The sequence below is a fragment of the Capricornis sumatraensis genome, chromosome 1, assembly GCF_032405125.1.
Source record: "Capricornis sumatraensis isolate serow.1 chromosome 1, serow.2, whole genome shotgun sequence".
Classification (NCBI taxonomy): domain Eukaryota; kingdom Metazoa; phylum Chordata; class Mammalia; order Artiodactyla; family Bovidae; genus Capricornis; species Capricornis sumatraensis.
In genome coordinates, this window is record NC_091069.1 from 12,927,595 (window position 1) to 12,999,683 (window position 72,089).

A 72,089-nucleotide genomic window follows, 5' to 3' on the forward strand; every position below is an offset into this window, starting at 1 on the left:
GAAGTAGGTTCGCTGGCTGAAGTTCTGCATCCAGAACCCAGTTGGTGGCAAACCCCATCCGAATTACTGTCTGTCCAGGTGAAAAGCAGACACTACTCACCTTTACAAAGTGTGGAGCACAGCTGCTTCGAGTGCCTCTCCATTTCTTCATCTGTAAAATGGGCACAATGAGACTTCAGGGCTTTTAAGTTGCTTTGAAATTCTGGGATGCAAGGATCCCCAAACCTCAGGTAAGCAATTACTATGGAGTGTGAGTGTGTGTGTGTGTGTGTGTGTGTACACAAGACATAGAGTGAATTCTCCATTAATTTCTCTCTGTTGCCTACTGCCCATGAGGAGTAATCCTGACATTCAGGGACATTCATTTTTTTTCCTTGAGGGTAAGAAAATCGAGCTCCAAAGATGGGAGGAGACAGGATATTCAGCTATTAAGGTACTGAGTTAGAGTTTGGATCTAACTCCATCCTTTTTTTTTTTTTTTTGGTCTCTAGGCAGGAATATTAATTGAGTCTCTTAATAGGTTGCCAAGCTAGTTGTCACTGTCTTGCCTTAGTTTTCTCAGCTTTAGATTAAGCAGATTGAACCAGATCAGGGGTTCCCAGTTTGCTCTGTGGACCTCTGTCATTAGAATTACCAAAGGAGCTTTGTGAAAAAAAAAAAAATTATGGCTATACACAGTGCCCAGAAATTCTGATTTAATTTATCTAGAGCAGAGCTCAGAAACCTGTAGTGTAAAAAATGTTCAGCTGATTCTGATATGCAGGTCTATTTGGAACCCTGAGCATCAGAGCCTCTCCGTCTTGAATGCACATACGAATCATGTAGGGATCTTGTTAAATGCAGGTTCTGCCTCAGAAGGGCTGGGGAGGGGCCTGAGAATCTGCATTTCTAACAAACACCCAGGTGACGCTGATGCTGCTAATTTGGGCACCATGCTTTGTGTCCTACTGGACAGCATTCCAGGCCCTGACATCTTAAGATTCTAGCTTTCTGGAGGGTTCTTTTTGCCTCCTCCTGTTTGCCCCTTTCTCTCTGCTGAACACTTTGTTTTTGACTCATTTTCTCTTTCCAGGCCCCACTGTACGCATGAACAAATTTACATTTGGCAAGGCCAGAGTCCTGGCATTTTTCAAGCTGGGGTTTCCCCATTTTCTAACAAGCCCCAGTTCTTAGATCATTCCTCCTCAGCACACAGACATTTGATATGCTTTGGTCCAGACACCAGCAGCTGTCACTGTGTTGGTGAGTAGTTATTGGGTTGGTAGGACATACCTGGAAGGTGGAGATGGATGAGTAGTTCTGATGGAGTGACTTCAGTCCAGCCTTTGGGTGATGATGGCAGGGGAGGTAGCAGGGACATGCCCCACCCCAGACATAGGAACAGGGGGACTTGTACTCTTCTTGGACCCTGGGGGAATTGCCTCATTCCCCCTCTGCTGACTCCTCTTTCCCCCTCTGCTGTCCTGGTCTCCATGGGGACTCCCTCTCCACATCCTTTGGGGACTCCATGAGAGCTGATGGCAGGGGGATACCAGGGATGACTCACTCTTTAGAGCCTGGGGAAGTTGGAAAAGTTTGACTGAGTGGGTCCCCAGGCTCTGTGTGGGGAAGACACTCATGCTGCTTGTTTAGGTGAGTTTTCCCCCTTCATTCTTTGAGGCTCAGTATTTTTATGATGCTTTATGGTCTCCTACACCAACACAAATTCTTCTTGTGGGGCTCCCAACATGTTACATTTTCCTCTTGTCTGGATTGTCCACCCTCTTTGTTGTCTACCTGAAAAACTTGTCCTTTTAGTTACAGAATCAGCTCACATACCCCATCACCTTTTGCAGGAAGCCTTCCTGCCCCTGTGATGGAACCATTCTTTTCCTCCATGCAGCTGAGATGCACATGCTGCTAAGTTGCTTCAGTCGTGTCCGACTCTGTGTGACCCCATAGACAGCAGCCCACCCGGCTCCCCTGTCCCTGGGATTCTCCAGGCAAGAACACTGGAGTGGGTTGCCATTTCCTTCTCCAATGCATGAAAGTGAAAAGTGAAAGGGAAGTCGCTCAGTCATGTCTGACTCTTCGCAACCCCATGGACTGCAGCCTACCAGGCTCCTCTGTCCATGGGATTTTCCAGGCAAGAGTTCTGGAGTGGGGTGCCATCGCCTTCTCTGAGATGCGCATTTAAGAGCACTAATCCAAAACAGACAGGGAAACAGATGATTGTGAGAGAGTCAATTCCTAGGATGGTTGATAAGAAGTCCAGGGTCCCCGAGGAGGATAAAGGGGTCCAGGGCCCTTGAGAAGGAAAAACCGGTCCGAGTCTCTCAAGGAGGAGAAAAGGACAAACATTTTTTTCTACATTGCTTTGTCTTAATATAACAATGTATCTTGCTCAAGGATTTGTTTCTCCTTAACAAGAACCTCCTGACTAATCTTGTTATCTTAAGACTTGTATACTATGAGAGTGGGTCTGGTAAGATCTTTCTATTGTTAGTTCAAATCCTGTTATCTTAAGATGTATGTTGTGGGAGTGGGTCTGATAAAAGTATATAAAGCCTTGCTAAGACTAGCGAGGGGAGCACTCTTTGTCCCCCTTCTTGTCTATGTCAGAAGCTTTCTCTGTCCCTTTCTATACTTTAATAAAACTCTGCTACACAAGAGTTCTTGAGTGATCAAGCCTGGTCCCTGCTCCCAAAGCTAAATCTTCTTTGGAGATCAGGAATCCGACATTGTTCACCATAAGCTATCAAATGTGGCTGATGCTGTGCCAGACTGGAAGCAACCTGAGGCCAGGACTGGACATGAAGTAAGTGCTCTGGAAATTATATCAGAACTCTTGGGAGTCGACCCAGGCACTGGTGATTTTTAAAACCCTCAGGATTGAAAACCGCTTTCAGGGTTCATATAGGATTGAGAACCATTCCCTAATGGGTGAGAAGGGGGCTGAGCCTAAAGGTAGGGCTGAGTAACTCAGTCTATGGAGAGTTGATGGCGATGGGGTGAGAGCAATCTGGAATCACCCTAGTTTTATGGTGTGTCTTACAGCTAATCTGTCATTCATGTTAGCAAAGTGTTCATTAGTTCACATAATTAATATCTATTGCATTTTACTGTGTTCTGGGCTTAAGTTTAAGGTCTTAATGATGAACCAAAGAGCCACAGTCCCCTTTTCCCTGGAGCTTGAAAGGAGTTAGAACTAACAAAATTGCATCAGGGCTATGGGATGGGTATCATCAGAACCATGTAGTCATTTTGTCACGTTAAAGGATAGTGACTTGCTTGGCACTGACTGTACCACTCAGGTGTTTACTGGGTGACCCCCAGTGGGACTCAGTGGTTGTGTGGCACAAATCTTCAGCTGTGGCTTCTACCTGGGTCATCGGGCTGCTGCACCCTGGGTTTTACCTGGGCAGAGGGTTAAAAAGAGTTGCCAATCTCCCTGTTCTCAAGGCCACGTGGACACATTCTGTTTTCCATTGGTACAATTATTTGGCCGCCATCTTTCTCCCCTCCATTGGCCTGGAGGTCATTATAACACACATAGAAGCCCTTACTAAATTCTCCCTACAAGTGTTAAGTGGTAGCTGGCAAAATCTGTCTTTTCTGGACACTGAATCTAATGAGAAAAGCAATCATCTAAAATAGGATGGCCTGGACATTATTACTGCCTTGCAAGGAAACACCTGTGACGTTACCCACAGTGTTGTGTGTTTGTACCTGATGAGTCTACTAGTGTGTCATTTTATTAAATCACGGAGGACACAAGCGAGTGGCCCTAGTGAGCTGAGGTCAAGCTTAGGGGACTTAATAAATCAGTAGTTCAGATCATGGGGCTTTTGGTGGAAAAATCTGTTCCTAATTTTGGGAATCGTTTTCCTAATGTGTGTTTTCTCTTGCATGTGCCTATACTGTTTTGGTGGCATCTCCTCCAAAACAGTCAGATAGGAACCACCTCCATGCAGTGAAGCCCCTTGCTGGACCCTTGCAAAGTGTTCAAGGTACCCAATGCTCATAAAATCTGAACTCTGTGATGGCTTTCAGGGAAAGACTTTTAAAGATAGGGTGAGGGGACTTCTCTGGTGGTCCAGTGGCTAAGACTCTGTGCTCACAATGCAGGGGGCCTGGGTTCGTTCACTGGTCAGGAAACTAAATCCCACATGCCACAACTAAAGAATCCACACGCCACAACTGAGACCCACCACAGCCAAATAAATAATAAATAAAAATAAATATTAAAGACAGGGTGAGGCAGAGGGTTGCTGTGTATGTGATCAGCTTGTGGATATTCTTCTGATTGGTTGGTGGTGAGGTAATGAGCAGTCAACATCATCAACCTTCTGGTTCCAACCTGTCTGGAGTCTCTGTGCTTATGATTGGCATACAGTTAACTCTTTACACCTGGTGGGGGTTTCAGTGTCTGCAAAACAACTTAAAGGATATGGCTCAGAATATTATCTATAGCCCTTGAGGAGGAACTAAAGATCCTTGACTTTGATGAATGCTTGAATTATTATCATTTTGTCTGGCTTGATTGTTTTATTTCTGCATTTTCTCACTTCTCTGGTTCAATTTATTTTTGGATCTTGAGGAAGGCCTAGGAGTCTAAAGATTTTCTACAACAAGAAGCAGGCTTGTGGAGGAGGATGTGGCTGGGTGGGAGTTTGTCCCTGGAGGGCCTGTTCAGGTCCACTGGGGGGAGGTCAGAGAGGGCGTGACTTCTGATTGACTTGTGAATCGGACCCGACTGGGGGAAGCCCTTCATCTCCTCCTCTGTGCTTGAAATATACACTCTGCTCAAGTGGGTGCCATTTTCAAGAGAGCAATGAGAGAGGACTGAGCACTGAAGAACTGATGCTTTTGATTGTGGTGCTGGAGGATTCTTGTGGGTCCTTTCGTCTGCAAGGAGATTAAATAAGTCAATCCTTGGAGTAAATCAACCCTAAATATCCATTGGATATGCAGTATCCACTGATACTGAAGCTGAAGCTCCAATACTTTGGCCACCTGATGTCAAGTGCCGAATCATTGGAAAAGACCCTGATGCTGGGAAAGATTGAGTCCAGGAGGAGAAGGGGGTGACAGAGGATGAGATGATTAGATGGTATCACCGACTCAATGGACATGAATTTGAGCAAACTCTGGGAGATAGTGAAGGACAGGGAAGCCTGGCGTGCTGCAGTCCATGGGGTCACAAAGAGTTGGACATGACTTAGCAACTAAACAACGAGTGAACAATGTGTTGTTCAGAGCATCTGAACAGTGTGCATGTCTGAACCCACTGTTTAAACTTCTAAGATCCTGGCCAGTGTGGGTGGATATCTACTTGTGGCTACTAAGACAAGCCTTGTAAGCAAGTTCCCCTGCTTATTCAGGGAATTCCTGTCCTTCTCTGCGGCAGTTGAACTATGCTTTCTGTAAGTGCGGGGGAGGCTTGTGAGACTTTCCTATTCCCCTTTATCTTTCACAAGCGTCTTCCCTAATATATTTTTTCCACTAATTATGTTTTGGCATTTGTTTATCACAGGCCTTGAACCGACACTATGCTTAACAAAAAATTTGAAACAGTTGTGTATTTTGGGGTTGTTTCTATTCTTTCATTATTATGAATAATGCTATTATGAACATTCATGTACAGGCTTTTATCTGAACATACATTTTCTTAGTTATATGCTGAGGAACGGAATTGTTGAATCATATGGAAACACTATGTTTAAGTTTTTGAGAAACTGCTGATGGTTTCCAAAGTGGCTACATTATTTTAAAATCTCACTAAATGCAGAAGGCCTGAGTTTGATAGCTGGGTAGGGAAGATCCCCTGGAGAAGGGAATGGCTACCCACTCCAGTATTCTTGCTTAGAGAATTCCATGGACCAGAGGAGCCTGGCAGTCCATGGAGTCACAAAAGTCAAACACTACTGAGAAACTTTCACTTTCACCAATGTAGAAGTGTTCACCGTTCTCTCATGCCTTGGTAACATTTTAATATTGTCCATTTTTTTAACCATCCTAGTGGAAGTGAAGTGGTATCTCATTGTATGTGTGTGTGTGTGTGTGTGTGTGTGTATTTAATTTGGCTGAGCCAGGTCTTAGTTGTGGCATGTGGCATGAAGGATTGAACCTGGGGCGCAAGCATATGGCGGGCATGAAGGGTCTTAACCACTGGACCACCAGGGAAGTCCCTCAGTGTGTTTTTGATTTGCATTTCTCTGATGATTAATGATGTTAAAGAGCTTTCATGTGCTAATTGGTTGTTTGTATCTTTTTCTTTGGGGAAGCATTTATTTAAATCCTTTGTGATTTTAAAATTTGGTTATTAGTCTTATTGTTGAGGTGTAAGTTCTTTATACATTCTTATACAAATATCTTATCGGATATGTGACTTGTATAGATGCTCTACCTTTCAGTGGGTTGTCTATTCAGTCTCCTGATGGTGTCTTTTGAAGTGCAAAACTTGGTGATTTTGATGAAGTCTCATTTATCCCTTTTTTATATGACTGATTATGCTTTTGGTGTCATACCTAAGAAACCATTGACTAATCTAAGATCACAAAGATTCATTCTCACACTGTCTTCTAAACATTTTATAGTTTTAGCTTTGACTTTGAGTTCATTTTTATATGTATGTGAGGTAAAGGTTCAGGTTCATTCTTTTGCATTTGGTTGTCCAGCTGACCCTGCTAGTTGACCCTGCACTGCTTGTTGAAAACAATATTTTTCCCCCACTGAATTGTTCTGAATTGCTGCCTTATTAAAAATGAATTGCCCATAAATGTGAAGGTTTACTTGTGGACTATTCCTTTGATCTATATATGTGTCTGGCCTTATGCTGTATGGCATTGTACTTTTAAAAATTGAAGTATAGTTGCTATATGATATTATGTTACAGATGTACAGTATAGTGATTCACAATTTTTAAAGGTTTTACTTCATTTATATACTTCATTTATTTAGTTCATTTATTATAAAACATTGATTGTATTTCTTGTGTTGTACAACATATCCTTGTAGCTTATTTTGTACCTAACAGTGTGTGCCTCTTGATTCTCCCTTTCTTCTCCCACTGAAGACTACTGGATTGTTTTCTATATCTGAGTCTGCATTTTTTATATTTAATAGTTTCTTGTATTTTTTAGATTCAACATCCAGGTGATGTCATATGATATTTGTCTTTCTTTATCTGACATTTCACCTAGCATAATGCCTTCAATGTCCATCCATGTTGCTGCAAATGGCAGAATTTCATTTTTTAAAAATAACTGAATATTATTCCATTGTATGTGTATACCACATCTTTATCTATTAATCTGTTGATAGACAGTGAGGTCACTTCCATATATTGGCAACTGTAAATAATGTTGCTATGAATACTGAGGTACATGGATCTTTTTTTTTTTTAATTAGTGTTTTATACCCAGGAGAGACATTGTTGGATCACATGGTAGTTCTATTTTCAGTATTTTGAGGAACCTTCATACTATTCTCTATAATGGCTGTACCAATTTATATTCCCACCAAAGGTGTAGAAGGGTTGCCTTTCCTCCACATCCTAGCCAACAGTCGTTATCTGTGTTCTTTTTGATAATAGCCATTCTGACAAGTGAGAGGTGGTATCTCATTGTAGTTTTCATTTGCCTTCCCTGGTGATTAGCGATGTTGAACATCTTTTCCTACAAAGTACAGCCTTAATTACTTAATTGCCTTATTTACTGAAGCTTTGTAGTAAGTTTAGGAATCATGAAGTGTGAGTCTTTTGACCTTGCTCTTCTTTTTTAAGAGTGTATTGATTGTTCTGGTTCCCTTGCATTTCTATGTGAGCTTTTGGATCAGGTTGTCATTTTCTGCAAAAAAGGTGTTGGTGTTCAGTTGCTCAGTCACGTCTGACTCTTTGTGACCCCATGGACTGCAGCATGTCAGGCTTCCCTATCCAGATTTTGATAGAGATTGCACTGAACTCAAATTGTTTGTTAGTTCTAATAGTTTTTTTGGTTGACGTTTACAGCAACTGTCATTTGCAAGTTTTACTTCTTTACAGTCTGCTGCTGCTGTTGTTTTAGCCACTCAGTTGTGTCCAACTCTTTTGTGACTCTGTGGACTATAACCTGCTTGGCTCCTCTGCCCATGGGATTTGCAAGAATACTGGAGTGGATTGCCATGCCTTCCTGACCCAGGGATCCACTTGCATCTTCTGCATTGGCAAGCAGATTCTTTACCACTGAGCCACCAGGGAAGCCCTCTTTAGTCCAATTGCCTTCTAGTTCTTTTTCTTACTTAACTGTGCTGAGTGGAACCTCTAGTACAATACTGAGTGGAAATGGGAGGAGTGGCCATCTTTGTGTCTTTCTTGACCTTCGAAGGGCAGAAATAGGAAGATTAGATAAATGGATAATGATGCTCACAAGAAAAACAGATCAGATCCAGGGATTAGAGAGGGCTAGTGTGAGAAGGTACTTTTTGCACATGACATGAAACTTACCCTGTGTTCCAGGGCATGGAGTAAAGGAAGAAGCCACAGAAGGGAAAATAATGCTAGAAAGAAAGGCCCTGAGGGGAAATGTGTATGATATATATGAGTGAGTGAGGGCTCAGACATAGTCAGCATCCTGTTTTTAATAATTATGGGACAGGAAATGGAGAGGAAACTCTTGTAAAGAGTGAGAGATGTAAGGGAGAGAGCCACTTCTACATTTAGTATCATTCTTGGGGACGACCAAGGATGAGATGGCTGGATGGGATCACCGACTCGATGGACGCGAGTCTGAGTGAACTCCGGGAGTTGGTGATGGACAGGGAGGCCTGGCATGCTGCGATTCATGGGGTCACAAAGAGTCGGACACGACTGAGCGACTGAACTGAACTGAACTGAACTGAAAGTCATATACTGTTTCACTAAAAAAAACCATGCTGCCTACTAAAAGCCACTAAATTACAAACTATAAAAAGGAATTTTATAGTATATGAATTATATCTCAATAAAACTGTTATTAAAAATAGCATCGTACTGAAATATAAAAAACAATTTATTATTCACATGAACTACATAGGGAAGGATTTTCCAATGATAACACAGCCTGAAGAGTCACAAAGAAGATTATTTTTTATTAGTTTCATGTATGTAAATTGAAAACTTATTTATGTCAAAAAATCAAAAAGAAAACCAAAGGATGAAATGGTGATTGGGAAAAGGCTGCAATATGAGTAGGAGAGTGTAAAGTTTAAATATTTAATATAAAAAAGACTTATGCAAGTTTTAAAAATAGTCAAATGACATGAAGAAATAATTGACAGAAGAATAAATAAAATGCATTTATGGATTTAAGTAAACAATCAGTAATCCAAAACACTCAAAGAAGAGAAGTACCATTTTTCACTTACTATATTTGTGACAATTGAGTAAAAAATTGGAACACAAAGAATGCAGAAAAAGGAACATTCTCACAGAAGCATCAGTTGGGATGTAAATCATTAACAGTTTGGTAAATTTTTATTTTTATTATAGATAGTTTCTTTATTAAAAAATCCATCTATTTATTTGGCCATGCCATGTGGCATGTGGGATCTTAGTTCTAACCCATGATCCTTGCAGTGGAAACGTGGAGTCTTAACCACTGGATCTCCAGGGAAGTCCTTGTAAACTATTTTTGCAACATCTTTCATGAGCCTGAAAAAATCTCCACACAGCAATTCCACTTCTTAAAATTTGTTGGAAGGGCATGGGTAAAAATATATACATATATGGTTTATTCACACTGATTTTCATTGCATTATTATTTATAAAGTTAAAAATAATTAATAGAACTAATTACCCCCAAACGGAAGATTACAGACAGTGTGTTCAAAATCAGAGACACTACTCTGCCAGTCAAGGCTATGGTCTTCCAAGTGGTCACGTACGGTTGTGAGAGCTCAACAGTAATGAAGGCAGAGCGCCGAAGAATTGATGCCTTCCAGCTGTGGTGCTGGAGAAAGACCTCCGAGAGTCCGTTGGACTGCGAGCAGACCAAACAAATCAATCTTAAGGGAAATCAGCCCTGAATACTCATTGGAAGGATTGATGCTGAAGCTGAATACTGAAGACCAGTATTTTGATCACCTGATGCAAACAGCTGGTTCATTGAAAAAGTCCCTGATGCTGGGAAAGATTGAGGGCAGAAGGAGAAGAGGGCATCAGAGGATGAGACGGCTGCCTGGCATCACCGATACAATGGACATGAACTTGGGCAAACTTCGGGAGTTGGTGAGGGACAGGGAGGCCTGGTGTGCTGCAGTCCATGGGGCCACAAAGAGTCAGACACTACTGAGCGACTGAACAACGACAACATGGAAGGTGCTTCTGCTATAATATTAATTATGAGAATGCTTATACAAATTTAACAACAGTGTGGAAAGCATTCATGTTTAAAAATTACATGAAAAACCATCATCTTAATGTAGAATAAATGTATAGAGAAAAGGATTGGAAGAATTTGCATAACACATTCTTTCAGGAAAGGATTTGAAAATTTTTCCTTATATTTTAGACATTTACTATAATGACACAAATAATTTTTCAATTGGAGAAAAACTAAACAGTTTAAAAAATGAAAATAGCTCACAGCTAACAACAATAATTTAACTCAGATGACCATTATATCTACTACTGTGGGCAAGAATCCCTTAGAAGAGATGGAGTAGCCATCATAGTCAACATAGAGTCTGAAATGCAGTACGTGGATGCAATCTCAAAAATGACAGAATGATCTCTGTTCATTTCCAAGGCAAACCATTCAGTATCACAGTAATCCAAGTCTGTGCCCCAACCAGTAACACTGAAGAAGCTGAAGTTGAACGGCTCTATGAAAACCTACAACACACTCTTAGAAGTAACACCCCAAAAAGATGTTCTTTTAATTATAGGGGATTGAAATGCAAAAGTAAGAAGTCAAGAAATACCTGGAGTAACAGGCAAATTTGGCCTTGGAGTACAGAATGAAGCAGGCCAAAGACTAACAGTTTTGCCAAGAAAATGCACTGGTCAAATAAAACACCCTTTTCCAACAATACAAGAGAAGACTCTACACATAGACATCACCAGACGGTCAATACCAAATCAGATTGATTATATTCCTTGCAGCTGAAGATGGAGAAACTCTATACACTCAGCAAAAACAAGACCAGGAGCTGACTGTGGCTCAGATCAGTTCAGTTCAGTCGCTCAGTCATGTCCGACTCTTTGCGACCCCATGAATTGCAGCACGCCAGGCCTCCCTGTCATCACCAACTCCTGGAGTTCACTCCGACTCATGTCCATTGAGTCAGTGATGCCATCCAGCCATCATGAACTCCTTATTGCCAAATTCAGACTTAAACTGAAGAAAGTAGGGAAAATCACTAGACCATTCAGGTATGACCTAAATAAAATCCTTTATGACTATACAGTGGAAGTGACAAATAGATTCAAGGGATTAGATCTGGTAGAGTGCCTGAAGAACTATGGATGGAAGTTCGTTGTACAGGAGGCAGTGATCAAGACCACCTCCAAGAAAAGAAATGCAAAAAGGCAAAATGGTTGTCTGAGAAGGCCCTACAAACAGTTATGAAAAAAAGAGAAGTGAAAGGCAAAGGAGAAAAGGAAAGATATACCCATTTGAATACAGAGTTCCAAAGAATAGCAAGGAGAAATAAGAAAGCCTTTCTCAGTGATTAGTGCAAAGAAATAGAGGAAAACAGCAGAATGAGAAAGACTAGAGATCTCTTTAAGAAAATTAGAGATACCAAGGGAAAATTTCATGCAAAGATGGGTACGATAAAGGACAGAAATAGTATGGACCTAACAGAAGCAGACAATATTAAGAAGAGGTGATAAGAATACACAGAAGAACTATATTAAAAAGATCTTCACGACCCAGATAATCACAATGGTGTGATCACTCACCTGGAGCCAGACATCTTGGAATGTGAAGTCAGGTGGGCCTTAGGAAGCATCAGTACGAACAAAGCTAGTGGAGATGACAGAATTCCAGTGGAGCTCTTTCATATCCTAAAAGATGATGCTGTGAAAGTGCTGCTCTCAATATGCCAGCAAATTTGGAAAACTCAGCAGTGGCCACAGGACTGGAAAAGGTCAGTTTTCATTCCAATCCCAAAGAAATGCAATGCCAAAGAATGCTCAAACTACCATAGAATTGCACTCATCTCACAGGCTAGTAAAGTAATGCTCAGAATTCTCCAAGCCAGGCTTCAGCAATACGTGAACTGTGAAATTCCAGATGTTCAAGGTGAATTTAGACAAGGCAGAGGAACCAGAGATCAAATTGCCAACATCCATTGTATCATTGAAAAAGCAAGAGAGTTCCAGAAAAACATCTATTTCTGCTTTACTGACTATACCAAAGCCTTTGACTGTGTGGATCACAACAAACTGGGAAAATTCTTCAAGAGATGGGAATACCAGACCACCTGACCTGCCTCCTGAGAGATCTGTATGCAGGTCAAGAAGCAACAGTTTTAACTGGACATGGAACAACAGACTGGTTCCAAATTGGGAAAGGAGTATGTTAAGGTTATATATTGTCACCCTGCTTATTTAACTTATGTACATAGTACATCATGAGAAATGCTGGACTGGATGAAGCACAAGCTGGAATCAAGATTGCTGGGAGAAATATCAGTAAACTCAGATACGCAGATGACACCACCCTTATGGCAGAAAGTGAAGAAGAAGTAAAGAGCCTCTTGATGAAAGTGAAAGAGGAGAGTGAAAAAGTTGGCTTAAAGGTCAACATTCAGAAAACTAAGATCATAGCATCTTGTCCCATCACTTCAAGGCAGATAGATGGGGAAACAGTGGAAACAGTGAGAGACTTCAATTTTTGGGGCTCCAAAATCACTGCAGATGGTGACTACAGCCATGAAATTAAAAGATGCTTGCTCCTTGGCAGACAGGTTATGACCAACCTAGACAGCTTATTAAAAAGCAGAAACATTACTTTTGCCAACAAAGGTCCTTCTAGTCAAAGCTGTTTTTTCAGTAGTCATGTATGGATGTGAGAGTTGGACCATAAAGAAAGCTGAGTGCCAAAGAATTGATTCTTTTGAACTGTGATGTTGGAGAAGACTCTTGAGAGTCCCTTGGACAGCAAGGAGATCCAACCAGTCCATCCTAAAGGAAGTCAGTCCTGAATATTCATTGGAAGGACTGATGCTGAAGCTGAAACTCAAATACTGATGCGAAGAGCTGACTCATTTGAAAAGACCCTGATGCTTGGAAAGATTGAAGATGGGAGGAGAAGGGGCTAACAGAGGATGAGATGGTTGGGTGGCATCACCTACTCAATGGACATGAGTTTGAATAAACTCTGGAAGTTGGTGATGGACAGGGAGGCCTGGTGTGCTGCAGTCAATGGGGTCACAAAGAGTTGGACATGACTGAGGGACTGAACTGAACTGAACTGAACAATAACAAAAAACCAAATCACCTACCAGAGACAAAGATCTAAGTCCAGATGTATGAAACTGGACAAATTCTAACTCTTTTTTCCCTAGCTCCCTTTTCTAGAATATCCTTGTCCTTGCAATCACATAGAGCTCCTCGGCGGCTCAGCAGTAAACTAATCTGCCTGCAATGCAGGAGACACGGGTTTGAACCCAAATGGCAATCCACTCCCGTATTCTGGCTGGGTAAATTCCATGGACATAGGATCATGGCAGGCTACAGTCCAAAGGGTCACAAAGAGGTGGACATGATTGAACGACTGAACATAAGCATACACACTCAGGCAACATACAGATTCTCCCTACTTGATATGACATTCTCCATGTTGAGTCCAGTCCCCATGAGTGAGTTTCTTCCAAGGTAGGGTCAGATTTGGTCCCTGCAGCCCAGTGACTTGACTGACGTCCTGACCTGTCTAGTCTTGCCAGAATTTTTTGTTGTTGGGGAAGAATTTGTAACCTACACTGCTCTTATTGGCCTTACTCCTAGAAGCGAAGTGTCCACTGGCATTTTTGATGTTCCCAACTCTGGATTGACTCTGCCTGGATACATATACCCACACATCAAGTCATCCTGTGGGGAATGCTGGTCCCCCTTTCTCTCTCCAAATGCCCTTATTGCTGTTCTGCAAATGTGAGTCTTTATTTTCATCCATCTGCTCTGAAAACTCAGCATATTATGTTTTGAATGTGAGTCTTTCAAATTTATAATGGACAAATCTAGAGAAGGAGGGACATTGAAAAGTCTGGAGCTCTACTCTGGGGAAGGACTTTTTATGGGGTGGGACATCTTCCCTGTAGCTCAAACAGTAAAGAATCTTCCTGCAATGCAGGAGACCAGGGTTCCATCCCTGGGTTGGAAAGATCCTCTGGAGAAGGGAATGGCAATCCCCTCCAGTATTCTTGCCTGGAGAATCCCATGGACATTGGAGCCTGGCGGGCTACAGTCTGTGGGACCGCAAAGAGTCAGACACGACTGAAGTGACTAAGACTACACTACTCCATCTTCCCCAGCCAAGGAGTCTCCACAAAGCCCTCTTCATGTCGCTGTTCCTCAGGCTGTAGATAAAAGGGTTCAACATGGGGGTGACCATCGTGTACACCACAGATGCCACCACTCCAGTGTCTGCTGAGTAGGAGGATGAGGGCTGGAAATATACCAGAAAGACAGTTCCATAGAAGAGAGTGACCACTGTCAGGTGAGAGCCACAGGTAGAGAAGACTTTGTGCTTCCCCCCAGCAGAGGGGATCCTGAGGATGGTGTGGATGATGTGGGCATAAGAGACCAGGACACAGGTGAGAGGGACCACCCCTGAGAGGGCTGCTTCTGCAAACGTCATGAGCTGAAAGATGTGAGTGTCTGAGCAGGCAAGTTTGAGGAGTGGGAGAAGGTCACAGAAGAAGTGTGGGATGGCATGGGAGGCACAGAAGGAGAACTGAGACATGCGGAGACAGAGGGAGAAGGCCAGGAGGTGGGAGCTGAGCCAGGATGCGGTGACCAGCAGCAGGCAGCGCTGGGGCCCCATGATGGTGGTGTAGTGGAGAGGAAGGCAGATGGCCACGTAGCGGTCATAGGCCATCACAGCCAGCAGGAAGTCGTCCAGCAGGGCCAATTCCATGAAGAAGAACATCTGCACGAGGCACCCAGTGTGGGAGATGGCGTGGTGCTGTGTGCGGATGTTGAGCAGCACCTTGGGGACTATGGTGCAGGAGAAGCAGGTGTCAGTGAAGGACAGGTTGGCCAGGAAGAAGTGCATGGGGGTGTGGAGGCGGGGGTCAGAGCTGATGGCCAGGACGACGAGCAGGTTCCCCAGCACGGTGACCAGGTACACGGCCAGGAAGAGCCCGAACAGGAGAGGCTGCTGCTCTGGGTGCTGAGAGAAACCCAGGAGCAGGAAGTCAGAGATGCTGGTTCGGTTTCTAATTTCCTTCAAAAGCAGAGAAATTAGAGAAGATCTTATTTAAACAAAGATAGACTCTCAATGTTACAGAGTCCATGGACTTTGGTTTGTTTTTCTCTATTCCTTGAAGAGGTCACTGAGTTCGATTAGTAGGTGTAAATGCTGATTTGCAAATATGTACAAATAGGACTGTGAACGCTGATGAGACGGCATCAGGGTAGAGATGTAGTTTGGGTTCTAGAATCCTGTAATGTGGCATGCTTTCCCCATAGGTGGTCTGAATGAGACTGAACTGGAATTCAGCTGGAAAAATCTCTTCAAATTTAATTTCCTTTTTAAAAAACTATATAACAATCATTTTTGTTTGTGATTAAATTTTTATTTTCTATTGAAGTATAGCTGATTTACATTGTTGTGCTCGTTTCAGCTTTACAGCAAAGTGATTGAGTTATGCGTATATGTGTGTGTATATATATATATGTCTATTCTTTTTCAGATTTTTTTCTCATATAGTTGATTACATAATATTGAGTAGAATTTTCTGTGCTATACAGTAGGTCCTTGTTTTTTTAAACTTTTTTTTTTAATATTGGAGTATAGCCAATTAAGAGTGTTGTGATAGTTTCAGGTGGATAGCAAAGGGACTCAGCCATATATATACCTGTATCCATTATCCACCAAATTTCCCGACAATCCAGGCTGTCACATAACATTGAGCAGTGTTCCTTGTGCTATACAGTAGGTCTTCATTGATTATTTATTTTATATACAGTAGTGTGTGTGTGTGTGTGTGTGTGTGTGTGTGCTTAGTTGCTAAGTCATGTCCAACTCTTTGTGACCCCATGGACTATAGCCCACCAGAGTCCTCTGTCCATGGGGATTCTCCAGGCAAGAATACTGGAGTGGGTTGCCATGCCCTCCTCCAGGTATATACGGTAGTATGTATGTGTTAATTCCAAACTCCTAATTTAGAACAACCATTCAAATTTCACTGTCTTACTGTGGAGCTCATTTTGGGGTCATGCATATACTAGGATTTAGGGGGCAAAACAAGGAGCTCTGTGTGTAAGTGTATGAGTGTTGAGCACATGTTGAGGATGATAGAAGGAGGGTTAATTACTTCAGAGAGGAGCCCACTGAGATTTAGGGATCTCTGATGGGAGTGTTCTGGCCCTCTTTGCTTTGTTCTGGCCCTCCATGCATTTGTGGGGCTATGAGAACCCTGTGAACCGAAAAGCACCTTTTCATTAAGGGCACATCATTTTCATTCTCATCATCAACCTGCCCATCAATATCTTATGTTTTACCAGCTGAGCTTTGGAATCTGGACATGGGATAAGAATTTTTTCTCTGTTCCTTATGCTCAGTCCGCCTTTGATTAATTGCTGTCCCCTGAATCTCTGTGTCCTGCTTTGTACCATGTACGACTACTTCGTAGACTCACTGAAGTTGTAACTGAGATAACATATGTGGCGGGCAGGCTGCTTCTGAGGGCAATGATGTTACCGTCATTGTTAGCAGTAGGTGATGCAATGTGAACCTGGGGTCCAGGATGTGGTGCAGAAGTACTGGGGGATGTGCTCTACTGCTGAGCTCCTCATGTGCCTTTAAACTTTGGGATAATTTTACTCCCATTGAACTTTGCTTTTCTTCTACAAGATGCAGATAATAACCTACCTGATAGGATTGTTGAAGAGGCCAAATGCTGGGATTGGCTGCGGTTTCTTCAGGATTCATGATATGCTGCCAAGATGTGAAATTCGAAGGAGCTATGATGGTTTGGAGGAAGAATGCCAGGTCAGTCAGTGGCAGCAGGGGCCAACGTCATGTTTGTTTAGGGTCATGAATAAAAACATTATATACTTCTGGAGTCTGACAGAATCTTTCCACTCTTTACTCTTGCTGAGATCTTGAGAAAGTCACCAATTTCATCAGCTTCAGTTTCTTTATTAGCTTAAATGGAATAATGATAGAGTTTCCTATACAGAGCTGTTATGAGGATTAAGTTTGATAATAATTATAGACACCAGGGCTTCCCTGGTGGCTTGGGTGGTAAAGAATCCACCTGCAATGTCGGAGGCCTGGGTTTGATCCCCGGGCTAGGAAGATTCCCTGGAGGAGGGCATGGCAACCCACTCCAGTATTCTTGCCTGGAGAACCCCATGGACAGAGGAGCCTGGTGTGCCACAGTCCATAGGCTCGCAAAGAGTTGGAAATGACTAAGTGACTAAGCACAGCACAAACAGAAAAATACACTGTTTTAGATCAAGAATGACATAAATGTAAGTGCTTAATAAATATGACCTATTATCACTATTTTTTTAAAAATTAAAAGGGTGTTGTTTTTGTTAATCCAGTCACTGCCTGCATCTTGGGCTTGTAGGTTGTGAGGTGTCGATATAAAAAGTCATCATCATTATCACCAATATCAGCACAGCAGCACCACCTCTGACTCTACTCACAACTGTCAGTGGCAAAACTTTTGTTTTGCCAGCTGGAAACCAAGTAGAAACTGGGTCAAATAACTTAATCATAAAAGCTCCCTGATTATCATATTATTGTAGGAATAAGTAATTTTGTCCTAAATGATTTAGCACAAAGTTTAGTAAAAAATGAAGGGTGTGACCGAGGTTGGTAACTAAATGGACATAGAGAGTAAATTATGGGTACTGACATGGCGAGGTGGCGGAGAGTGACTATGGGAACCAGGCTCTTCCACTGGACAAGGGTCAATTATGCTCTGTTCTTGCACAGGTGCTGTGTCCTAGTCACTGATGGGGTTGTGGAAGGGTGCTCTGATACCCATTCTCCACAATGCCTTCAAGTCTGCACCTTCAGGGATGTGATGAACCCCAGCCCCTCATAGTGACCAGAAGATTCAGAAAATGATTGGCAAGTAGGGATGTAGAAGAAAGTGGCAAAAGGAAAAGGAAGAGGTTCTGCAGGCTGCTTGTGTATATGTGTCAGCGTGTGCCCTTAGGGAGACTCTCTCCCCATCCCTAAGCGTCTGTTCTCACCTGGAGGTGCTGACCAGCCTCCACCTGTGATGCTTCCTTAGGAGGCTGGGTTCACTACTCTGCTGTCACAAGGGCTGGAGGCGCAGAGCCCTTCCCTCTGAGTAGGAAGAGCACAGACTGAAGACTCAGGTCATTAGAGATTCCCAGCCACTGGAGCCAGGAGGAGCCATTGCTTTTTCACAGGCAGTGTCTCCTGGGATCTGTTCCCAGACCTCCTAGTTAGAGACACGAGGGGGCAACTGTCCAACCTGCCAGCTGTCCCCTCTGGACGGTGGCCTTCTGTGTCGCTGCACCAGCAGTGATGGTTCCATTCAGGTGGACCAGGCTCCATGGGCGGCACTGCTGGTTTCTCCCCTGGGTGAGGTGCAGTGTGGATCCCTCCTCCCAGCCTTTACCGTGAACTGGTCCATCTCAGTCCCGGAGTCCCTGCTTTCTAATTAGAGCCCCGGCCCTATGGACATAATACAGTATGTCCCAGTAAATAAGTAAAATTAAAGATAGAATAGATCAGAGGTCATAATCTTTGCTTTTAGAAGTCATGTAGATGAGGACACATTCTTATTTAATGATCTCAGAGAACAGAGATATGAAGAATATTTAGATTCTCTGTTGGACACATGGTGCCTAATACTTTCTTTCTAAAAATAAATCAATTTATGGATATGTTTGCTTTTATTTTAATATATCTTCCATAAAAAGAATGTATAAAACATGTATACTCTCTTAAGAATGTTAATAAAATTAATGCCTATTCCCCCATCACTTAAGCTTAAATAGTATACAAGTCAATACTTTATTTATTTATTGTTCCAGGATAGTTTTTTAAAACTTATGCTTATTTTGAATTAAAAAAATTTAATACAATTTTAAAGGTTACTCTCCATTTACCGTTACTATAGAATATCGGCTATATTTTCAGTTCTGTACCAATCATCCTTGAGCCTATCTTACACCCAAGAGTTTCTACCTCTTATTCCCCATCCTCCACACTGCCTCTCTCTCCCCTTTCCAAGGGTAACCACTAGCTTGTTCTCTGTGTCTGTGATTCTGCTTCATTTTTGTTTTATACACTGGATTGTTGTGCTTTTTAAGATTCTGCTTATAAGTGATATCATACAGTCTTTGTCTTTCTCTGTCTGACATTCTCTTAGCATACTGCCCAAGAAATTACTGGGAACCCTCTTGCCTGGAAAATCCCCTGGATGGAGGAGCCTGGTGGGCTGCAGTCTGTGGGGTCTCTAACAGTCGGACACGACTGAGCAACTTCACTTTCACTTTTCACTTTCATGCATTGGAGAAGGAAATGGCAACCCACTCCAGTGTTCTTGCCTGGCGAATCCCAGGGACAGGGGAGCCTGGTGGGCTGCCTTCTATGGGGTCGCACAGAGTCGGACACGACTGAAGTGACTTAGCAGCAATCCCCTATGTATCACTTCCCAGATTCAGAAGTAGAACATTGCCAGCTTGTCTAAAATTCCTTTTGTGTTATTAGGTTCGTCATCACTCTTCCCTCCTTCTCGAAGGAAAAAATCTTTCTAATGCTTGATTTTAGTCTTGCTTCTTTTTGAACTTTATATAAATCCCCTCATGCACTATGTATTCTCTTTTCTGGCCCTTTTGTTCAGTTGTTTCTCTGTGAGATCATCTAGACAGCTCTAGGTGGTGGGTGTTTGTTCACTTCCATTGCTGTGAGTTGGTACATTGTATGATACCACACATTAGTCATGCAAACTATATTTGAAAGAATAATTTTCTTTGGTTATTTGGAACAGTACTGTTTTCATCATTTCTGTATATGTTTCTTCGTATACACATGCATTTCCTTCTCTTTCATAAATACCCAGGAGAGGAATTTCATGGTTTTAGGAAATCTCCATCTTCAATTTTACTATGCAATATCAAATTCTCTTCCAAATAGATTGTACCAATTTGCACTTCCATCAGCAATAAGTGAGGTTGCGGTGGCAGCTCATTCTTGGTAACACTTGGTGGTGTTAGTTTTTTTCATTGTAGTCACTTGGGGTGTGTGTGTGTGTGTGTGTGTGTGTGTGTGTGTGTGTGTTGGGGAGCATCTCCTGATGGCTTGACTTTATATTTTGGTAATTAGTAATGAGATTGGATACCTGAAATACTTATTAGTGTTGGTATTGCTTAATTTTGAAACTGTTTATCTAAATTTTTGTTCATTTTTCTTTTTAGTTAAAATTCTAATTTATTTATAGAACTATTTAAATATTCTAGATACCATCCCTTTGTGCATTATATGTATTACAAATATTTTCTGTCTTTATGGTTTGTCTTTTCACTCTTGTTGCAGTCTGTTTGCCAAGTAAATATTTTAAATTTTAATTTATTGAATTCATCAGTTCTTTCCTTTTTTCTTAATGCTTTACTAGTGTCTGGTTTATGCTGTCCATTGTTCCCTTAGTTCAGGAAAGTATATTTCAGTATTTTCTTCTAAAATCCTTAGAATTTTGCTTTTAACAGTTACTGCTTTAGTCACTCTGAAATAGATTTTCGTGTATTTTGTGAACTGAGTACTAAGGTGTCTATGTTTTACTTGTTTTTGCCTCAAGACACCTAATTAATAATTTGAATGTTAGACTCCTTTGAATTTCAATATTATCAAATCTATCAGGTGTAAATAAAATTCAATTTTGTTTCCTTCATTAGAAAATATATATCTTTTTAGAAAGATGGTAACAATAACCCTGTATGCGAGACAGCAAAAGAGACACAGATGTATAGAACAGTCTTTTGGACTCTGTGGGAGAGGGAGAGGGTGGGATGATTTGGAAGAATGGCATTGAAACATGTATAATATCATATAAGAAATGAATTGCCAGTCTAGGTTCGATGCAGGATACAGGATGCTTGGGGCTGGTGCACTGGGATGACCCAGAGGGATGGTATGGGGAGGGAGGTGGGAGGGGGATTCAGGATGGGGAACATGTGTATACCTGTGGTGGATTCATGTTGATGTATGGCAAAACCATTACAATATTGTAAAGTAATTAACCTCCAATTAAAATAAATAAATTTATATTAAAAAAAGAAAATATATATCTTTTATTTGTTTTTCTTATCCCATTGCACTGGATGTTTCAAGTACAATTTGGGATAGTTGCAGTGAGAGTTGGTATTTTGTCTTGTTCCTCATGTGGACAGGAAGGATTTAATGTATGATTATGACACATTATATGCTATATGTTTGAAAAAAGAACTCTTTTCATATTAAGAAAATTTGCTTCTATGTCCATTTGCTAATGTGACTTTTTAATAAGCGTATGTTGGATTATATCCAAATTTTTCTTGCATCTCAAAAGTATCGCTTTCTTGAATCATATGATTTTTTTCCTTTGTTTTGTAATACAGTGACTTACTTTGGTTGACTTTTGAATGTTAAACCAACTTTGCATTCTGGGAAAACTCAGCTTGGTAATGATAACATATTTTCTTCAGCTTATTGTACTTTTTTTTTTTTTGCAATATTCTCATTAGCTTTAGGTATCAAAGTTGTGCTAATGTCTAAAAGGGAATAGGTGAATGTTCCTTTATTTTTATTCTCTGAAGGAATAGGTCTATTGAGGTTGTATATTTCTTACTAAATTTTTTTTGATGAGTTATTTATGATATTTTTCTTTAATATCAACAATATAATTGTGTGTTCATTTCACTAAGTTGTGTCTGACTCTTTATGACCCCATGGACTGCAGCACTCCAGGCCTCCTTGTCCATCACCAACTCCTGGAGTTTACTCAAACTCAAACTCATTGTGTGTTATTCCCACTTTAAAAATATGATTTCATCCTAAACTAATGTATGGCTATACAAAAAATACTGTATTACACAAGAAAGTGAAAAAAGTTGAATATTTGCACAAATTCTGCAGAAGGCAGGATTTCAAATTTAACTGTAGTAAAAGGAGTTACAAAGAATATTTCTTGATTTGATAATAAAATAAAAACTTCCTTATATTTAAAAGAATCACCAAGTTAAGGGACTTCCCTGGCGGCCCAGTATTTAAGATTACATGCTTCCAGTGCAGATGGCACAGGATTTATCCCTAGTCACAAGACTAAGATCCCACATGCTATGCAGAATGGCCAAAACACACACACACACACACACACACACACACACACACACACACACACACACAAAGTTAAGAGATAAAGAATGAACTAGGAACAAGGTGAAGAAGACAGGGATGTAATATCTTGAATATAAAAAGGCCCATACAAGTCAACTAAAAAAATCCCAGAAGGTAATAGGTAGATGACATGAATAAACAATTAATAAGAGAATTTTAAAAAATTGGTTAATGGATGCTGGAAAATAGTCCCTTTATTAATAAACAAAGAAATTAAAACCGGGGCAAGAAGATACCATTTCACTACCATATTTGTTACATTTAGGGGAAAATGTGAACATCAGCATATGGAGTGGACAGAGACAAAAGGACATTCTTATTTGACGCTTTGGCAGCATGGATAAAAGAGCCCCCAAAATGTTACTCTTTGATGTTCTACTTTTGAAAATATTAAAATTACAGACTATGAACATGAGAATCATTTCTTCTCAGAGACTTTCATTGCACTGTTATTTGTAATAGTGAACACATAGAAATCTCCTAATCATCCAACAATGGGGAAACATTATCCTTTCTTCTGTCATCTCAGAGAGCCAAATGTTCAGGAGGCGTTAATGTGGGCACAACTTATGTTATGAAGTTAGGCAAAAAAGAAGCTATATAATTGTATGTCCAGTGCTTTCTCAACACAGTAAAAAACAAAAAGCAATTTTAGGAGACAAGAGGGAAATGATGTGAAATATTATCAGTGGTTGTCTTTAAATGTATGAATAGTGAGTGTTTCTTTTTCTTCTTTTTCCTATTTGTATGTTTTACACATTTGCTCTGAGTGTTTTTTACAGAAAAATGAACTAAGCCACAGCTTAAAAAGTAAAACAATCATGAATCACTCATGGTCACAGGCCTAGTTCTAATCCCAGGTGTATGATTTTGGACCAGCCCCACCTACCAGTGCCAGGTTTCTTCTAGAATTAGTTTCACTTGCTTATTCCCAGCAAATAGTATGTCTTTTGGTTCAGCTTTCTGCCTGTGTAGCTGAATCCCTATGAGCTGTTTCTAAAGATGGGTTTGGAAATGATCCCTGAAACTCAGACACTTGACACTTCTAGATATTGTCAACATTTCTTGTAGTTGAATGGGCAGGTTAGCTTCCTCCAAGAACCTGTATTCTGTCTGATGTCATCTTCTTATGATTTGAATCTGTGATTTGAATCTGCTTGGTCACCTATATCCAGGAATCAAGTCACCTTGCGGGGATTGCTGGTTACTTCTCTTGCAGGCTTTAGCTCTGTCCTTGGTTAGTTAATGGTATTCCAGTCCTGCCAAGTCAGGCATTCTCCATCTTTAAAATCTGCTTGTGATGCCGAGCACCATCCTGCGTTGAATCTGATTTTGTCAAACTTTTTCAAATGAAGACTCTGGGAATAAAACACGTCACAGAGCCTGAGCTTCTAATCTGGGACAGGGCATTTTACAGAGTAGAGCATTTTCCCCAGCCGAAGAATCTGCACAAAGCTCCCTTCATGTGTCTGTTCCTCAGGCTGTAGATAAAGGGGTTCAGCATGGGGGTGACCATCGTGTACACCACAGATGCTGCCATCCCAGTGTCTGCTGAGTAGGAGGATGAGGGCTGGAAATACACCAGAAAGAGTGTCCCATAGAAGAGAGTGACCACTGTCAGGTGAGAGCCACAGGTAGAGAAGACTTTGTGCCTCCCCCCAGCAGAGGGGATCCTGAGGATGGTGTGGATGATGTGGGCATAAGAGACCAGGACACAGGTGAGAGGGACCACCCCTGAGAGGGCTGCTTCTGCAAACATCATGAGCTGAAAGATGTGAGTGTCTGAGCAGGCAAGTTTGAGGAGTGGGGGTACATCACAGAAGAAGTGTGGGATGGCATGGGAGGTGCAGAAGGAGAACTGAGACATGCGGAGACAGAGGGAGAAGGCCAGGAGGTGGGAGCTGAGCCAGGATGCGGCGACCAGCAGCAGGCAGCGCTGGGGCCCCATGATGGTGGTGTAGTGGAGAGGAAGGCAGATGGCCACGTAGTGGGCATAGGCCATCACAGCCAGCAGGAAGTCGTCCAGCAGGGCCAATTCCATGAAGAAGAACATCTGCACGAGGCACCCAGTGTGGGAGATGGCGTGGTGCTGTGTGTGGATGTTGAGCAGCACCTTGGGGACGATGGTGCAGGAGAAGCAGGTGTCAGTGAAGGACAGGTTGGCCAGGAAGAAGTGCATGGGGGTGTGGAGGCGGGGGTCAGAGCTGATGGCGAGCAGGTTCCCCAGCACGGTGACCAGGTACACGGCCAGGAAGAGCCCGAACAGGAGAGGCTGCTGCTCTGGGTGCTGAGAGAAGCCCAGGAGCAGGAAGTCAGAGGTGCTGGTTTGGTTTGCAACTCCCATTTAACGTAGAAAAATTCAAGGAAAATATTGCTCAAATTTGTAGACTCCAAAATCTTAGATCATTCAAAACCTTTTGTCTATTTTCTGAGTTTTTTTCAAAGGTCACAGAGATGTATAGGTGTCTCTTGCTGGTGGGCATGTAAACATATACAGAGGTGAGAACTAGCACAGTGATTGGGAGGCTTTTGGGGGTGAACTGTGCATTTTAGCTATCTTCTAGAAAGTCAGAGATGGTGGTTTGGTTTCTAATTTCTTTCTAAAGCCGAGAAATTTTAGCAGAATCTTATTTAAATAAAGATAGGCTTTCACTATTTCTTTTACTCAGTGTGACTTTACGTAATTGACTCCAGTTATTATGTAACACTGGATCTCCATTTCCTGTTTTGCACCATGTGTAAGTACCTCATAAGTTCATTGCAATTATTGCTGAGATAACATGTGGAGAGCAGGCTGCTCCTAAGGGCAGTGATGGTACTGCTATCATTAGTAGCAGGTGATGAAATGTGAATCTGAGACACAGGATGTGGTTAAAAAGCTCTATCTCTCTGCTCCTCACGTGCCTTTAAATTTTGGGAAATTTTTATTACCATTGAGCTTGGCTATTTTTATATATATTATTGATAACAACCCCACGGATAGGATTGTTGAAGAAGCCAAATGATGGGATTAATTGCAGTTTCTTCAGAATTCAAGATGTGCAATCAAGATGTGAAATTCAAATGAGTTGTGCTGATATGGAGGAAGAATGCCACGGTCAAGTGGCAGCAGGTGCTCTGTGACCCTAAATAAAATGTCATGCTTATTTAGGGTCATGGATAAAAACATACCTCTGGAGTCTGACAGAATTTTCCCTGTCTTTATTCTTGATGAGACTTGAAAAGTCACAAACCTTTTCAGCTTCAGTTTCTTCATTGGCTTAAACAGAAAAATGATAGAAGATAGTTATATATATTTAGATCAAGGCTGACACACGATAAATGCTCAGTAAATATGATCTGTTATTGTTTTTGCTGTTTTTAATAAAATAGGGTGCATGGTCATTGTTGAGTTCTGGTTACTGCCTGCCTCTTGGGCTTGTAGGTTGTGAGATGTCAATATAAAAAGTCATCATCATTATCACCAATATTATTAGCATAGCAGTACCTTCTCTTACTCTTCTCAGAACTGTCAACGGCATTTGGAAAACAAGGGGAAACTGATTTTCTTTTCTTTTGGCATCTGGAAACCAAGTGAAAACTGGGTCAAGCAATCATAAGATTATGATCTAATTATTGATTATTATTCTAAGTATTAATTATTAATTTCATGAGAATAAACAGTTCTATCCTAAATGATTTAGTCTGCTCACCTTTAATAGAAAGAAGCCTGAGACTGAGTTGGGTAACTGTAAATGGACATAGAGAGTGAGTTACTGGTACTGACTTGAGCAGTGGCTGAGAGTGATTCCGGGAGCCAGGCTGTTCCACTGCACCAGGGTGAATTACGCTCTGTTCTTGCACGGGTGCTGTGTGCCTCTCACTGATGGGGCTGGGGGAAGGGTGCTCTGAGACCCATTCTCCACAGTGCCTTCAGTCTGCACCTTCAGAGATGTGATGAGCCCCAGAACTGGGTGCCCCTCATGGTCATCAAAGATCCAGAAAATGATTGGCAGATAGTTATGTAGAAAAAAGTAGCAAAGAGGAAATAAGAGAGGCTTTAAGTGTTGTGTGAGTATATGTGTGAATATGAGTTTGTGTGTGTTTGTGAATGTATGTGCACACAGTTGGCCTTCAGTAGACTCTCTTCCCTTCCCTGATCCCTAAGCCTCTGTTTTCACCTGGAGGTTCTGACCAGCCTCCATCTGTAACCATTTCACGAAGGAGGTTGGGTTTGCTACCCAGTTGTCTCCCCAAGAAGATATGGCTGGAGACACAGAGCCCTTCCTTCTGAGTAGGAACAGCACAGACTGAAGACTCAGGTCATTAGTGATTCTCAGGCACAGGAGCCAGGAGGAGCAGCTGCCTTTTCACAGGCGGTGTCTTCTGGGATCTGATCCCAGACCTCCTAGTTAAAGATATGATGGGGCAGCTGTCCAGCCTGCCAGCTCTCCCCTCTGGATGGTGGCCCCCAGTGTCCCAGCAGTATCAGTGATAATTTCATTCAGATGGACCAGGCTGTGCTCCGTGGCAGCACCCTTGGTTTCTCCCTTGGGTGAGGTATAGCATGGATCCATCCTCCCACCTTAACCCTGAACTTGTGCTTCTCTGTCCTGGAGTCCACACTTTCTAATTAGAGCCCTGTCCCCGTGGATATAATACAGTATGTCCCAGAAAATAAGAAAAAATAAAGGCAGAAAGAGATTAGGGGTCATCATCTGTGCTTTTAAAGTCATGTAGAAGAAGAAACATCCTTACTTAACGATCTCAGAGAGCAAAGATATGAATAATACTTAGATTTTCTACTGGGCCCAGGGTGCCTAATCATTTATTTCTAAACAGAAATCAATATCTGTGTATATTTATTTGTTTTCATGTAAATGTATCTTCCATATAAAAGAATGTATAAAACACATATGTTCTCTTAAGAATGTTAATAAAATTAGTGTCTATTCGCTCATCACTTAGCTTAAATAGTATATGAGTCAGTCCTTTATTAATTGATTGATGGGTGGTTGCTCCAAGATAGGCTTTTTTTTTGAAAAAATTATTTTGGTTTTTTAAACATTTTATTTATTTATTTTTTTACTTTACAATACTGTATTGTTGATCTTTAATTAAAATTTTTTATACAATTTTAAAGGTTTCTTTCCATTTACAGTTATAAAATACTGGTTATATTCTGTGTTGTTCAGTACATCCTTGAGCCCATCTTACACCCAATACTTTTTGCCTGCCTCCCATTCCCCCTCCTCTATGCTCCCCATCTCTCCCCTCCCCACTGGTAACCACTAGTTTGTGTGATCCTACTTCATTTTTGTATTATTCACTAGTTTGTTGTAATTTTTGGATTCCACGTGTAAGTGATATCCTATAGGATTTGTCTTTCTCTGTCTGTCTTATTTCTCTCTGCATACTACCTAAGACATTATTAGAACCTAATCACCTACTTATCACTTCTTAAATTCAGACGTAGAATGCTGCCAGCATGGTGGAAACTTCTTTTGGGTATCCTGTTCATCATTTCTCTTCCCTTCTCAAAGTAAAATGATCCCTACTGACTTTCTAATGTTTTACTTTAGTTTTGCCTGGTTTAGAACTTTATATAAATGGCCTCATGGATTATATACTCTATTTTCTGGCTCTTTTGTTCGTTTCCTTTTGTGAGATCATCTGGACAGCTTTAGGTATGAGCTGTTCCTTCACTTCCATTGCTACGTTATACGATGGTACCACACATTCATCGTGCAAACTATTCTTGAAAGTTGTTTCCTGTTATTTGGAAAAATACTGCAATGACCATTCCTGTATATGTTTCTTTCTGCACGCATGCATTTCTTTCTCTTTCATACATACCGAGGAGTGGAATTTCATGATTTTAGGATATCTGCATCTTCAATTTTAATATACACTAGCAAGTTGACTTCCAAAGAGATTGTACAGAGTTGCACTTCCATCAGGCAACAGGTGAGATTGTGGTGGCACCTCATACTTGGTAACACTTCATGGTGTTAGCCTTTTCCACTTTAGTCATTTGGTGTTTGTGTATTGTGGGGCATCTCCCGATGGTTTGATTTTATATTTCAGTGATTAATAATGAAGTTAGGAAGCTTCCCTGGTGGCTCAGTGGTAAAGAATCCTTTTGCCAATGCCAGAGACATATGTTCGATCCCAGGTCAAGGAAGATCCCACATGCGGTGGAGCAACTAAGCCCGCGTGCCACAACTACTGAGCCTGTGCTCTAGAGCCTGGGAGCCACAGCTGTTGGCCCATGTGCTGCAGCTACTGAAGCCTGAGCACCTTAGAGCCTGTGCTCCTCAAGAAGAGAAGCCACCGCAATGCGAAGCCTGTGCACCACAGCTGGAGAATAGCCCCCACTCGGCACAACTAAAGGAGAGCCCATGAAGCAACAAAGAACCAGCGCAGGCATGAATTTAAAAAAATAATGAGGCTGGGTACCTTTAAAATACTTATTAGCATTTTTATTTCTAATTTTGAAAGTGCTTGCTTATACAAAAGTACACTTTTGTTCATTTTTCCACTTATTTGTCTGTTTTATTCTAATTGATTTATAGAACTATTTAAATATTCTAGATACCAATCCCTATAATGTAGTACATTATATGTATTACAAATATTTTCTCTGTCTTTATGGTGTGTCCTTTCACTCTTGTTACAATCTTGAATGCTAAGTAAATATTTTAAATTTTAATGAATTGAATTCATTAATACTTTCCTTTCATCTTAATTCTTCACCTGTGTCTGGTGTATGAAGTCCATTCTTCCCTTTGCTCAGGAAGGTGTATTTCAGCATTTTCTTCTAAAACTTTTATAATTTTGCTTTTCACCATTAGTGCTTGAGTTACTGTAGAACTGATTTTTGTGTATGTTGTGAAGTGAGAGTGGAGGTTCTATTTTTAGTTTGTTTTTGCTTCAAAACATGTAACTAATAATTTGAACAGTTCCTATATAGACACCTTTGAATTGTAATAACATGAAACTGTCACATGTGAGTAAAATGCACTTTTGTTTCTTTCCTTAGAGAATTGATATCTTTTATTTATTTTTTTATCCTACTGCCCTGGATGTGACATCATGCGCAACATGGGATAGTTGTGGTGAGAGCTGGTATTTTGTCTTGTTGCTCATTTATGAGAAGGAATCAAATGTATAATTATTATTATATACTACAGATTCTATAGAAATGTAACATATTACATATGTTGTAATTTGAAAAAGAACTCATTTTTCAGATTAGGAAATTTTGTTTCTATGTCTATTTTAACAGCACACTTTAATTGACATGTTGAGTTATACAAAATTATTTTCCTTGCATCTATTGAGATGGCATTGTTGCCTCATATGACTTTTGTTCTTTTATAAAAGAGTGACTTTGATTGATGTTTTTTTTAATATAAATTTATTTATTTTAATTGGAGGTTAATTACTTTACAATATTGTATTGGTTTTGCCATACATCAACATGAATCCGCCACGAGCATACATGTGTTCCCCATCCTGAACACCCCTCCCTCTTCCCTCCCCATACCATCCCTCTGGGTCGTCCCAGTGCACCAGCCCCAAGCATCCAGTATCATGCATCGAACCTGGACTGGCGATTCATTTCTTATATGATATTATACATGTTTAAATGCCATTCTCCCAACATGGACATGGAAGCAACCTAGATGTCCGTCAGCAGAGGAATGGATAAGAAAGCTGTGATACATATACACAATGGAGTATTACTCAGCCATTAAAAAGAATTCATTTGAATCAGTTCTAATGAGGTGGATGAAACTGGAGCCTATTATACAGAGTGAAGTAAGCCAGAAAGAAAAACACCAATACAATATACTAATGCATATTTATGGAATTTAGAAAGATGGTAACAATAACCCTGTATGCGAGACAGCAAAAGAGACACAGATGTATAGAACAGGCTTTTGAACTCTGTGGGAGAGGGAGAGGATGGGATGATTTGGGAGAATGGCATTGATTGATGTTTTAATGTTAAATCAACTATGTATTCCTGGGAAAACTCCTTGATAATGATAACCTCACAGTTTCTCTGCATTTTTAAATTATTTGCTTACTAATAATTTGCTTTGAATTGGTATATTTACTTCATGAATGAGATCAGCCTGTTATTGTACTTTTTTGCAATGTTCTTATTAACTCATGGGGTCACACAGAGTCGGACACGACTGAAGCGACTTAGCAGCAGCAGCAGCAGCAGCTGCAGCAGCAGCAGCAGCAGCATTAACTTTAGGTATCAGGAAATCTCCAAAAGGGAATTATTACCTTATTTTCTGTTATCTGAAAGAATTTAGCAAATCAGGCATTATTTTTTCCTTGAATTGTCTATAAAACTATTCCAAGCACCTGGGCCTGAATTCTTCTTTCAGGAAAAGTTTTTGGCTATTGATTCAATTTCCCTAATGCCTATAGGTCTAAAATAGTGCTGTAGGTCTAACTTATATTTAGGTTTTCTATTTCTTACTAGATTTGTTTCGATGAGTTATACATTTTACAGAAATTTGTCTATTTAATCTAAACTTAAAATGTGCTCTATAACATTGTTCATAATATCTTCATTTTAACATCAGAGGTAATGCCATTCTGTGTTAGAGAGAACCACTTTAACAATATGATTTCACTCTAAACTACTATATGTCTGATATTAAAAATACTTTATTCTACAAGAAAATGAAAAAGTTGAATATTTGCATGTATTCTGTAAAGGAAAATATTTTAAATTAAAACTCTAGTAAAAGGAGTTACAATTAAGATGTCTTGAGGAGATTAAAAAAAAAACTTGCTTGTAGTAAATAAGTTTCATAGTCGAGAGATAAAGAATTAACTAAGAACATTACCAAGAAGAAGTCAAAGATATAATATCTTTAACACAAACAGGTCCAGAAAAGCCAATAAAAAATTCTAAGAAAGTAATAGGCAGATGACAAAAATAAATGATAAAAGAATTTTAAAAATTGGTTAAGAAACTCAAGAAAAAATAGTTCCCTCATCAATAATCACATAAATTGAAACGAAATCAATGATATACCACTTTGGCTATCATATTAGTTACATTTATGAGAAAATGTGAACAATAAAATATGGAGAGGATAGAGAAAAATGATGTATATTGTCACCTTGCTTATTTAACTTCTATGCAGAGTATATCATGTGAAATGCCAGGCTGGATGAAACAAAAGCTGGAATCAAGATTGCTGGCAGAAATCTCAATAACCTCAGATATGCAGATGACACCACCCTTATGGCAGAAAGTGAAGAGAAACTAAAGAGCATCTTGATGAAAGTGAAAGAGGAGAGGGAAAAGTTGGCTTAAAGCTCAACATTTAGAAAACGAAGATCATGGCATCTGGTCCCATCACTTCACGGCAAATAGATGGGGAAACAATGGAAACAGTGAGAGACTTTTTTTTCTTGGTCTCCAAAATCACGGCAGATGGTGACTGCAGCCATGAAATTAAAAGATGCTTGCTCCTTGGAAGAAAAGCTATGACTAACCTAGAAAGCATATTAAAAAGCAGAAACATTACTTTGCCAACAAAGGTCCATCTAGTCAAAGCTATGGTTTTTCCAGTAATCGTGTATGGATGTGAGAGTTGGACCATAAAGAAAGCTGAGCACTGAGGAACTGATGCTTTTGAACTGTGATGTTGGAGAATACTCTTGAAAGTCACTTGGACAGCAAGGAGATCCAACCAGTCCATCCTAAAGGAAATCAGCCCTGAATATTCATTGGAAGGACTGATGTTGAAGCTGAAACTCCAATACTTTGGCCACCTGATGCGAAGAAACTGACCCATTAGAAAAGACCCTGATGCTTGGAAAGATTGAAGGCAGGAGACGAAGGGGACAACAGAGGATGAGATGGTTGGATGGCATCACCGACTCAATGAATGTGAGTTTCAGCGAACTCAGAGAGATAAACGATGGACAGAGAAGCCTGATGTGCTGTAGTCCATGGGGCCACAAAGAGCAGGACATGACTTAGTGACTGAACAACAGTAACAATAATGTGGAAACAACTTGTGTTGTAAAGTTAAGCAAAAAGTTACATAATTGTATGTGTAATATTTTCTCATCAAAGTAAAAGACAAAAGGATAATGAATGTTTCTTTTTCTATTTTTGTGTCTTACAAATTTGCTGTAATATTTTTTTCTGATGTACAGAAAAGCAAAATAAGTCAGAGTTTCAGAGGTAAATAATGAATCTGTCCAATAACTCACAGTTACTCACTGTCACAGACTTAGTTCTAATCCCAAGTATTTGATTTTGGACCAGTCACCATCTACGTGTTCCAGATTTCCTCTCCTAGAATCAGTCTTCCTCACTTATTCCCAGCAAAGAGTATGTCTTCTGGTTCAGTTTTCTCACTGTGTGGTTGAATCCCTTTGTTTTCCAATATGGGCTTGGTAGTGGTCTCTGAAGCTCAGGCACTTGACCCTTCCAGATATTGTCAGCATTTTTTGTAGCTGAATGCACAGGTTAGCTATAGACTGAACTGGTACTTGGGCTTCCTCCAAGAACCTGTATTTTGCCTGATACCATCTTTTGATGATTCCCACTCTCTGGTTTGAATCTGCTTGGTCACCTATATCCAGTAATCAAGTCACCTTGCAGGGATTTCTGGTCATTCCTCTTCCAGGCTTTATCTCTGTCCTTGGCCAGTTGATCGTATTCCAGTCCTGCAGGTCAGGCATTCTCCATCTTTAAAACCTGCTTGTGATGCTGAGCGTCAGCCTAATTGAATCTGAGTTTTTCAAAATGACAACAAAGACATCCACAAAGAAGGCATGTCACAGAACCTGAGCTCCTAATCTGGTTCAGGACATTTTACAGAGTAGAGCATTTTCCCCAGCTGAAGAATCTGCACAAAGCTCCTTTCATGTCGCTGTTCCTCAGGCTGTAGATAAAAGGGTTTAGCATGGGGGTGACCATTGTGTACACCACAGATGTTGCCATCCCAGTGTCTGCTGAGTAGGAGGACGAGGGCTGGAAATACACCAGAAAGAGTGTCCCATAGAAGAGAGTGACCACTGTCAGGTGAGAGCCACAGGTAGAGAAGACTTTGTGCCTCCCCCCAGCAGAGGGGATCCTGAGGATGGTGTGGATGATGTGGGCATAAGAGACCAGGACACAGGTGAGAGGGACCACCCCTGAGAGGGCTGCTTCTGCAAACATCATGAGCTGAAAGATGTGAGTGTCTGAGCAGGCAAGTTTGAGGAGTGGGAGAAGGTCACAGAAGAAGTGTGGGATGGCATGGGAGGTGCAGAAGGAGAACTGAGACATGAGGAGACAGAGGGAGAAGGCCAGGAGGTGGGAGCTGAGCCAGGATGCGGTGACCAGCAGCAGGCAGCGCTGGGGCCCCATGATGGTGGTGTAGTGGAGAGGAAGGCAGATGGCCACGTAGCGGTCATAGGCCATCACAGCCAGCAGGAAGTCGTCCAGCAGGGCCAATTCCATGAAGAAGAACATCTGCACGAGGCACCCAGTGTGGGAGATGGCGTGGTGCTGTGTGTGGATGTTGAGCAGCACCTTGGGGACGATGGTGCAGGAGAAGCAGGTGTCAGTGAAGGACAGGTTGGCCAGGAAGAAGTACATGGGGGTGTGGAGGCGGGGGTCAGAGCTGATGGCCAGGACGACGAGCAGGTTCCCCAGCACGGTGACCAGGTACACGGCCAGGAAGAGCCCGAACAGGAGAGGCTGCTGCTCTGGGTGCTGAGAGAAGCCCAGGAGCAGGAAGTCAGAGATGCTGGTTTCATTTGTAATGCTTATTTAAAGGAGAAAAATACAAGGAAAATATTGCTTCAAAAAACGTATATCATTCAAAGCCTTTGTCTGTTTTCTGTGTTTTTTTCAAAGGTCACAGAGATGTATAGGTTTCTGTTGCTGGTGGGCATGTAAACATGTCCAGATGTGAGAACTAAGCACAGTGATTGGGAGATTTCTTGGGAGATTGTGCATTTCAGTTGTATTCTAGGTTGTCCTGTAGACTTTCTGGTTGAGGGTTGAACTGGAGATTAGCTGGGAAGAAAATTCCCAAGTCTTAGTCCATGCCTATTTTTTCAAATAGGAAAGCTATCAGTTTCACAGGCTTGTGAAATTTGAGAAAGATATCATGAAAGTGAAAGTGAAGTCACTCAGTTGTGTCCGATGCTTTGTAACCCTGTGGACTGTAGCCCACCAGGCTCCTCTGTCCATGGGATTTTCCAAGCAAGAATACTGGAGTGGGTTGCCATTTCCTTCTCCAGGGGATCTTCCCGACCCAGGGATCGAACCCAGGTCTCTGGCATTGGAGGCAGATGCTTTAACCTCTGAGCCACTAGAAAATTCTTAAGGATAGTCCTCTCTCTTTCTCTCTCTGTCTCCTGTATGTGTGTTTTGTTGAGGAGTAGAGAAGGGATACTAATTATATAGAAAGATCATAACTGTCACTCAGATATTCTTCATATGATGGGAATATCCTTTTTCTTTTGAAGATTCATCAAATAAGCTAATGTGGATGAAATTACTTTATAAGCTCAAAGGCATTTGACAAACAAGAGTTATCATCAACACTGTCAACATCTTCAGTCCTTGGGAATGTTGGCTTTGATGTCCTATAGACTGGATGGACTTCTTTTCTGGCTGTGTAATCCTTTGCAAACTCCACATCCTATTTTCTTTTTGCTTCAGTTTCCTCATCTGTAAATTATGTGCATACTTTGTATACTTACTGTAGCTCATCAATGAGATGACATATTCAAAGCAGTAGCACAGAATAGGTCTTCAATAAACTGTGATAATAGTTACTAATATTGTAGAATCAGTAGTAGATAAAATGGAGCCTGGTGTCCTGATACACCAGAAAATATTAGAGGACATGCCTCCCCACTGTAAACCCTCACTGAATCTTATATTTTTGGGACTTATTTACTATCTGTGAGTTTCATTTTCTTCATCTGTAAGATATGGACATCAACCTACCATACAGGACAGTTGAGAATATCAAAACCCTAGGATCACTTAAAGGTTTTCTCAGGACCTGTGATATAAAATTTACGATGAGAGTTTCTGCATTTGGATGGTGTGGGAAGATGAGCACACAAACAGGCAATGTCAGCCAGGCCACTGTCATGCTCTTTGATGTGGTTATCCCTTCTGGGTCTGACAAACCTTTATTTTCCACCATCCCCCCTGTGAGCTGTAACCTTGAACAAGTTTTCTCAGTCTTTCTGGCCTCAATTTCTGTATCTGTGCAAAGAGGATAATTAACAACACTGTTGTCAGGACTGAATTAGATAAGGATTGCCCCCAGGCTAGAACAATGGTTCATATCAAATGATCCTCAAATACAGCTTCCTCTGATATTGTTTTTTCTTGATGGAGTTAACAAAAGGAGGATGCTTTCTGGGGCAACCAACTAGTCCTCTATGTTTGTCCAGGACTTTCCTGCTTTCAAAATAAAACATCCCACTTCCAGGAAACTCCTTCAGTCCTGGGCAAATTGAACTTGGTTGTGGTTTGTGAGAAGTTCGGCTTTGAAACCTGTAAAGTTTCATATATGGAATTGTACATGCTACTGTCAACAGTGTTATCATCACCTTGGGTGGCAATGGTCTGACCTAGGAGTACCGTAACAAAGCATCCACTGTGACATGGGCAGACCCCTTGGTGGAAAACATTTAACTTATAAGAACCTCAGTTGTGAAATGAACCTAAATAAGCCTACTTCACATCATTCCGGGACTGAAGTTAAGAAGATGGACTATGGCTTCCTGAACTATCAGTGGGTGTGGGGATTGTTACTGTCTTTGGGTGGTGGCATAGAATGATTCTGAAAGTCACTCAGGGTAGAGTGAGCTGTGAGTGGACTGTCTAGGCATCATGTAGGGGTCCTGAGCACTGTTATTACAGCTACAATGTCTTGGCCTCTGCAGGGGCTTGGGGATCACTAATCTACACTGACTCTAGGCCAGACTCTCTAGAGGGTCATGAATATTAAGTCCTGCTCATGATGGATAAGAGAGCCAGATTGTATTTGAGTGAAAGTTGCTCAGTTGGGTCCAACTCTTTGCAACCCTGTGGACTATATCCTGGCAGTTCCTCTGTCCATGGAATTCTCCAGGCCAGAATACTGGAGTGGATAGCTGTTCTCTTCTCCAGGGGATCTTCCCAATCTAGGTATTGAACCCAGGTCTCTCACATTGCAGGCAGATATTTTATTGTCTGAGCCACCAGGGAAGTATTTGGCTAAGAGTAAGGAAGGGGCAATAAGGAATAGGGGAGGAGATGTGTGTGTGTGTGTGTGTGTGTTGACCAATGTCTCTCACCTCTACCACTCAGGTCTTACCTGGAAATTCTGACCATCCTCAGATCTCGTCACCATCACCAGGTGTTGGGTCTGCTTTACTTGTTTGGTTTGCCTACCTGTCTTCTCCTACAGAGGACTGGCTAGGACCTCAGTTTTCTTCATTCCTTGTAACAGCAGCACAGACTAAAGACCCAGGGCTGGAGCAGTCTGTCCTCAGGCACAGGGGCTAGGCAGAGCTGTGGGCTTTTCATATGGAGTATCTCCTGGGACTCACTCCCTGATCTCTTAGTTAGAGACAAGATGGGGCAAAAGTCCAGCCTCTCAGCTGTCCCCTTGCGGCCCTGGAGTCCTGAGTCTTGGCAGTGTCAGACTGACCAGGCCTGGGGATACTGATAGCACTCTACCTGATGCCCTTCCCCTGGACACAGAAGGGAGAGGACTGCACTGCCCCAAACCCTAACCTACTGTGGAGTTCACACGCTCTAACCCAAATCCTTATAAAGAACACCTATCATGTCCCAGAAAATAAACAATAAATGAAACTGAAGAGATTTGATGAAGTGTGGGCCACACAATCATTGTCTTCAAATTTCTACAGTTCAATACATAGAACAGGTTGTTCCCTGTGACTCCAAAGGGTAGAGATAAAGCTCATTTGTAAAAATCTGCTAAGTAATAGAGACACTTCTGTATACAGGATTTTCTTTATATTTTTAAAATTGTGAAATACATCATATATGAAAAAGAGTTTATAAACTATATAGGATTGGTTTTCTTATAGTTTTGCTATGCTAGAGTAGAAAATGGCAACCTGCTCCAGGGTCCTTGATGGGAAAATTCCGTGGACAGAGGAGCTTGGTGGGCTACAGTCCATGGGATGGCAGAGTCAGACAGTACTGAACGTACACACACAAACACACACACACACACATAGCAGCAACTCTGCGCATATGCATAAATTGTGTATTGTTTCCCTATTTTTGTCTTTCGCATGACTGGAATCATTTTGCTTCTTTCACTTCTTTCTTTCTGAACTGTTTATATTAGTACTTTCTCATTTATATTAGTGCTTGTAGCTACAGTTCATTCTTTTTTTTTAAAATAGAAGTAAAGTTGATTTATAATGTTGTGTTAATTTCTGCTGTACAGCACAGTGATTCAGTTGAATTTTAGAACTGCAGCTAAGGGAGTGTGGACTCTAATTCTATTGTGTGATTGTACTATATTATCCATTTTGATCTTTTTTTCTTTTTTTGGCCAAGCCATGTGACATGTGCAATCTTAGTTACCAGACCAGGGATCAAACATGTGCCTCCTGCAGTGGAAGCACGGACTCTTAACCACTGGACACCAGGGAAGTCCCTCCACTCCAATCTTAATGGACATTGGAGTTTGTTGCCAGGTTTTTGGCATTTATCCCCAAAAGGTTCTTCATCTCAAATAGAATTCCTCTTTTTATCATTAAAAAATGAGGGGAAAATGACATTTTCTGTTGTTCACTTTTTCTTGAAAAACTTTTCTGCAGAGAAATTGGAAAAACTTTCAGACTATCATCCTCTAAAGAGAACAACTCCACAAAAACAATCATTTATCATTCCTTTGTTCTACTACTGATATTTTAGTGACAGCCTAACCTTTATTATTTTAGCAGAAAAGGCTAGAGAACTGGAATTTTCCTCCTTGTTTCTTTCATATTAAGTTGTTATATTGTTTCATAGGTGAGACAGGAAAAGCACAATAAATGAGGTCAGAACATCAATTTATTCCATTTGGAATGTCTGCACTCACGAATTCTTGTACAATCTCCTGGTGTGCCTGTTCAACTTTCCATAGGGTATCTACTTGTAGATACAAGCAGAATTGTTTGCAAGGTATTGGTTAATGCCTTAGTTTGGGTCTTCTGAGAAGCAGATGCCAAGGCGGGATTTGGTGTGTGAAATATTTGTTGAGAAGGTGGCAGGGGAAATCAGAGAGAGCTTTCAAGCCTTGAGACCTGTGGAAGAAAGGAGAGGATAAAAAAGGATGGGATAGGAAGAGTCTCAGACTGCAGCAAAGCGCCAAGAAGGTTTTGACTAGGCCAGTGCAGGGTTGAGTGGTGGGGAGGGTGTCCTAGAATCAAAATTATCCACCAGAAGAGCCCTGTAATTCTTGGAGATAAGCCTGCCTTCGTACCCCTGGCATGCTTAATCATTGGCTAGGAGAAGCCTGTATAAGCATGGCTTGTGCTGTTTACTGAAAAAAGGAAGACGCACAACCCCAAAGTTGAGAATTATGCTTATTGGGAAGAAATGTGTATGTGTGTGCTCAGTTGCTCAGCTGTGTCCTATTCTTTGCGACCCTGTGGACTGTAACCCACCAGGCTCCTCTGTCTGTGGAATTTTCTGGACAAAATACTGGAATGGGTTGCCATTTCCTTCTCCAGGAGATTTTCCTGACCTAGGGGTTGAACCCACATCTCTTGCATCTCCTGTATTGGCAGATGGATTCTTCACCACTAGCTAGGGTACTGAGAACTTAAGCCTGGGAGGCATCCTCTTAGGTAGCTCTGAGGGACTGTTTCAAAGAGATAAGAGAAGATCTGTGAGTTGGCCTTTGTAACTAACATTTAAAACACCTGACTCAGGAAGTTTCTTCTTGCTTTCCATCAGGACACGTATTGCCCAGTCCTGGTCATGTCCTGTCACACAAGAGCTTGAGACTATGAAAGAAAAAGAAGGAAACTGTGTGTGTAGTAGAGTGGGTCACCAATACTCATGCCTTACTTGTTTTTACCAAAAGTATAATAATCTTGTATTGCCGGTGTCTCCTTTCCCTTACTGAGCTGTGCTTAATTTTGAAGACAGCAGCTACCATGGATTTATCCTTGCAATATTTTCATATTTTGCCATTTTGCAACTGAATATAATTCCTAGCACAGAGCAGGTATTTCATAAATTCTTTTTAAAAAGTATTTATTTATTTATATTTGGCTGCACAAGGTCTTAGTTATGGCATGTGGGTTCTAGTTCTCTGACCAGGGATTGAACCTGGGTCCCCTGCTTTGGGAGTTCAGAGTCTTGGCCACTGTTGACCACCAGGGAAGCCCCTGTTTCATAAGTTTGTTTTGAATGAATGAATGCTGAGGTGTACCTCTAGAAGTTATGCTAATCGGTCTTCCTCATCAGTTTTTTCATAGCCTGTTTCATGTCCTTGTTCCTAAGGCTATAGATAAAAGGGTTCAGCATGGGGATAACTACCGTATAGATGACAGTGATCACACGGTCCTTCGTCACTGAGTAGGTAGATGAGGGGCGGATGTACACAGATATTATAGTTCCATAGAATAGTGCCACAACTGTGAGGTGGGACCCACAGGTGGAGAAGACCTTGTACCTGCCTCTCCCGGAAGGGACTCTCAGAACAGCACGGGTGATATAGACATAAGAGACAGTAATGAAGATGAAGGGACTCATGATCACCAAGGAGCCCTCTGTGAAGGCCAAGAGCTCATTGACAGAGGTGTCAGAGCAGGAGAGCGTCAGCAGAGGCTGGACGTCACAGAAGAAGTGGTGGATGACGTTGGGCCCACAGAAGGAGAGGCGGGCCATAAGGATGGTGTGGGTGAGGGAGTGGAGGTGGGACACCAGCCAGGACGCTGTCACGAGCTGGAAGCAGCGTCTGGGGTTCATGGTGGTGGTGTAATGTAGTGGGTGGCAGATGGCCATGTAGCGGTCCAAGGCCATGGCAGCCAGGAGGAAGCTGTCAGTGATCCCAAAGGCCACAAAGAAATACATCTGGGCCAGACACTGGGCGAAGAGGATGGCCTTTCTCTGAGTCAGTATGTTCACTAACATTTGTGGTGCAATGACAGTTGTAAAGCAGATGTCCACCAGGGACAGGTTAGAGAGGAAGAAGTACATGGGGGTGTGGAGGTGGGCATCCCCCCGGATGGCTGCCATGATGACCGAGTTGCCTCCCACATTGACCAGGTACATGGCCAGGAAGCTGGCAAAGAGCCACACCTGCTGTGTGGGGTCACTGGTCAGTCCCAGAAGGAGGAATTCAGTGATGTGGCTCTGGTTTCCCCTCATCATTGATCTCCTGCAAATAAAAAATATAAAGGAATATTAGATGTGTGTTGTGTGGCTTGGGGTCTTCAGTCTGGTAGAGGAGATATTGCATAATTTATCCCAGCTTGTGCACCCCATGAAGGGAGTCATTCATGCAGACCACCATATATTCTATGATACAACTTCATATGGTTGGTCTTGGCATACCTTGATTTCAATTCCAACTTTGTGTCTGACTCATCTTGAACAGAATGCTTCAATTCCTGTTCCTTGTCCAAAAGATAAAACTTGTAATATCCATCTTCTTTGGGTAAATGGTAAAGGCCTAAAAAAAGTGTTCAGAAGGATCAGTTTGCTTGATTTCCAAAGCTGTATCTAAGATATCATTTTGCTGTGTCTGGCCTCAGTTATTAATCAGTATGCTAATCTTCAGCTGCCTCTTGGCCAGATGATTCTGGTGATGGACACCCAGTTTCATCAGTGTGGGGATCTGTCAAGGGTGAATGGCAAATTGGAGGAATGTTTCTGGCAGAGGGAGCCTATTTAACCAACATTGAATTTGGTGATTTAGGCAGGTGGATGGACATCAAAGAAGAAATAGAGGAACTAAGAGGCAAGTGCTCTTACAGGCAAGAAGCATCTGAAGGGTGGTAGTGTGGGCCATGGAAATGTGAGGAGATGCAGCATTCTGGCAAAAAACAGTGACCTGATTAGGAAGGTGCTGAGCCTCAGGAATAGGTCGTTTCTGTCCCCCAAAGGCAAGAACAGGGGACACTGAGCCGAGGCTCCAGTCTGGTAGGAATCGATGCCCTAGTCATCTATCTACCAGGTTGGAACTCAGTTAAAAGGGAGCAAGACCAGAACTGATTGGGACATAGAGTCTGAAGCAGCCAGCGGCATCTGGATCGATACTGGGACCACTGAGTTACAGAGCATGCACTCCCTGTGTCCACCCTTCCCAGGGACAGGATTATCTTCAGAGAAAACAGCAGAACGGAAAGCCTACAAGTGGTGCTCAAATACTCCCAGAAAAAGGTGGGGGGGGGGTAGAGTTAGAGATGCAGATTTTGAGTTAGAGGAAGTCCACATCCTGTGGGCTTCCCAGGTGGTGCTAGTGGTAAGGAACCCATCTGTCAATGCAGGAGACATAAGAGGCATGGGTTTGATCCTTGGATTGGGAAAATCCCCTGGAGGAGGGTGTGGCAACCCAGTCCAGTATTCTTGCCTGGAGAATCCCCATAGCCAGAGGAGCCTGACTGGCTACGGTCCGTGGGGCCACCAAGAGTCGGACATGACTGAGGTGATTTAGTGTGCATGCATGGCACGTCCTGTGTGCCTTGTGTCCTCAGAATCTTTCTGATCCTTTTGAAGGGTCAAAAGCAAACAGAAGTACTAATGATACATTTTTGATGCTTAGTGATCTTGAACAAAGATCACCGCCCTGCTTAGGAGAACTCAGACTTTTAATTTCTCGTTTAATACACTAACACATAGGTGCATACAGTAGCATTGTTTCCTGAAGCATTTCCTTTCTCTCTGAGATACTTAGTGCTTGGTCCAAATTAAAGGGACCACTAGGACACGGACACCACCTGGAAAGTTTTATGATGAAAGCACTACCAAGGCAGGGTTCAAGTCTGTTTCACTCCCCATTGTTTTCAGTGACTTGCATAGGACTTGGCTAATCGTAGCTGCATAGTGAATCCTGACAGGTTGAACAAGATACATCATCCCTTGCAAGACTGTGGGTTTTACACTAGCAACTTGGAGACTAGTCTCCAGGGATCAGGAGAGTTGATGGGAAAATTTGGTGATTTGGGAATTGGTTCTGGTTCAGATACTTGCTACTTCCCCTGGGAATATTTCTATGTTTCCATCTATTTTCTCACCTGAAAATGGGAAAAATAAAACATCATTTCTAGAAGTTTATTATTCAGTTCAAGTAAGATGGCATATTTGATAGTGGTGAGGTTGTACAACATTATGAGTGTATTGAATACCACTAAACTGCACACTTAAAAATGGTTAAAATGGCCATTTTATGCTATATATATCTTACCATAATAAAAAAGATATTGTTATAAAAAAAAGATGGCGTATTTGAAAAGTGTTTGAGATCTACACTCAAGTCCCATGGGCAGAGGAGCCCAGTGGACTATAGTCCATGGGGTTGCAAAGAGTCAGACATGACTGAGTAAAATCTACAAGGTTCTATGCAAATATTATTTATACTACTATTAATATTTCTTTTTAGTATTCTGTACCAAAGTGGGTACAGCTAAAAAATAGTGGATGCAGTCTAGAGGGAGCCAGGCAGAAGGTAAGGGGGCTAGTGTGTTTAGGGGGAGGAGATTGAAGTGGTCATTGGAAGGCAGGTAAGTGCTAAGGAGGTGAGGAAAGAACAACAGGGTGCATACCTAGGACTAAATTGGTCTTTCCAGGGAAACAGGGTATTAATTCACTGAAAAAGTAGAAATGGTAATCAAAACCATTTTCCTCTCAAAAAACCTCAGCCCCAAATGGTTTTAAGGTAAATTATACCAAAGTTTCAAGAACATTTCATGATACAGTAATCCTGCTCCTACACGGATATCCCAGAGAAATTTCCATCCAGGCAGATAAAAGCTTATGGATGAAGATATTCTTGTACATTCATTAATGGTCATGGGGAGCTCATGGCAATCTGGGTGTCCATCACTGGGATGGCAAATGTGACAAAAGAGTACTGAGGGGTACAATGCACCTGTTTATTTAATTTTATTTATTGGCCAGGCCATGGGGCATGTGGGATCTTAGTTCCCCCATCAGGGGTCAAACCTGTGTCCCCTGCATTGAAAGGTGAAGTCTTAACCACTATACCACTAAGGAAGTCCCCAGTGCGGCTGTTGAGAAGCAACTGATGAGAAGTATTGATAGCAACACTGGTATATTTTGAAAACATAATCTGAGTGAAAAAGTAAGACAATAAATGAGATCTATAACACAAAATGGTTTATATACATTAAAAATGCAACACTGTGATAGTCATTTCATAATGTATATCAAAATATCACATGCTATAACTTAAAATATTTTAAAATGCAACAAATCAGAAAGTCTGTCTATACACAAAGTTAAACATTAAGCATGTCACCATGGATGAGGGCAGGAGGAGTGGGGCGTTGGTATGTAAATTCATGTGTGATTGAGGAAGCAAATAAAATAAGAATGCGGCCCAGTGTTGGCAATATGAACTGAGGTGTGTGGTTAATTTACACTTTTGCATCTGAACTCTATGAATACTGTATCATAGGAAAAGAATACTGTATCAAGTCTTAACTTGAACTCAGGGGACTTCTCTTCCTTCTACTTCTTGGAGCATGAACCCATCAGGAACACAGACGCCAGGTTATCCAACTGCAGCATTGCCAGTAAACAGTGCCCACGACCTCCTAAACTGTGTCCCTTGATCCTTTGTAAACAAAACTGGATTACATCTATGTCTTGGATTGAAATGCCAGAGCCAAGGATTCCACTAGGCCTGGCAGTACCAGCATCCTCTGTTAGCTGACTTTACTCTTAGCTAGTGATGTTAGCTATGCTTTTCCTCCCTGGTTTGCTTCACGATTCATAATCCACTCAGCACATTTTCACTGCATGCCAGCCAAGGGGCTCAGAAGAACCACTATAGCCATTCTGATGTTTGAAAATAGCAACATGTCCCCAGGCTTATTCTCTGGGTGAAATTCTCCCCAGTCTCTTCCAAACCTTACCCAGTAGGACTTGGCATCATTCCACCATCTATAGTCACCTTTTTGAACTACTGGTTGGCACGGCTGAAGCTCTCCATGTGATGGCCAAGTATTTCCTTTTAGACTGTAAATTTCTGGGGCATATTTGTAAAATTTTAGGTTGCTGCTGATGAAAATGATCTGAAGAAGTTACGCAATTCATAGGTTTCTGAACTGTGCTTTCTTGGGGGACTCAGAGGCCATGCCAGGAGGGGCTGAGAAGCTGAACAGAATTCTGAATGGGAGAGACTCTAGATGTCTTCCCCTTTTATTGGAGAAATTCTTTTATCTAGTGTTTTATTCACTGCATTACTTCAAGAAATATTAGGAAGACGTATTTGAAAACAACATGCTCGCTTTATGTAAGGAGAACTTGAGGCTCAGAAAGGAGTGATTCACCCAATACCTCAATCCTGGGTTCAAGCCTTGGGTCAGGAAGAGCCTCTGGAGAAGGGAATGGCAATCCACTCCAGTATTCTTGCCTGGAGAATCCCATGGACAGAGGAGCCTGGTGGGCTACAGTTCGTGGGGTCGCAAAGTCGGACACGACTGAGCGACTAACACTGCTATACTACACTGCTCAATATCCCCTTACTAGTCTCATGGGTCAACTTATGGCCCATGCTATTCTGAAGATGCTCAGAGGCCATAGCATCTGCAGTCTTGACCTCAGCAGCCCTGGTTTTGGGGACAACCAGGGGCTAGGCTGGGCCAACAGTTGCTGGGTTCTACTTGACAGCATCAGGGCAGTTACATCTAACCCACCTTAAGTACAGAGCTTCTTTCCTTGGGGTCTTACCCACCAAGAACAAATCCTTTTTGTGTTTATATAAATGGGGAAGGAGAAATAGAGAAGTGTGGAGACCATTGGAACTGGTTTGTAGTCTCAGCCATGCTGAGCCTCATATTATGTCCTTGTAAAAAGAGGGTATTTTGCAAGATGATCTCTCAGTTTCTAATACATGAGAATTGGTAGAATTTAGGTATAGTGACGAGGTTGAATATAATGGCTACTTACTCAGAAAAGGGATGATGATCTTCGGGGTGGCCGTTAATGAGTCCAGGCATTTTCTCTTCAGTCTCATTGGCCTTGGTGATTAGGAGAGGAAGATGGAGGTGGGGAGGTCAGTAGAGCTCCCATATCAAGTGAGGAAATAAAATTTCCAGGCTTTATGCAGGAGCTGATGGGACTCACTAGACCCTGAGAGTTGTTGTGAGTGTGGTTGTCATCTCAGACACCTCTCCCTCTCCCTTTAGAGAAGTAATCTTTCAGTGTAGCCCCAGACATCTGGGACCCAAGGCTGTCTCCCCTCCTTAGCTACCATCACTGGCCTCTGAAGATATACTCCAATGATGAGTAAGAGTGGGGACCCAAAAGGAGGTGATTGTCCTCTACATAACTTCACCCCAAGGAGACACACAGTCATTCCATCTACCAATCTACCACCCCCAGGGAGCTCATTAAGAAGGAAGGGTTGGGAGAAGAGTAAAGACTATGGAAACTCAGGATTCTGGGGTGACAAGTTTCTTCGAATCTTTGATAGTTAATGGCTTATTATTATGATGATTTCGAAGGGTGTGGAGGTAGATAACTAGAGAAGGCTTGGACCTGGGGCTGTCCCTGGGATGGAGGAATGATGTGTGGTACCGTGGAAAGGATCTTGAGAGTGCAGATTCCTGGGCTCTAGTTAGCCAATTAGTTGTGATTTGGGGCAAACTCTTAGCCTCTCTGAATTTTAGGTTTGTTATTTATAACGTGGGTTTTTTAGTACTTGTGTACCAGAGAGTGTTGACTGGAGAATTACATAAGTGCAAGAATGAGAATCTGTTCACATAGTAATAACCACGTATTAAACAATTATGTGGCATTTTATATACAGCTCTTCAAGTGCAGTACCCTTGTTTTATTTTTTATTTATTTATTTATTTATTTTTTTACACTGGGGAAAAAAACGTTATTTATTTATTTATTAAACTTTTTATTTTTACTTTATTTTACTTTATAATACTGTATTGGTTTTTGCCATACATTGACATGAATCCACCATGGGTGAGTACCCTTGTTTTAACAAATGAGGGAAATGAGACTCAATCTCACCAGCTAACTTGCCCAAAGTCATATAGTTTGGAAGTACTGCAGCTAAGTTCAAATTTAAGCATGTCTTGCTCCTAAATTCCACACTTCCTCTACTTTGTTATGCAGAAACTACACCTGTGAATATCCGTGATGACTCCATCTCACTGTTGTGAAGTGGTATCTCATTATAGTTTTGATTTGCATTTCTCTAGTAATTAGCCACATTGAGCATCTTTTCATGTGTCTATATGTGTCTATATGTCTTCATTGAAGAAAGGTCTGTTTAGGAATTCTGCCCATTTTTTTATTGAGTTGTTTTTTGTTGTTGTAGCTATTGTTGAGTTGTATGAAATGTTTGTATATTTTGGAAATTAAGCCCTTGTCAATCACATCATTGGCATTTTCTCCCAGTCCATAGGTTGTCTTTCGTTTTGTTTATGGCAGCTGGGAGAAAATGCCAAAGATGTGACTGACAAGGACTTAATTTCTGTGAGAGGGCCTCCCGGGTGGTACTAGTGGTAAAGAATATGCCTGCCAAAGCAGGAGACATAAGAGATGCTGGTTTGATCCCTGGGTCAGGAAGATCCCCTGGAGAAGGAAATGGCAGCCCACTCCAGTATTCTTGCCTGGAGACTTCCATGGACAGAGGAGCCTGGTGGGCTATGGTCCATAGGGTCACATAGACATGACTGAAGCTGACTTAGCACACAGCACATTCTGTGAGAAGGCTTTAAGTTTGATTAGGTCTCATTTGTTTATTCTTGCTTTTATTTCTATTGCCTTAGGAGACTGATCTAAGATGCACATTTTTTTTTTAGCTTTATTGAGTTATACTTGACAAATACAAACTGTATATTTAAGTTGTATTATTTGATGTTGTGATATATGTGTATGTTGTGAAATGATCACCACAATCAAGCTAATTAACATTCATCACCTCATATAATTACTTTTTTTGTCTGTGTGTGTTTATGTGTATGTGTGTGTGGTGAGAACACTTAAGATTTACCTTCTTAGCAGATTTCAAGTATGCAAGACAGTATCATTAACTTTAGTCACCATGCTCTACATTAGATGTCAGTAATTTATTTGTTGACATAACTGAAACTTGGGCTTCCCTGGTGACTCAGAGGGTAAAGCATCTGCCTGCAATGCAGGAGACCCAGGTTCGATCCCCGGGTCAGGAAGATCCCCTGGAGAAGGAAATAACCCACTCCAGTATTCTTGCCTGGAGAATCCCATGGATGGAGGAGACTGGTAGGCTATAGTCCACAGGATCGCAAAGAATCAGACATGACTGAGTGAGTTCACTTTGTTAACTGAAACTTAGTACTCTTTGGCCAACTTTGCATAATTCTTAACGATTAAGACATTACCAATTGAGGGACTTTTAATGCTTATCAGATATTATTTTCTCATAATTTCATACACTTATCTTTCACTACCACACATAATATGCATTGAGTGCATTCTGAGGTTTTGTGCTGATTGCTCTCTGGTCATCATTGCTTTCAGTCTCTACAATAGCACACTGAGGGATGTACTATTATTTATTTATTTATTTTTGTGTTTAAGTCATGTGCAGCCCTTTTGCAACCCCACGGATTGTAGCCCACCAGGCTTCTCTGTCCATGAGATTTCCCAGGCAAGAATACTGCAGTGGGTTTCCATTTCCTTCTCCAGGGGATCTACCTGACCCAGGGATCGAACCTGGGTCTCCTGCATTGGCAGGCAAATTCTTTACTACTGAGCCATCAGGGAATTACACCTATTATCTTTTATTTCCACAATAAAAGTTTACTTCTTGTTGATACAAAGTCCAATGTGAATGTGACTTCCATGCAGTCCTTCAGGGTCCCAGGATTCCTCTTTCTTGCAGCTCTACCCCCTCTATTTCCTCAGGGGCATCTCTTCAGCTAGTACTTGGGTTAAGAGAGAGGGTTGCAGGTGAGGAGACTTGAATGGATCAGGCTGAAAAGTGGTGTGTATCCTTTCTACCCACATTCTTTTGACTAGAGCTCAGTTACATGACCACGCTTAAATATAAGAAAAGCTGGGAAATGTGGGCTATTTGTGTACTCAAGATGAAAAGGTCATGGGTTTTGAGTGTCATTTCATTAAAGCCTGAACATGGAGAGAAACAGAAGTGTAGCTATGTCCAAGTGTCTGAGGGAAAGCATTTCAGACAGTGAAAATGGTCAATTCAAAGATCCTGAGGTAGGAACAATCCATGTTTATTTAATGAACACCAGAGATCAGTGTTTCCATGCAGGAGTACATTAGAGAGCAAACAACAATATGTGAAGGCAGAAAGCTAGGGGCCAGATCACATAGGATCTGGTGGCTGTGACAAGGCTTTGGCTATTTCTCTGAGTGCAGTAGGAAGCCTTGGGTCATTGCACAGGTCTTAGCAGTGGAAGAGCATGATCTAACTTATACTTTTCCTTCCAAAGTTTTAGGTTGAAAAATTTCAAATTCACATAAAAATGGAGAGAAGATAGCAATGAACTCTTATCTATCCTTCATGTAGGTCCACAGATTGTTAACATTTTGGCCACACTTGTTTTATCCCTTTCTATAAATTTCTACTATTTATTTTTTGGCGAACTATCTGAAAGTAAGTTGAAGAAAACATGCCCTTTGCCTTTAAATACTTCAGCAGGCATCTTCCACAAACCCCATAATAATAATTGTATAAGAGAAAATAAACACAGATCCTACATGATATCCAACCTGAGGTCCAGTTTTTTCAATCTAGTCCCCAATCAAGGTAAATGTGTTGCATTTGATGGTTTTATTTCTTTTGTCTCTTTTAATAATGGGAAAACATGCCCCCTCCTACATTTTCTATTTTTGGTTTGTTCACTTTTCCTGACATTGCAGAGTCCAGGTCAGTTGCTTTGCTGAATGTTTAACATCATCTAATTGTTTGCACATGATTAGATTTATATTTAACATTTGATCAGAATACTACAAGGGAGATATTGTGTACCTCTGGTTGCATTGTATCCATAGAGACAGAGGGTCAGGTCCACTATTGTTCAAGCAATTTTGATTACTTTGTTAAGGTAGACCAGCAGATATTTCAATGTAGATGCAAAGTTTCTCTTTTATAATTAGTAAGAAGTCAGTGGTGGATATCGGAGAAGGCAATGGCAACCCACCCCAGTACTCTTGCCTGGAAAATCCCATGGACAGAGGAGCCTGGTAGGCTGCAGTCCACGGGGTCGCTAAGAGTCGGACATGACTGAGCGACTTCACTTTCACTTTTCACTTTCATGCATTGGAGAAGGAAATGGCAACCCACTCCAGTGTTCTTGCCTGGAGAATCCCAGGGATGGGGGAACCTGGTGGGCTGCTGTCTATGGGGTCACACAGGGTCAGACATGACTGAAGCAACTTAGCAGCAGCAGCAGCAATGGTGGGTATTTTAAACTGTGTGACTATCCATTTTTTTTCCCTAACACCTTTCTACCTAATGATTATATCTTCAGTTCAGTTCAGTTGCTCAGTCATGTCTGACTCTGTGCGACCACATGAATCACAGCATGCCAGGCCTCCCTGTCCATCACCAACTCCTGGAGTTCACTCAGATTCACATCTATTTTGTCAGTGAGGCCATCCAGCCATCTCACCATCTGTCATCCCCTTCTCCTCCTGCCCCCAATCTCTCCCAGCATCAGAGTCTTTTCCAATGAGTCAACTCTTCACATGCGGTGGCCAAAGTACTGGAGTTTCAGCTTTAGCATCATTCCTTCCAAAGAAATCCCAGGGCTGATCTCCTTCAGAATGGACTGGTTGGATCTCCTTGCAGTCCAAGGGACTCTCAGGAGTCTTCTCCAACACCACAGTTCAAAACCATCAGTTCTTCAGCGCTCAGCCTTCTTCACGGTCCAACTCTCACATCCATACATGACTACAGGAAAAACCATAGCCTTGAATAGATGGACCTTTGTTGGCAAAGTAATGTCTCTGCTTTTGAATATGGTATCTAGGTTGGTCATAACTTTTCTTCCAAGGAGTAAGCGTCTTTTAATTTCATGGCTGCAGTCACCATCTGCAGTGATTTTGGAGCCCCCCAAAATAAAGTCTGACACTGTTTCTACTGTTCCCCATCTATTTGCCATGAAGTGATGGGACCAGATGCCGTGATCTTCGTTTTCTGAATGTTGAGCTTAAAGCCAACTTTTTTGCTCTCCTCTTTCATTTCATCAAGAGGCTTTCTAGTTCCTCTTCACTTTCTGCCTTTTCATACTGTTCAGGCAGAACAGTAGTATATCTACTACTGTGGGCAGGAATCCCTCAGAAGAAATGGAGTAGCCATCATGGTCAACAAGAGTCCAAAATGCAGTACTTGGATGCAATCTCAAAAACGACAGAGTGATCTCAGTTCATCTCCAAGGCAAACCATTCAATATCACAGTTATCCAGGTCTATGCCCCAACCAGTAACGCTGAAGAAGCTGAAGTTGAATGGTTCTATGAAAACCTACAAGACCTTTTAGAACTAACACCCAAAAAAGATGTCCTTTTCATTATAGGGGACTGGAATGCAAAAGTAGGAAGTCAAGAAACACCTGGAGTAACAGGCAAATTTGCCCTTGGAATGCAGAATGAAGCAGGGCAAAGACTAAGAGAGTTTTGCCAAGAAAATGCACTGGTCATAGCAAACACCCTCTTCCAACAACACAAGAGAAGACTCTACAAATGGACATCACCAGATGGTCAACACCGAAATCAGATTGATTATATTCTTTGCAGCCAAAGATGGAGAAGCTCTATAAAGTCAACAGAAACAAGACCAGGAGCTGACTGTGGCTCAGATCATGAGCTCCTTATTACCAAATTCGGACTTAAATTGAAGAAAGTAGGGAAAACCGCTAGACCATTCAGGTATGACCTAAATAAAATCCCTTATAATTATACAGTGGAAGTGAGAAATAGATTTAAGGGCCTACATCTGATAGATAGAGTGCCTGATGAACTATGGAATGAAGTTTGTGACATTGTACAGGAGACAGGGATCAAGACCATCCCCATGGAAAAGAAATGCAAAAAAGCAAAATGGTTGCCTGGGGAGGCCTTACAAATAGCTGTGAAAAGAAGAGAGGTGAAAAGCAAAGGAGAAAAGGATAGACATAAGCATCTGAATGCAGAGTTCCAAAGAATAACAAGAAGAGATAAGCCTTCTTCAGCGATCAGTGCAAAGAAATAGAGGAAAAGAACAGAATGGGAAAGACTAGAGATCTCTTCCAGAAATTTAGAGCTACCAAGGGAGTATTTCATGCAAAGATGGGCTCAATAAACGACAGAAATGGTCTGGACCTAACAGAAGCAGAAGATATCAAGAAGAGGTGGCAAGAATACACAAAACAGAAAAGATCTTCATGACCCGGATAATCACGATGGTGTGATCACTCATCTAGAGCCAGACATCCTGGAATGTGAAGTCAAGTGGGCCTCTGAAAGCATCACTATGAACAAAGCTAGTGGAGGTGATGGAATTCCAGTTGAGCTATTTCAAATCCTGAAAGATGATGCTGTGAAAGTGCTACACTCAATATGCCAGCAAATTTGGAAAACTTAGCAGTGGCCACAGGACTGGAAAATATCAGTTTTCATTCCAATCCCAAAGAAAGGCAATGCCAAAGAATGCTCAAACTACTGCACAATTGCACTCATCTCACATGCTAGTAAAGTAATGCTCAGAATTCTCCAAGCCAGGCTTCAGCAATATGTGAACCGTGAACTCCCTGATGTTCAAGCTGGTTTTAGAAAAGGCAGAGGAACGAGAGATCAAATTGCCAACAACCTCTGGATCATGGAAAAAGCAAAAGAGTTCCAGAAAAACATCTATTTCTGCTTTATCAACTATGCCAAAGCCTTTGACTGTGTGGATCACAATAAACTATGGAAAATTCTGAGAGAGATGGGAATACCAGACCACCTAACCTGCCTCTTGAGAAACCTGTATGCAGGTCAGGAAGCAACAGTTAGAACTGGACATGGAACAACAGACTGGTTCCAAATAGGAAAAGGAGTGCATCAAGGCTGTATATTGTCACCCTGCTTATTTAACTTCTATGCAGAGTACATCATGAGAAATGCTGGACTGGAAGAAACACAAGCTGGAATCCAGATTGCTAGGAGAAATATCAATCACCTCAGATAAGCAGATGACACCACCCAATGGCAGAAAGTGAAGAGGAGCTAAAAAGCCTCTTGATGAAAGTGAAAGAGGAGAGTGAAAAAGTTGGCTTAAAGCTCAACATTCAGAAAACGAAGATCATGGCATCTGGTCCCATCACTTCATGGCAAATAGATGGGGAAACAGTGGAAACAGTGTCAGACTTTATTTTGGGGGCTCCAAAATCACTGCAGATGGTGACTGCAGCCATGAAATTACAAGACGCTTACTCCTTGGAAGAAAAGTTATGACCAACCTAGACAGTATATTCAAAAGCAGAGACATTACTTTGCCGACTAAGGTCCGTCTAGTCAAGGCTATGGTTTTTCCTGTAGTCATGTATGGATGTGAGAGTTGGACTGTGAAGAAGGCTGAGCACCAAAGAATTGATGCTTTTGAACTGTGGTGTTGGAGAAGACTCTTGAGAGTCCCTTGGACTGCAAGGTGATCCAACCAGTCCTTTCTGAAGGAGATCAGCCCTGGGATTTCTTTGGAAGGAATGATGCTAAAGCTGAAACTCCAGTACTTTGGCCACCGCATGTGAAGAGTTGACTTGTGGAAAAGACTGATGCTGGGAGGTATTGGGGGCAGCAGGAGAAGGGGATGACAGAGGATGAGATGGCTAGATGGCATTACTGACTTGATGGACGTGAGTCTGAGTGAACCCGGGGAAATTTTTATGGACAGGGAGGCCTGGCGTGCTGGGATTCATGGGGTCGCAAAGAGTCGGACACGACTGAGCGACTGAACTGAACTGAACTCACTTTCTGCTATAAGGGTGGTGTCATCTGCATATCTGAGGTTATTGATAAATTTCCTGGCAATCTTGATTCCAGCTTGTGTTTCTTCCAGTCTAGAGTTTCTTATGATATACTCTCAAATAAGCTAAATAAGCAGGGTGACAATATACAGCCTTGATGCACTCCTTTTCCTATTTGGAAACAGTCTTTTGTTCCATGTCCAGTTCTAACTGTTGCTTCCTGACCTGCATGTAGATTTCTCAAGAGGCAGGTCAGGTGGTCTGGTATTCCCATCTCTCTCAGAATTTTCCACAGTTTATTGTGATCCACACAGTCAAAGGCTTTGGCATAGTCAATAAAGCAGAAATAGATATTTTTCTGGAACTCTTTTGCTTTTTCCATGATCCAGGGGTTGTTGGCAATTTGATCTCTCGTTCCTCTACTTTTTCTAAAACCAGCTTGGACATCAAGAAGTTCATGGTTCCTGTATTGCTGAAGCCTGGCTTGGAGAATTCTGAGCATTACTTTACTAGTGTGTGAGATGAGTGCAATTGTGCAATAGTTTGAGCATTCTTTGGCATTGCCTTTCTTTGGGATTGGAATGAAAACTGATATTTTCCAGTCCTGTGGCCACTGCTAAGTTTTCCAAATTTGCTGGCATATTGAGTGTAGCACTTTCACAGCATCATCTTTCAGGATTTGAAATAGCTCAACTGGAATTCCATCACCTCCACTAGCTTTGTTCATAGTGATGCTTTCAGAGGCCCACTTGACTTCACATTCCAGGATGTCTGGCTCTAGATGAGTGATCACACCATCGTGATTATCCGGGTCATGAAGATCTTTTCTGTTTTGTGTATTCTTGCCACCTCTTCTTGATATCTTCTGCTTCTGTTAGGTCCAGACCATTTCTGTCGTTTATTGAGCCCATCTTTGCATGAAATACTCCCTTGGTAGCTCTAAATTTCTGGAAGAGATCTCTAGTCTTTCCCATTCTGTTCTTTTCCTCTATTTCTTTGCACTGATCGCTGAAGAAGGCTTATCTCTTCTTGTTATTCTTTGGAACTCTGCATTCAGATGCTTATGTCTATCCTTTTCTCCTTTGCTTTTCACCTCTCTTCTTTTCACAGCTATTTGTAAGGCCTCCCCAGGCAACCATTTTGCTTTTTTGCATTTCTTTTCCATGGGGATGGTCTTGATCCCTGTCTCCTGTACAATGTCACAAACTTCATTCCATAGTTCATCAGGCACTCTATCTATCAGATGTAGGCCCTTAAATCTATTTCTCACTTCCACTGTATAATTATAAGGGATTTTATTTAGGTCATACCTGAATGGTCTAGCGGTTTTCCCTACTTTCTTCAATTTAAGTCCGAATTTGGTAATAAGGAGCTCATGATCTGAGCCACAGTCAGCTCCTGGTCTTGTTTCTGTTGACTTTATAGAGCTTCTCCATCTTTGGCTGCAAAGAATATAATCAATCTGATTTCGGTGTTGACCATCTGGTGATGTCCATTTGTAGAGTCTTCTCTTGTGTTGTTGGAAGAGGGTGTTTGCTATGACCAGTGCATTTTCTTGGCAAAACTCTCTTAGTCTTTGCCCTGCTTCATTCTGCATTCCAAGGGCAAATTTGCCTGTTACTCCAGGTGTTTCTTGACTTCCTACTTTTGCATTCCAGTCCCCTATAATGAAAAGGACATCTTTTTTGGGTGTTAGTTCTAAAAGGTCTTGTAGGTTTTCATAGAACCATTCAACTTCAGCTTCTTCAGCGTTACTGGTTGGGGCATAGACCTGGATAACTGTGATATTGAATGGTTTGCCTTGGAGATGAACTGAGATCATTCTGTCGTTTTTGAGATTGCATCCAAGTACTGCATTTTGGACTCTTGTTGACCATGATGGCTACTCCATTTCTTCTGAGGGATTCCTTCCCACAATAGTAGATATAATGGTCACCTGAATTAAATTTACCCATTCCAGTCCATTTTAGTTCGCTGATTCCTAGAATGTCGACGTTCACTCTTTCCATCTCTTGTTTGACCACTTCCAATTTGCCTTGATTCATGGACCTGACATTCCAGGTTCCTATGCAATATTGCTCTTTACAGCATCAGATCTTGCTTCTATCACCAGTCACATCCACAGCTGGGTACTGTTTTTGCTTTGGCTCCATCCCTTCATTCTTTCTGGAGTTATTTCTCCACTGATCTCCAGTAGCATATTGGGCACCTACTGACCTGGGGCGTTCCTCTTTCAGTAATCTATCATTTTGCCTTTTCATATTGCTCATGGGGTTCTCAAGGCAAGGATAGTGAAGTGGTTTGCCATTCCCTTCTCCAGTGGACCACATTCTGTCAGACCTCTCCACCATGACCCTCCCATCTTGGGTTGCCCCGCGGGCATGGCTTAGTTTCATTGAGTTAGACAGCGCTGTGGTCCTAGTGTGATTAGATTGACTAGTTTTCTGTGAGTATGGTTTCAGTGTGTCTGCCCTCTGATGCCCTCTTGCAACACCTACCATCTTACTTGGGTTTCTCTCACCTTGGGCTTGGGGTATCTGTTCATGGCTGCTCCAGCAAAGTGCAGCCGCTGCTCCTTACCTTGGATGAGGCGTATTTCTTTACCTTGGATGAGGGGTATTTCCCCACCACTGCCCTTCCTGACCTTCAACGTGGGATAGCTCCTCTAGGCCTTCCTGTGCCTGCTCAGCCACCACTCCTTGGACGTGGGGTTGCTCCTCCCTGTCGCCGCCCCTGGCCTCGGGCGCAGGGTTGCTCCTCTCGGCCGTTCCTGCGCTGTCACAGCCTGGCACTGTCGGCCGCTGCCCCTGATCTCGTACGTGGGGTAACTCCTCTTGGCCGCCACCCTTCGGGCATTGGGTCCTCCTGGCTTCTGCACCCGACCTCGGACGTGGGGTAGCTCCTCTTGGCCGCACTTAGTGCATCAGTCGCAGCCGCCTGTGCTTAGTTTTAGGTAAAAGACTCTTGCCTGAATCAATCATTTCATTTGCATATTTTACCTATATTACTTGTGAAGAGACTGAAGTTCAGAGACATGAAGTGACATTCCTTAGATCAAAGTGCTGGTCAATGGTAGAGGTAAGATTCAAACACAGAGCTTTTTAGCCAGAGCTCAGGCTCTTGACTACTATATTACGTTCCTGACGCTGTTCTAACAAATCAGTGGTTTAAAGTGACACAAATGTACTTATGAAAGTCAGAAGTCTAAATTTAGAGTAAGGCTGCATTCCTTCTGGAATCTTCTGAGGAGAATTTGTTTCCTTTCCTTTTTCAGTTCCCAGAGACCACTTGCATTTCTTAATTTCTGGCCCTATCCTCTTCTCACACTAATCTCTTGCTTCTGAAGCAGAGGTTTCCCAGAAGAAGCAGGGGCTTCCCTGGTGGCTCAGAGGGTAAAGTGTCTGTCTACAATGTAGGAGACCCAGGTTTGATCCCTGGGTTGGGAATATGCCCTGGAGAAGGAAATTGCAACCCACTCCAATACTCTTGCCTGGAAAATCCCATGGACGGAGAAGCCTGGTGGGCTACAGTCCATGGGGTCACAAAGAGTCAGAAGTGACTGAGAAACTTCACTTTTCTGAAGCAGAATCTGGTCTCTGTACTCGACACTGAACTATTTTGAGCATTACTTTACTAGCATGTGAGATGAGTGCAATTGTGCGGTAGTTTGAGCATTCTTTGGCATTGCCTTTCTTTGGGATTGGAATGAAAATTGACCTTTTCCAGTCCTGTGGCTGCTGCTGAGATTTCTAAATTTGCTGGCATATTGAGTGTAGCACTTTCACAGCATCATCTTTCAGGATTTGAAATAGCTCAACTGGAATCCATCACCTCCACTAGCTTTGTTTGTAGTGATGCTTTCTAAGACCCACTTGACTTCACATTCCAGGATGTCTGGCTCTAGATGAGTGATCATACCATCGTGATTATGTTGGTCGTGAAGATCTTTTTTGTACAGTTCTTCTGTGTATTCTTGCCACCTCTTCTTGATATCTTCTGCTTCTGTTAGGTCCATACCATTTCTGTCCTTTATTGTGCCCATCTTTGCATGAAATGTTCCCTTGGTATCTCTAATTTTCTTGAAGAGATCTCTAGTCTTTCCCATTCTGTTCTTTTCCTCTATTTCTTTGCATTGATCACTGAGGAAGGCTTTCTTATCTCTCCTTGCTATTCTTTGGAACTCTGCATTCAGATGCTTATATCTTTCCTTTTCTCCTTTGCTTTTCGCTTCTCTTCTTTTCACAGCTATTTGTAAGACCTCCTCAGACAGCCATTTTGTGTTTTTGCATTTCTTTTCCATGGGGATGGTCTTGATCCCTGTCTCCTGTACAATGTCATGAACCTCTGTCCATAGTTCATCAGGCACTCTATCTATCAGATCTAGTCCCTGAAATCTATTTCTCACTTCCACTGTATAATCATAAGGGATTTGATTTAGGTCATACCTGAACAGTCTAGTGGTTTCCCCTACTTTCTTCAATTTAAGTCTGAATTTGGCAATAATTGTTATGTATACCCCTTTATTGGAGAAGGCAATGGCACCCCACTCCCGTACTCTTGCCTGGAAAATCCCGTGGACAGAGGAGCCTGGTGGGCTGCAGTCCATGGGATCCAGAGTTGGACACAACTCAGTGACTTCACTTTCACTTTTCACTTTCATGCATTGGAGAAGGAAATGGCAACCCACTCCAGTGTTCTTGCCTGGAGACTCCCAGGGACAGCGGAGCCTGGTGGGCTGCCATCTATGGGGTTGCACAGAGTCGGACACAACTGAAGCAACTTAGCAGCAGCGTACCCCTTTGTGGGGAACCAGGACCTTGCCCCAAGGCTGCACTATTGTTTCTCTTGACTATTCCTCCCTTGTCTCTGCATCCCTTCCCTTCCCTGATTAGCAACTGTTTGAACCTGCTCCTTAGAAATCAAGGAAGGTCATGGAGGCTGATTGAAGTCAATTTCATATAATCAAGAAGTGGGAGGAGCAGAAAGGCCTTGATGGTGAATCTTAGTCACTATATCACCAGGGACTAGAATCAATAGATAGGAGCAGGGCCCTGGCTCTTTGTCTGCATTGAGGAAGGAATTCAGCAAAGAGATGGAAAGTAGTGAAACAAGTGTAGTGCTTATTAGGATAAAAAAGTGGCTGTGGATAGACACACTGATGGGATCGGAGAGTGTTGTGCCTTTGGGGTGGTTTAAATCACTTATATGGGGGAAGTTCTTCAAGTCTCCTCTGGCCAGTCATCTTGCTGTATCTGGCTCTGGGTCCATGTCTGGTCTGACTCAGGGCCCTCCTCTCTGTGCATGTGCATCTTTTAGCCAAGATGGATTCCAGCACAGAGGTTTCTGGGACATTACAAAACATATTATTATCTGGTGTCCCCTCCCTTCTCTGACCCCTGAGGAACCTTTCTGCACATGTGTAATTTGGAAGGTCTCCTTGACCTCAAGAATGAGAAATGTGTGGTCTCTTTATCTCTTATCAAAGCAGGATTCAGCTTCTCCTTCCTCTTGAGACTCTTGAGAGTCCCTTGGACTGCAAGGAGATCCAACCAGTCGATCCTAAAGGAAATCAGTCCTGAATGTTCATTGGAAGGACTGATGCTGAAGCTCCAATATTTTGGCCACCTGTGAGAAACTGACTCCTTGGAAAAGACCCTGATGCTGGGAAAGATTGAAGGCAGGAGGAGAAGGGGGTGACAGAAGATGAGATGGTTGTATGGATGTCATCACTGACCTGATGGGCATGAGTTTGAGTAAGCTCTGGGAGTTGGTTATGGCCAAGGAAGCCTGGTGTGCTTCAGTCCGTGGGGTAGCAAAGAGTCGGACACAACTGAGCAACTGAATGGAACTGAACTGCTCCCACCATTAACTTTATCTTTGAGCATCTGTCTACAAGGGATAGATTTCAGCTGCTCAGCCTGAGGTCCATTTATCCCCTACCTCACTATGAGAGTCTTCACAGAGTGAAGCTGACATCCATGTTGGGAAACCTGTTTTTTAGAGAAATGGCTGACTTCAGGACTGGAGCAGAGAAAGTGCAAGATGAGTCTGGAATATCTTGATGTGATAGAAGGCAAGAAAGTGCTCAGAGAATGGTGGAAACATCAACAGGCACAGAAGTAATAGCTTATAACTCACTAGACAAAGCAGGAAACTGTAACTCTATACCAATATAAGTAAATGAATAGATGGGAAGAAGTTTGATGAGGGATGATATATTTATGCAATTTCAGACTACCTTCCCATTCTGTCTTCAATGCTTATTCTGTTCTTTTCTCCTAGCCAGCTTTCTCAAGGCTTGCTTCATGTCCCTGTTCCTAAGGCTATAGATAAAAGGGTTCAGCATGGGGATTACCACAGTGTAAATGACAGTGACCACCCGGTCCTTTGTCACTGAGTAGGTGGATGAGGGGCGGATGTACACTGAGATGGCAGTCCCATAGTATAATGCCACAACCATGAGATGGGGCCCACAGGTGGAGAAGACCTTGTACCTGCCTCTCCCGGAAGGGACTCTCAGAACAGCACGGGTGATATAGACATAAGAGACAGTAATGAAGATGAAGGGACTCATGATCACCAAGGAGCCCTCTGTGAAGGCCAAGAGCTCATTGACAGAGGTGTCAGAGCAGGAGAGCATCAGCAGAGGCTGGACATCACAGAAGAAGTGGTGGATGACGTTGGGCCCACAGAAGGAGAGGTGGGCCATAAGGATGGTGTGGGTGAGGGAGTGGAGGTGGGACACCAGCCAGGACGCTGTCACGAGCTGGAAGCAGCGTCTGGGGTTCATGGTGGTGGTGTAATGTAGTGGGTGGCAGATGGCCACGTAGCGGTCCAAGGCCATGGCAGCCAGGAGGAAGCTGTCAGTGATTGCACAGGCCACAAAGAAATACATCTGGGTCAGACACTGGGTGAAGGGGACCTTCTTGTTCTTGCTCTGCATGTTTGCCAGCATCTGTGGCACAATGACGTTTGTAAAGCAGATGTCCACAAAAGATAGGTTGGAGAGGAAGAAGTACATGGGGGTATGGAGGCGGACATCCCCTCGGATGGCTGCAATGATGACTGAGTTGCCTCCCACATTGACCAGGTACATTACCAGAAAGCTGGCAAAGAGCCACACCTGCTGTTTGGGGTCACTGGTCAGTCCCAGAAGGAGGAATTCAGTAATGTGGCTCTGGTTTCCTCTTGTCATTGCTGTCCCGCAAGTGGAAAATCTAAAGGAATGCTAGGCATGAGTCCTGGCTTGGAATCTCCAGTTCTGAATTCTGATGAGTGGCTGGTATAGTTGACAGGCATATGGATTTTAGCATCACACATGTTTGGCTTTCCATCCTGGCTCTGTCACTGACTGACACATGGCACAAAGTCACCTCCAGAACTTTCATTACCTTAATCCATAAAGACAGAAAATATGATATTTACCTCCTCAGGCTATTCTGTTTTGGAGAGGAATTCTTTTTTGTTTCCTCAAAACAAATATCAGAATATTATATTAACTTCTCCATGAGAAAACATATACATCCCATAGATGGTTTTCCTAGCTCCACTCTCTTTGGGAAAAGTTTATGAACTGCATTTGGGGGTTTGAGTAACAATCACTTTATGAGTGTCATGAAATTGGAAAGTCTACAACCCTCAAGGAGATGAAACTTTATGGTACGGGGACAGAACCAGTTTCTGGAGTTGTGTGGCATAGGGGGAGACCACTTTTTGGCACCAGGAGAGAGCACCTGTTTGGTTGGGCTAAACTTTTTGTTTCATTCAGGAAGTCATCATGGAAGTAACAGGTGAGTGTATTGACAGTAGATCAGAGTTGTCATAAATTGTCATCTGAGCATAAGAACTGTATAAATGGAGTAAGTAGGCTGGCAGATAACAGTGAGAGGCCTGGATAGCAAGGTTCTGGGCTTCAGGAGCTGGATTCTAATCTGAAAACTGGCACAGAGGAGCCAGAGAACAAAGCAGGACCCCTGTCGGAAAGGAATTGTCTCTCTGCTCAGCAATTATAAAGGTGGAGACTCAGCTGCAGTGGAATAAGATCAGAAACCAACTATCAGCCCTCACACCCAGGATCAGATCCTGGTTATCAGGCAGAACTACCTGAGGCTGAGTCAGTCATTCTGTGCCTGGACTTGGGTTCCTGCTGTCCACCTTTCCTACAATCAGGATTATTTCCAGAAGCGAACACAGGAAGTAATCTGCAGATGTCTCTCAGTGATTGCTGATAAAGAGTGAAAAAGATATATAAAAGATGAGAAGTCTACATTCAAGGACACTGAGAACTAATTTTTTAAAAATGTTTCAAGTCCTTAAATGAAAATTTATGCATCATTGGAAAGGATCCCTACAGTCTGCATCTCTCTTGGCACTTTCCTAAGATACAATGGCATAGGTTCCAGTAGCATATTTTTCTCCACAAAGTGCTTTGGATCAAGATGATTTCTCCTATCAGGAGACCTGATTGACATAGGAGAGGGCCAGGGTATTTCTTCTCCAAGGACATCTTCCAGGGATCTGATTGGCTATTCAACACTGTATTCCCTGGTTCACCATTGTATCCTTGTGGTTAAAAGGTACTGATTAAACTTAAAAGCTTTTGCACAGCAAAGGAAACTATAAGCAAGGTGAAAAGACAACCCTCAGAATGGGAGAAAATAATAGCAAATGAAACAACTGACAAAGGATTAATTTCCAAAATATATAAGCAGATTGTATAACTCAATACCAGAAAAACAAACAACCCAATGAAAAAGTGGGAAAAAGCCCTAAACAGACATTTCTCCAAAGAAGACATATAGATGGCTAACAAACGCATGAAAAGATGCTCAACATCACTCATTATTGGAGAAATGCAAATCAAAACGACAATGAGATATCACCTCACACCAGTCAGAATGGCCATCATCAAAAAGTCTACAAACAATAAATGCTGGAGAGGGTGTGGAGAAAAGGGAACACTCTTACACTGTTGGTGGGAATGTAAATTGATACAGCCACTATGGAAGATGGTATTGAGATTCCTTAAAAAACTAGGAATAAAGCCACATATGACCCAGCAATCCCACTCCTAGGCCTATACCCTGAGAAAACCAAAATTGAAAAGACCCATGTATCCCATTGTTCATTGCAGCGCTACTTACAATAGCTAGAACATGGAAGCAACCTGGATGTCCATCAACAGATGAATGGATAAAGAAGCTGTGGTACATATACACAATGGAATATTACTCAGCCATAAAAAGGAATGTCTTTGAGTCAGTTCTCATGAGGTGGATAAACCTAGAGCCTTTTATACAGAGTGAAGTGAGTCAGAAAGATAAGTATATTCTAACACACATATATAGAACTAGAAGAATGGTACTGAAGAACTTATTTCCAGGGCAGCAATGGAGAAACAGACATAGAGAATAGACTTATGGACATGGGGAGAGGGGAGGAGAGGGTGAGGTGTATGGAAAGAGTAACATGGAAACTTACATCACCATGTGTAAAATAGATAGCCAACGGGAATTTGCTGTATGTCTCAGAAAACTCAAACAGGGCTCTGTATCAACCTAGAGGGGTGGGATGGGGAGGGAGATGGGAGGGAGGTTCAAAAGGGAGAGGATATATTATACCCATGGCTGCTTCATGTTGAGGTTTGACAGAAAACAACAAAATCCTATAAAGCAATTATCCTTCAATAAAAAAACAGTAAACAGATTTTAAAAGAAAAATAATACTGAACACAATGAAAGTATTTGCCATGTGCTAGGCACTGTACGATGATTTAATCCACCTAAGAACTCCCACGCTATACAGATGAAGAAGCAATTACACAGCCATTAAGAGATGTTCAATAACTTGCCCAAGATTATACAACTAGTAAGTGGTTATAATTCCAACCCAGAGCAGTTTTGTTTCAGGGTCCTGTTCTTAGCCACTAAACTATACTAATTCTCTCCCTATGAAGTACTTGCAGACTTCATCTGCAGAGTAAATTCAGAATAGGTTTTCCGGGTGGCTCAGTGATAAAGACTCTGCCTGCCAATGCAGGAGATGTAAGAGACACGGGTTTAATCCCAGGGTTGGGAAGATCCCACGGAGAAGGAAATGGCAACTCACTCCAATATTCTTGCTTGGGAAATCCCATGGACATTGGAGCCTGGTGGGCTACAGTCCATGGGGTCCCAAAAGACTCTGACACAGCTTGGTGACTGAGTGCACACAAAATTAGAATAAGCAACTTTGACAGCCACTTGAATGCCTGGGACATGTTGCATGGGGACCTGAATCAGATTCTTTGAATCAGGAGAATTAGTGGAAATAGTACAGGATTTGGGTTCTACTCCTGGTTTAGTTACTTACCAGTTGCTTCCCCTGAAAAGTCTTTGTGCCTAGTTTATTTTTCTCATGAAAATATGGAAGTACAATGCCTATTTCCATCAGAATGTCATGGGCATCAAGTGGGTGAACATGTCTTTGAAAAGGAGTGAAAGTGCTTTGTTAAAGAGTGTGTGCTATAAAATTTGTATTATATAAATAATATATAATGATAGAAGTAATATAAAAAACAATGAAAAATCATAATTCTCAAGATGTTCTGTTGCTAAGTCATATCTGACAGTTTTTGTGACCCTATGGACTGTAGCCTAACAGGTTCCTCTGTCCATGGGATTTTCCAGGCAAGAATATTGGAGTGGGCTTCCATTTCCTTCTCCAGGGGATCTTTCTGACTCATGGATTGAACCTGCTTCTCCTGCATTGGCAAGTGAATTCTTCACCACTGAAGCACCAGGGAAGCCCAATAATTCTCATACTTAATATATAATAACTGGTTAAGCTGGTTAAGGTAAAAGAAAGTGAGGAAGAGTGTGATTGTGTGTAAAATAATGAGATGACCACTGAAAGGGGAGCAAGATCAAAGCACGGAGAGCTGCAGAATGGGATGTATGAGAATTTCCTGGTCAGAGAAGGGAAAGGAACAGAGATTCTAGTGGGCTTCCTGCTCTGTAGAGTCTTTCCTGCTGCAGTGACAGATAAATTAAGGGGCCTGGTACTGACAGCCAGCCCAGGATCAGATGGTCACTGAGTGTGGTTTCAGATAGCTCAGCAAAGCCAGATGACCTTTCTTCATGCAGTATTTTTCACTTACTCAAAAGCCGTCTGATGTGGTGTAACAGACTGTCAGTTCCCCAGCTCTTCTCGTTATTTCTACGCATCCCCCTTGATACCAAGGCAGGCTGTTTCTGAGCTGAGACAGTGGGAAGGATGGGGAAGAGGACAGCTGCCCTTTTCCATGTCATCTGTCTCTTGCCTCCTCTGGCCCTCCCCAGGACACAGCTTCAAATCCTCCCTCCACATCTCATCCTGTCTTCCTTTACCCCATGGTTGACACTCCCATGTGACAGATAGGTCACTGGTGAGGCATAGTGTGAACAGACAGACCCAGGGGCCTGAGGATTCTTCCTCTTTACCTAGAAAAATTCTGCCTTCATGTGTTTTACAGATTCTTTTACAAAGGATAGATAATTTTGAAGACAAGCTTTGAGTGCCGAAGAAAAGTTTCAAAATCAAATTCTACTCTACATGATCAACTTGCAGACAGCCTCTGCAAATTGATGCCAGGATTGATGCTGAAGTTGAAGCTCCAATCCTTTGGCCACCTGATGTGAAGAGCCGACTCACTAGAAAAGACCCCGATGCTGGGAAAGGGTGAGGGCAGGAGAAGAAGGGGACAACAGAGGATGAGATGGTTGGATGGCATCATTGAATCAATGGACATGAGCTTGAGTAAACTCTGGGAGATGGTGAAGGACAGGGAAGCCTGGCCTGCTATAGTCCATGGGATCGCAAAGAGTCAGACATGACTTAGTGACTGAACAACAGTTGAAGCCTCAAGAACAAAGTTGGTTATTTAGTGCTGTACCATCAGTGAGCTGCAGGACTAGTGTGACAGTCCAGGAGTTGGGAAAGGTCATTGGGAGGATATGACTGCTGCTTGGCTCTTGGAGTTGAACCTGGGCAATCAAAGGCTCCTCCCCCAACCTTTCCTTGGCAACTACACTCTGTCTACTGTTCCCACAATAGGAGCTGTTCCAAGGAGACAGCCTTAGAGAGCAGGATATGTTGGGATCATCTGTTGATACACAGACTGAACCAGTTAAGGCCTCTGTATAAACTGTTAAGATTCTGGCAGGAAGGTGTGGAGATCTCTTCCTCTTAAGGCCATGCAAGAAAACCTTGTAAGTTCCCTGGCTTACTAAAACTGTCACCTACCCATCCATCTGCCTCTTTCTTCTCTCCCTGCCCTCCGTGTATGGGTGGGAGTGGGGGCAGGGCTGGTTTCAGATCTCACCCAGGAAGCTCTTGAGGTGGTGTCCCCGTGCTGCTCTGAGGCTGTGGTAAAGCCATTGAGGTAGACTTTTATTTGATACAAGACTGGCTTTGGGGACATTCTGTAGGCAGGCTGGAATGATGGAAGCTGAACTTTGGCCCATCAGCTTCAGAGCACCTACGCTGTTTCTCTGAAAGAGTTGATCCCTTTGCTTGGAGTTTCACTCATTCATAGCCAGTCCTCCTCCTTTTTGTGAATGGAGAAGGGAGACAGAGGTGTGTGGAGGAGTTTTGAGATTCTCGGATAAAGAAATGAGGGATGCAGATTGATGAGGAACAGATGACCTGTCTTGTAGCCCAGCTATGGCATTAATTTGCTGCATGTAATTGGGCAACTTGTTTCCCTTCTCTGTAAAAATGAATATATCAGATAGGAGGGCTTTAATGTTTCTGACCCTCCAAGGTAGACATATTCTAGGTTGAATATGGTTGAAGATACAAGACACTTACTCAGGTAAGGGATGGTGACCTCCAGGGTAGTCTTTGTGTGTGTGTGTGGGGGTCTCAGTAGCTTCTCCTCATCCCTCTTGACCTTGATGGCTAGAGGTGGATTGGAGGGCTTGAGGCATTGAAGGAATGTTCAAATCAGGCTAATAAAAGGAAAAAGCCCCAGATTCTGGAGAGAGGTGCCAAGACCGGCAATACTGAGTGCCTGTGATGGTTGCCTCAGCCTAGAGTTGAAGTTATGAATTCCTGAAGTGACTAGTCTTCTCACTTCTGAGAGGTGACTCCTCCGTGTAGCCCCTGGCACTGGAATCATGAACCTTTCATCCATCCCCACCTATCCACCACCTGACTCCTTCAGGTTCCTCAGATGTTAAGGGATAGGATGGGGCCCTGGGAGTATCTGACTGTCCTGCACGTGACTTCATCCCAAGAGGCCAGGCAGCCTCCCCAGTTATCAACCCCAGGGAGCTCATTAAACACTATGCTTGGAGAGAAGTAGGACCTCTCAGTGGAAACCAAGGAAACTCAAGCGACCATGGCAGTGTTTTTCTTAGTGTTCCAGATAATTAGTTGCTTATTGTTCTAGTGATTTTTAAGGAGACAGGCAAATGCATATAGAAAGCCTGGGGCTTCTCCCAAGATGTGGAGGAGAATGTATCAAGAGAAGAGTTCAGGTCTTCATATAAAAGTTCTTTGCAGATTAGTTGGTGCTAATATAACCACACTTTTCAATCCGTCCATTAAAACAAACACTTAAAAAACTATACATTACTTAAAGTTTACGATTGTAACCATTTTAAAATGTATTAAGTGGCAGTAAGCACATTCACACTGTGATGCAACCATCATCACCATCATCTCCAGAGCTTTTTTATTCTATATGGAAACTCTGTACCCATTGAGCAAGAACTCTTCATTGCTCCCTGTCTCCAGCCCCTGGAAACTATTGTTCTGCCATTTGTCTATGAATTTGATGATTCTAAGTATCTCTTAGAAGTGGAATCATAGAGTGTTTGCCCTTTTGCATCTGGCTTATTTCACTTGCGTCTTCAAGGTTCATCCATCTTGTAGCATATTTGTTTCATCCATTTTTAAGGCTAAAGTGCAATTCTGCAGTCCAGATAGAACCTCAGTCTTAATGTTTGCAGCAAAATCTTTAATTTGATGAGTTACTGTATCAGAGAATGACAGAGCTGCGGTTCTTTTTACTGGCTTTTCATCCAGCAGGCATTCAGCCATGTCAACTGGAACAAGATTTGTTTCTCAACTGTTGTGTGTACTTACCCAGGAAGAAGCTTAGTTAGCCTGTAAGATGCCTTAATGGCTTTCTCATTTCCAATTTGAAGGACTAGAAAAAGCAATTTTGATTTTTTTATTGTAGTGAATTATACATAATACAATTTTTAACCCAGAGTGCTCCTAATACTCATGTTTAAAATATTCACTTCCTTTTTCTTTAAATGCCAAACAATTGGACTTAAAACAATGTTACAACTTAACTGGCATCAAAATACTATTTGCTTTATATGGCACAATAATGTAAGTCATTAATATTTATAAAGTCAAAGAACAGATGGCTTTGTCATTTTTAAATTTCTTATTTACAGGGTTACCCAATTTCTCTGGGGTAGACTTCTCCCTTTCATGACTCAGAAAACTTTTAATATGTCAGTTTCATTTGTTTTAGTAGTTTTATTTTTTTTTTTTTTAAATTTTTTTTTTTTATTAAATTTTAAAATCTTTAATTCTTACATGTGTACCCAAACATGAAACCCCCTCCCACCTCCCTCCCCATAACATCTCTGTGGGTGATCCCCATGCACCAGCCCCAAGCATGCTGTATCCTGCGTCAGACATAGACTGGCGATTCAATTCTTACATGATAGTATACATGATAGAATGCCATTCTCCCAAATCATCCCGCCCTCTCCCTCTCTCTCTGAGTCCAAAAGTCCGTTATACACAGCTGTGTCTTTTTTCCTGTCTTGCATACAGGGTCGTCATTGCCATCTTTCTAAATTCCATATATATGTGTTAGTATACTGTATTGGTGTTTTTCTTTCTGGCTTACTTCACTCTGTATAATCGGCTCCAGTTTCATCCATCTCATCAGAACTGATTCAAATGAATTCTTTTTAACGGCTGAGTAATACTCCATCGTGTATATGTACCAAAGCTTCCTTATCCATTCATCTGCTGATGGACATCTAGGTTGTTTCCATGTCCTGGCTATTATAAACAGTGCTGCGATGAACATTGGGGTACATGTGTCTCTTTCAATTCTGGTTTTCTCGGTGTGTATACCCAGCAGTGGGATTGCTGGGTCATAAGGTAGTTCTATTTGCAATTTTTTAAGGAATCTCCACACTGTTCTCCATAGTGGCTGTACTAGTTTGCATTCCCACCAACAGTGTAGGAGGGTTCCCTTTTCTCCACACCCTCTCCAGCATTTGTTGCTTGCAGATTTTTGGATCGCAGCCATTCTGACTGGTGTGAAGTGGTACCTCATTGTGGTTTTGATTTGCATTTCTCTGATAATGAGTGATGTTGAGCATCTTTTCATGTGTTTGTTAGCCATCCGTATGTCTTCTTTGGAGAAATGTCTATTTAGTTCTTTGGCCCATTTTTTGATTGGGTCGTTTATTTTTCTGGAATTGAGCTGCATAAGTTGCTTGTATATTTTTGAGATTAGTTGTTTGTCAGTTGCTTCATTTGCTATTATTTTCTCCCATTCAGAAGGCTGTCTTTTCACCTTGCTTATAGTTTCCTTTGTTGTGCAGAAGCTTTTAATTTTAATTAGATCCCATTTGTTTATTTTTGCTTTTATTTCCAGAATTCTGGGAGGTGGATCATAGAGGATCCTGCTGTGATTTATGTCTGAGAGTGTTTTGCCTATATTCTCCTCTAGGAGTTTTATAGTTTCTGGTCTTACATTTAGATCTTTAATCCATTTTGAGTTTATTTTTGTGTGCGGTGTTAGAAAGTGATCTAGTTTCATTCTTTTACAAGTGGTTGACCAGTTTTCCCAGCACCACTTGTTAAAGAGATTGTCTTTACTCCATTGTATATTCTTGCCTCCTTTGTCAAAGATAAGGTGTCCATATGTGTGTGGATTTATCTCTGGGCTTTCTATTTTGTTCCATTGATCTATATGTCTGTCTTTGTGCCAGTACCATACTGTTTTGATGACTGTGGCTTTGTAGTAGAGCCTGAAGTCAGGCAAGTTGATTCCTCCAGTTCCATTCTTCTTTCTCAAGATTGCTTTGGCTATTCGAGGTTTTTTGTATTTCCATACAAATCTTGAAATTATTTGTTCTAGTTCTGTGAAAAATATGGCTGGTAGCTTGATAGGGATTGCGTTGAATTTGTAAATTGCTTTGGGTAGTATACTCATTTTCACTATATTGATTCTTCCAATCCATGAACATGGTATATTTCTCCATCTATTAGTGTCCTCTTTGATTTCTTTCATCAGTGTTTTATAGTTTTCTATATATAGGTCTTTAGTTTCTTTGGGTAGATATATTCCTAAGTATTTTATTCTTTTTGTTGCAATGGTGAATGGAATTGTTTCCTTAATTTCTTTTTCTACTTTCTCATTATTAGTGTATAGGAATGCAAGGGATTTCTGTGTGTTGATTTTATATCCTGCAACTTTACTATATTCATTGATGAGCTCTAGTAATTTTCTGGTGGAGTCTTTAGGGTTTTCCATGTAGAGGATCATGTCATCTGCAAACAGTGAGAGTTTTACTTCTTCTTTTCCAATTTGGATTCCTTTTATTTCTTTTTCTGCTCTGATTGCTGTGGCCAAAACTTCCAGAACTATGTTGAATAGTAGCGGTGAAAGTGGACACCCTTGTCTTGTTCCTGACTTTAGGGGAAATGCTTTCAATTTTTCACCATTAAGGATAATGTTTGCAGTGGGTTTGTCATATATAGCTTTTATTATGTTGAGGTATGTTCCTTCTATTCCTGCTTTCTGGAGAGTTTTTATCATAAATGGATGTTGAATTTTGTCAAAGGCCTTCTCTGCATCTATTGAGATAATCATATGGTTTTTATTTTTCAATTTGTTAATGTGGTGAATTACATTGATTGATTTGCGGATATTGAAGAATCCTTGCATCCCTGGGATAAAGCCCACTTGGTCATGGTGTATGATCTTTTTAATATGTTGTTGGATTCTGATTGCTAGAATTTTGTTGAGGATTTTTGCATCTATGTTCATCAGTGATATTGGCCTGTAGTTTTCTTTTTTTGTGACATCTTTGTCAGGTTTTGGTATTAGGGTGATGGTGGCCTCATAGAATGAGTTTGGAAGTTTACCTTCCTCTGCAATTTTCTGGAAGAGTTTGAGTAGGATAGGTGTTAGCTCTTCTCGAAATTTTTGGTAGAATTCAGCTGTGAAGCCGTCTGGACCTGGGCTTTTGTTTGCTGGAAGATTTCTGATTACAGTTTCAATTTCCGTGCTGGTGATGGGTCTGTTAAGATTTTCTATTTCTTCCTGGTTCAGTTTTGGAAAATTGTACTTTTCTAAGAATTTGTCCATTTCTTCCACATTGTCCATTTTATTGGCATACAACTGCTGATAGTAGTCTCTTATGATCTTTTGTATTTCTGTGTCGTCTGTTGTGATCTCTCCATTTTCATTTCTAATTTTATTGATTTGATTTTTCTCTCTTTGCTTCTTGATGAGTCTGGCTAGTGGTTTGTCAATTTTATTTATCCTTTCAAAGAACCAGCTTTTGGCCTTGTTGATTTTTGCTATGGTCTCTTTTGTTTCTTTAGCATTTATTTCTGCCCTAATTTTTAAGATTTCTTTCCTTCTACTAACTCTGGGGTTCTCCAATTCTTCCTTTTCTAGTTGCTTTAGTTGTAGAGTTAGGTTATTTATTTGACTTTTTTCTTGTTTCTTGAGGTATGCCTGTATTGCTATGAACTTTCCTCTTAGCACTGCTTTTATAGTGTCCCACAGGTTTTGGGTTGTTGTGTTTTCATTTTCATTAGTTTCTATGCATATTTTGATTTCTTTTTTGATTTCTTCTGTGATTTGTTGGTTATTCAGAAGTGTGTTGTTCAACCTCCATATGTTGGAATTTTTAGTAGTTTTTCTCCTGTAATTGAGATCTAATCTTAATGCATTATGGTCAGAAAAGATGCTTGGAATGATTTCGATTTTTTTGAATTTATCAAGTTTAGATTTATGGCCCAGGATGTGATCTATCCTGGAGAAGGTTCCATGAGCACTTGAAAAAAAGGTGAAATTCATTGTTTTGGGGTGAAATGTCCTATAGATATCAATTAGGTCTAATTGATCTAATGTATCATTTAAAGTTTGCGTTTCTTTGTTAATTTTCTGTTTAGTTGATCTGTCCATAGGTGTGAGTGGGGTATTAAAGTCTCCCACTATTATTGTGTTATTGTTGATTTCCCCTTTCATACTTGTTAGCATTTGTCTTACATATTGCGGTGCTCCTATATTGGGTGCATATATATTTATAATTGTTATATCTTCTTCTTGGATTGATCCTTTGATCATTATGTAGTGACCTTCTTTGTCTCTTTTCACAGCCTTTGTTTT

General features: G+C 41.7%; 5 protein-coding genes across 5 annotated transcripts; all 5 read right to left on the reverse strand.

Moving 5' to 3' along the window:
* Positions 1 to 14,402: 14,402 nt before the first annotated feature.
* LOC138074219 (olfactory receptor 1G1-like) lies at positions 14,403 to 16,874 on the reverse strand. Its single transcript, XM_068966293.1, has 2 exons — positions 16,869 to 16,874; positions 14,403 to 15,389 (listed from the first exon to the last, which is right to left on the reverse strand). The coding sequence occupies exons 1-2, from the start codon at positions 16,872 to 16,874 to the stop codon at positions 14,403 to 14,405; spliced, it is 993 nt and encodes a 330-aa protein (XP_068822394.1).
* Positions 16,875 to 23,943: 7,069 nt separating this feature from the next.
* LOC138088424 (olfactory receptor 1F1-like) lies at positions 23,944 to 24,876 on the reverse strand. The gene has a single exon (XM_068983576.1). The coding sequence runs from the start codon at positions 24,874 to 24,876 to the stop codon at positions 23,944 to 23,946; it is 933 nt and encodes a 310-aa protein (XP_068839677.1).
* An 8,502-nt stretch (positions 24,877 to 33,378) lies between these two features.
* Positions 33,379 to 36,894, reverse strand: LOC138074228 (olfactory receptor 1f45-like). The gene is made up of 2 exons (XM_068966302.1): positions 36,878 to 36,894; positions 33,379 to 34,315 (listed from the first exon to the last, which is right to left on the reverse strand). Exons 1-2 carry the CDS (start codon positions 36,892 to 36,894, stop codon positions 33,379 to 33,381), a joined length of 954 nt encoding a protein of 317 aa, XP_068822403.1.
* A 3,087-nt stretch (positions 36,895 to 39,981) lies between these two features.
* LOC138081441 (olfactory receptor 1L6-like) lies at positions 39,982 to 40,911 on the reverse strand. The gene has a single exon (XM_068974588.1). It carries the CDS (start codon positions 40,909 to 40,911, stop codon positions 39,982 to 39,984), a length of 930 nt encoding a protein of 309 aa, XP_068830689.1.
* A 19,022-nt stretch (positions 40,912 to 59,933) lies between these two features.
* Positions 59,934 to 60,875, reverse strand: LOC138083453 (olfactory receptor 1f45-like). The gene has a single exon (XM_068977328.1). The coding sequence runs from the start codon at positions 60,873 to 60,875 to the stop codon at positions 59,934 to 59,936; it is 942 nt and encodes a 313-aa protein (XP_068833429.1).
* Between the last annotated feature and the right edge of the window lie 11,214 nt (positions 60,876 to 72,089).

Bases quoted from the DNA above. Each gene is read 5' to 3' on its own strand.
- LOC138083453 (XM_068977328.1), bottom strand. From the start codon at position 60,875: ATGACAAGAGGAAACCAGAGCCACATTACTGAATTCCTCCTTCTGGGA.
- LOC138081441 (XM_068974588.1), bottom strand. From the start codon at position 40,911: ATGATGAGGGGAAACCAGAGCCACATCACTGAATTCCTCCTTCTGGGA.
- LOC138088424 (XM_068983576.1), bottom strand. From the start codon at position 24,876: ATGGGAGTTGCAAACCAAACCAGCACCTCTGACTTCCTGCTCCTGGGC.